This window comes from Peromyscus californicus, unplaced genomic scaffold (assembly GCF_007827085.1).
Source record: "Peromyscus californicus insignis strain IS unplaced genomic scaffold, ASM782708v3 Scaffold_21__1_contigs__length_65335640, whole genome shotgun sequence".
Lineage (NCBI taxonomy): Eukaryota > Metazoa > Chordata > Mammalia > Rodentia > Cricetidae > Peromyscus > Peromyscus californicus.
The window spans coordinates 16,911,601-16,983,689 of NW_026294514.1; the positions used below are offsets into that span (position 1 = coordinate 16,911,601).

General features: G+C 40.9%; 1 protein-coding gene and 1 non-coding gene across 2 annotated transcripts; one reads left to right on the forward strand and one right to left on the reverse strand.

The window, feature by feature from the left end:
* Nucleotides 1–425: 425 nt before the first annotated feature.
* On the forward strand, nt 426–45,952 carry Zdbf2 (zinc finger DBF-type containing 2). The gene is given in 7 exon segments (XM_052749645.1): nt 426–653; nt 5,019–5,071; nt 7,398–7,504; nt 16,584–16,691; nt 16,693–16,719; nt 21,751–21,884; nt 31,957–45,952. Coding segments are annotated over 5 exon segments (9,354 nt in total). The 5' UTR covers nt 426–653; nt 5,019–5,071; nt 7,398–7,444; the 3' UTR covers nt 40,982–45,952.
* Nucleotides 29,722–29,824, reverse strand: LOC128118083 (U6 spliceosomal RNA). The gene has a single exon (XR_008221004.1). It is a non-coding gene; the product is annotated as a U6 spliceosomal RNA (small nuclear RNA).
* Nucleotides 45,953–72,089: the final 26,137 nt, after the last annotated feature.

Genomic DNA, 72,089 nt, shown 5'->3' on the forward strand with positions numbered 1-72,089 from the left:
ACAGTGTCTAGCCCTGAGTAAACGGATCTTTGAAAAGCAGCTTTTGGTGGAGGCACCTCACTGCAGACTCCGGGCAACCGAGCGCGCCCGATTAACCCCTTGAACGCCGGTCTCCTCGCCTGCATTCACATGTTGCTTTGCGAGACATTTTTCAACTGGTCATTTGGCCCTCATTTCTCCAAAAGCTGAAGCTTGGCGCCGAGTCCCTGCTCCAGGCTCAGATTCCGGTGGGGGCCGCGTGGGGCGGCGCCTGCAGGAAGTGTGCGCTTTAAGAGCGGGAGGAAGGGGCTCGCGGCGGCGGCGGCGGCGGCGGCGGCGGCGGCGGGGGCTGGCGCGGGGGCCGGGGGCGGCGCCGGGGCCGTGCGTCAGAAGGGGCCCAGTGTTCGCACCTTGGTTGACGTCAGAGCTGCAGTGGGGCTGCGGTGTCTTGACCAGCCCCTTGACAGTCGATAGCCCAGTCGCATCTGGGAGCCCGCGTCGAGCGACACGCGCTCCGCTGAGCTCCTCTCTTCGGCTCCCGGCGGGCGTGGCTGGGGGGGGGTCTGGCGGCTTCGGGACCCTCGCGGCGCGGCGGAACCCAAGCGGCGGGCAGCGCGCTCAGGCCGGCAGCGGCCGGCTGCGGCCCGGAAGGAGTGCAGGCGGCTTCCACGGAGGTGAGTGCCGTGGCTGGGCGGGCCGTGGCGGCGTGCGGGGCCGGGAAACCCGCTTTCTGCCCGGGAGCAGCGTGGACGGCTTGCCCGGGCTCCCGCGCGCGGCGCGACGGAGCGGAGCGGCCCTTCGGCACGCAGCTTCGGGGCGGCTGCGGGGCACAGCGGAGGGAGGAGGTGGGCCTCGGGGGGCAGCAGGGACTCGGGCGGCGGGCGGCGGGCGGCGGGCGGCGGGCGGCGGGCGGGCCGGGCCGCGAGGCAGTCGGGCGCCACCTGTCCACACACCCCCTTCCCCGCGTTGCCCGCGCGCTCGGTCCCCGGCCTTCCCGGGCGCGGAGTTTTTGCAGGAGACCGTCGATGCTGGGGCGTGTGAGTGTGTGCGTGTTAACGATCGTTTTGCTGCCGTCGTGCAACAGTTGTGTGGAGCTGGTCAAAGACGCCATCGTCTTTACTAACTCCCAAGAAGGCCTTTTTCAGGTCCTACGGTTTCTGACGACAGTTCTGGGTAGCTCGTGAAAGAAATGCAAAAGATGCGGGGTCTCAAGGCACTAAAATGGTTTCTGTCCCCAAATGATAGTATTTTTATGTGTATTTGTTTTTACTGCAGTTCTGCGCTCCCAGGGGCGGCGAGGGGCATGTAGAAAGCCCGTGGCAAATCTCACCCACTGGAGAGAGTCCATTAACAATTTCAGATTATCGGTCCCTCCTTTTTGAGAATGTATAAATTCATGTACTTGATTTATATGCGTGTTTTACGTAAGCGGGGGTGTTCATTTTCTGTTCTTTTCACTTAATACATCGAGGACTTTTCTGTATGCTCTGAAACCAAAGCGTAAAAGGCTAGCAAGAAACTCGTTGAAAATTTGATTACGTATCACTGCAGTAGTCAGCCTATTGGCTGGAAGAAAGCTGAAATCAGGGTAGCAACCAGTTTCTATAAAATATTATTTACTCTGCCTAATAATTTGGGGCACTGTTCTTCACACTGCAGTTTTCTACAGGTTAGTCAATTGTTAAATTGATTTAATTATTCATGATTAACATTTAAAAAAATGAATTAAGGTAACATAGAAAGTTCCAGAATGTACATTACTAGGGTATTGTTTTGTGAAACCTTAAAAAAAAAAACTGCGTATGCGTGTGTGTGCGTGCATGTGTGTGTGTGTGTGTGTGCGCGCTCGCGCACACCTCTGCGCGCGCGCGCGCTCTCTCTCTCTCTCAAGCACTGGGTTGTAATATAAAAATGGTATTGCTTCTTATGGTCTCATGCTAAATAAACTTAAAGTCATTAAAGTACTTTAAACACTCAGAATGAGATAAACGATGGAATTAAACTAAATGTTAATTTTATCCTTTCTTCTTTTTGGAGTAGTAGCATTGTGTATTGCACCAAATTTGGTTGTTTATTATTTGTTTTTATCTAACTAATATTAAAACAATGATTTCTAAATTATTCTAAATTATTTCTAAAAAAAAAAATATCAAGAAACGTTTTATAGAACCGAAGCCCCTTTTGCTCAGATTCACCAGCCACCCTGGTTTTGGTGTGAGACCTGGAACAATATCTCTCCTCTTTCTGAACGTCGTTGGTTCGCCTCCTATCTTTTGATAAGATAATGCATATGAAGCTGCTGACAGCATGCCTGGCTCAGATTAAGTGCTCACGGTTAGCTATTATTATTTTATTAGGACCCAATGGAAGTGTCCAGGATGCTTGTCGCCATCGGGAAGCCAGCATAGCATGGATAATCCAAAAGGAAAAAAAAAAGCAAAGGTGAAAAGTAGTTGATAGTGTTATATGAAGGAAGTGACACTAAATTAAAATATGGTCTTTTTAAATATATGGCTTGACCATTGTTATGATTATGATTGTTTCACATATTTCCTACTGCTAGACAGCTAATTTAGATTGTGGGGTTTGTTTGTTTGAAATTTAACTTTTTAATTTATTTTTTTATTTTTGAGACGGGGGTCTCCCTCTGTAGCCCTGGCGGCCCTTGAATTCAGGATCCTCCCGTGTCAGTCTCCCAAATGCAGGGTTATAGGTGTGCACCACCATAAACAGCTCAGATTGTTTTATTTAAAAATCAGATACCCTTCTATTGTCTTTTCTTATTTATTTATTTTTTTATTACGTTGATGTCCTTTGTCAGGCAGTTGGGAAGTATTTCCTATGAGGATTCTGAATTTTGCTAGTTCTCATCACAGTGACACAGCTGGAAGACAGTAGGGCTCCAGACCACGACGGCAGTGCTGCTGGGTTATCTCGTTGTCACCCAGTCCGCATCTGAGATGTGCAAGAGAGGGTTTTTTTGTTTTTTGTTTTTTTGTTTTTTTAATAAAAAAGCAGCAGCAGCATCCCATGCAATTCAGGTATCTGTTCAGTGCCCTAGACTGGTTTATACAATTTTAGATGTTACAAAAACCAATGAATGGAGAGTATAAACATTGTCATTAAAAATAGTATTAGAATTTTTATGAAAAATAGCCTGTTTTGGACTAAAAAAAAAGGCGTTTCTTTCAAAACTATAACTGGGTGTGACATCTGTAAGAGGTTGGGAAAAATGGAAAACAATCAAATCTTGGATTTGAAAATGTATTTAGGCTCTTGTGTTACAGCGGTAAAAGGGAGGCTTACTGGGAGTGAATAACATTGGTCTGTAAAAGAAATATGGCTTGAAGTACAGGTTAATTTGCCCCCCCCAAAAAAAGACAAAAACTCTCTAAACATCGAAGCAAAAAAGAAAAAAAAATCTAACCCAATTTTAAACAAATACATATATTATACGTTTTAAAGTAAAATACTAAGATTATGTATGTATGTGTTTTAAAAATTATTGGCTCACCAGCTACTGGTTTTTATCTTGTTGGATGAGAGGTTTTTGTCTTGCACAAATAAAATGAGGGACTAAGCAGCAATCCAACATTGCATTTTGGAGTTCTACATAATGGCGTGGAAAGGTGCTTCTCCTTACGTGTTTAGAGGAAAGCAGAGGGTGACAGATTGAATGCCCCTTATCAGTCCCTTTCTGTAAAAATGACAAATGGTAAGATAGGGTCGCAGCTTATATTTATATTCTGTATTTACTTGTTTTTTACCATTGTGCAACAGAAATGTCTTGTATTAAAAAGGGTATTTTAAAGTGAAAAATAGCATGTATTTTCCTGTTACACAATTTCTTTAGAACATTAATATACCTCTTGTTAAAAAAAATCCTACTCTAAATTCTTTTTTGGTTGGCTTTTGAATATTGCCATGTCCACACTCACCCTACTTTTTCTGTTTTGCTGCCCCGTCAGTTCTCACATCAAACGTTTGTTTCACAGAACTTACTAATTCAGTCTCTCCAAATGCACTTGACGCCTCTTTGTTTTTATACCTATGTTCGTTCATTTGCTTCTTGGACTATTTTTCCTAACCTTACTGTAAGTAAATTTTACTCATTCCCAAAATTTGGTTAAAAACGATACCTACCTTTATATCCTTAACCACTAGATTTCTCAGTTGATCTTGATAATTTGACCCATTATCACATTTTTATCATTGGCAGTAGTAGTGGATCCGGTCCAAGCCTCTCGCATGCCAGGCAAGAGCTCTAGCACGCCGCCTTACTCTGCCTCATGCGTACTATTTTTACTTCGTCAGTTCTCAGATACCACTTCACACTTCTGCATTGATTTTCCAGTTCCATTTTACACTCCTCGGTGGCAGGAGAGCTTGTGTTCATCCCCTAAAGCTCCCAGGACAGAGTTCTGTACCAGGCAGGTGCCTGACAACATATACTTGCGTAAGAAATGGTTTTATCGGTTCTTTTGAAACTAAATGTTGGAATTTTTCTTTACAAGTGGTCCTGGGTACAGGTTAACACTTGACCCATAATTACAAGGAATTTAAAAGCCTCGATCATTCTGCATAACTGTCTACTGATACAGATGGATGATAAGAAGTGACAATTATTTTTTATTAAAACTAGTATGGTAACAGAATTAGGTACCAGGACCAAACTTACGTTTCACGCGTGTGTTTTCCTTTCAAAATTTCACTAGAAACCTACTTTGGTTTTGGGCAATTTTTGTTTCCCTTAACTTGCTGAAGGCACAAGTGTGCCTTACCTTCTTTTACAGCTGTTGTTCCTGGAGCCCAAAGAGCCAAGTGCATGGGGGCTTGGTGGACCCACAGTCTCTGCTCTGTCTTTTGGGGAGGTGTATGGTAGTATGTAAAGTGCTTTGTGTTCAAAATTTAATATTTTCTCCTGTTACTGGAAATAATTGTGTTACTTTTCAAATACCAGTCTGACTAGGGAGTGTTTGTTCGGTCAACTATAGATGTGAGACTTACTGTCTAAAGAGTTGTTTTATTTTAATTTACAGACGCTTGTCCAGATTGGCGCAGCTGAAGACCTACCTGATCTTGTCTACTCAAGGTAATCCACTTTTCAATTTAAAAAAAAAAAAAACAAGCATTCAATCAACCTGGTTCTAGTAGAATTCAAATCTATATAAAAAGACCTATTGACCCATGCAAAGCAGTATAATTCTAGACCCTGGATATATGATCCTTTTAATAATTAAACTTTTATTAGTTCATAAAAAATGTACTGATGTTCTTGGGTCCATTTAGAATCAGCTTGAATATTTTAATTGTGTAATATATGTGTGTTGTCTTCCTACTTCAAGGGATTGGATCTGGTAAGTTGTAGGTGAGGTCCTGGAATGTTAAATTTAAAAAATGTCAGCACGTGCTTCTGATCTGTTGTAAATCACCGTGGCGTGAAAGGTGATAGAAACGGCAGCTGCTGGAGCCCTGGAGTTCAAGGCTGTAAGCTTTCATATTTGTGTATGTGACGTTACACTCATTTTGCCTTCATTTAGTGAATGTTTTAATTAGATAGTTAAGTGCTTAAAACATTTGTTATTTTATAATTTTCAAAGTTTAGTTTTATGTTCTAGGACTCACTTAGGATAAAAATTGTCTTATCTACAAATATAACTATGAGCTTTGTCCTGTTCTCTGGTTTTCAATTAATAAATCAGGTGAATTAATGGGGGGAAGATCCAGTTTTAAAATTTCACATACATTATTTCAGATGCTGGTTTAATTGATTTGTTTTCACTATAAGTGTGGGAAGTCAGAAAAGCAAAGGGTCTCAGTACAGAGTGATAGGTAAGTGAATATTATGATGAGGTGTTGACTTGATAAAGCTTTTGCTCATTTTATTAGTTTTGAGGTTATAATTTAATTTTTCAACCATTGGTTTTAATAGTTACGCTTTTTACATTGTGGAATAATCTTACTCAGAAGTACAGAGCCAGGCTTGGTGGCACAAGCCTGTAATCTCAGTGCTTGAGACGCTAAGGATTAGGAGTCAAAAGGCAGCCCGGGCAATACATCAAGACTGTTTCCACCTTCTTCCTCTAAATACAGCACATTGAATGATTCTGTTGTATATATTCCAACAGACAAGAATGTTTAAATAATTAGAATTAAACTTTTCAGTTTTAACAAAACAGCAAGTACACTGCGTTGAATTTATTAAAATAGCTGCAACAGTGCGTGTGTGTGTGTGTGTGTGTGTGTGCGCGCGTGCGCGCGCGTGCGCGTGTGTGTTGCCAACAAATTAATTGGCTATGTATGGAGATATCTAGGGAATCAATCTCTCTTTTAGCAGAGTAAATGCATATTTATTTAGAAAAGTAAGAACTCCTGAGAGTGGAAAGGACTTCAAGAGAGGAATACCTTTTTATATTATTTTTGCAAAGCCGTAGGGTTTCATATAGAAGCAAAATACAAGCACAGAAGAGACACACTGTAGGGAGCAGTGTAAGACTTACTCTGAAGCCCCCTTTTAAACAGCATGGCGAATCTTTAAAAATGCTGAATCCTAGGCGCTAACTCACTTCTACTGATTCAGAATTTGGGGAATGATTTTAGCATTCAGCTTGATTTTGAACTTGGATATATTATGGAAGACTTATAGTTTTAGGTGCATAAAAACTAGCAAACCATTTATTGGTCAAGAAATCTCAAAAGTACTACTAATAAAAACTCTCAATTGTTTGTGGTTTATACAGTTAGGAAGTTTTGTGATTCAGAGACCACTTCAGTTGTTCTTTATATTTTTAACAACTCTGATAAATTATAATAGAAGCTTTGAGCTGAGCATAAACTGCCACATGACATCTTTACTCTTACGATAGAGAATTAGATGCTCTCTCTGATAGCACAAGTTCAGATAACCTGGAGTTTTTGTTATAAGAACTCGGGAAAATAGTGTTTCAGAAGGGTGTAGTAAGTATATTATAGTAATATGGTCTTTAGAAATCTAGTGCTGTATTATTTCATCTGGAATAATTTTCTGGTAACTCAGAACTATAGAAAATGGATAAGAACCTTCATGGTCTTCAGATAACTGCAGCAAACTGCTCTTTCCAGTGATGCATATTGACTCAGTAGCTGATGTCTGCTTTGTATTATTCTCCTCATCAATAGAAACAGGACAGGTGGAAGTTAGGCATGATGGTGCATGCTTATTATTCCTGTGCTCACGAAGTTGAGGCAGAAGGATTGCGATTTTCAGGCTAGTTTTGGATTACATAGTGAATTCTAGGTCAGCTTAAGGTATATAGTGACCTTCTGCCTCAAAAAACAAACAGGAATGATTTTGAGCTATTTTCCTAATAGTAATAAAGAATTATTGTTTATTATTATTATTATTATTTTTTTATTGCTTCTTTTCTCTTCCTTTGTAGTCTGACCATTTGAGCTCAGCCAGTAGCCTCCTGACTGACTAGTTAAGATGCAGAAAAGACAAGGGTACTGCAGCTATTGCCGTGTGCAGTATCCTAACCTGGAACAGGTGAGAGGTCCCCCACACGATCACACTTAGCACCTTAGATACGAGTTTCTCCTTTCCATTTGATTAGATTGGCTCATTCATTCCCTGAATGGATTTTGTTGAGAATCTGCTGGTTTGCAGATACTGTTTAAGAGTACAAGACTATGATCACGAACAAAAACAAATTTTTTTCATAGAGTTTACAGTATAGTTTAGTAAGAAAATAAGTAATCATATACTTTTAATAAGAAGGTAAACGAGAGAGTGCTGGTTAAGTAGAATGGCCAGATAAGGCTTTTTTTTTTTTTTTTTTTTTTTTTTTAAAGTGACATTTGAATTGGCATTTGAAAGAAGTTCAGTGCCAGGTTTGCATACATATGGAGGAAGAGTTCAGGCAGAGGAAATACCCTGAAGGAGAAGAGTATTATGCTGACCGGAGTCAAGAGGCCAGTATGACTGCAGTGGAAGCTGGACCATAGGTGCCAGGTACCAGGTGAAAAAGGAAGGGTGAGAGAGTCTGTAAAACTCAGTAGGTTCCTGGGCACGGGGCTGCCCGCCTTTAATCCCAGCACAGAGCGGTAGAGGCAGGTATACAGTGAGACCCTGTCTCAGGAAATGTGCAGCCATCCTTGTAGGTTAAGGGGAGAGCAGTAGAGGCAGGTATACAGTGAGACCCTGTCTCAGGAAATGTGCAGCCATCCTTGTAGGTTAAGGGGAGAGCATTGACTTTTATTTATGCCACTGAGGTTGGTGGCCGTCATAGCACTATGAAAAGGGTAACTGTATTACCGAACTCATATTTTAGAAGGATCATTCTGGATGCTGATGAGAGCGTTGGTATGGGGGTTCTTTCCTATTTATTTTGTTGGAATGTAATTCTTTCATTATAAACTTCCCCCCTTAAAGTGAAATTCAGTGACCTTTAGTGTATACACAAAGTGTTATATTGTCTAATTTTCATCTTTAAAAGGAAACCACATACCTACCGAACAGTACCCTTGGATCTCTAACCTCTAGCAACCACTAATCTACTTTCTGTTTCAAAATATTTGACTATCCTGGATATTTCCTCAAAATGGAAGCGTGTGCTTGTGACTTTTGTGCCCGACTTTCCATTTAGCCTAATATATTCAAGGTTCATTCATATCATCGCATGTATTACTACCTCATTATGGCTGAATAATATTCCATTATAAAAGTAATATCACATTTTATTTATTCATTCAACAATTGATGGATGCTTAGGTTGTTTTTACTTTTTTTGGCTACCATGAATATTGTTGCTATGGATATTTGTGTATAATTTTTTTTGTGTGAACATACATTTTCAGTTCTCTTGGGTATATATGTAGGAGTGGAATTGTTGGGTCATATGATAACTTTTTTTTTTGAGGAACTGCCTCACTGTTTTCCAAAGTGGCTCTAGTATTTTATGTTACCTCCAGCAATGCATGAGGGTTCCAGTTTCTCCTCATCCTTGCCAGCACCTATCTCTCTTTTTTTTTTTAATTATCGTCATTTTGTAGATGTGAAGTGATATCTCATTGTGACTTTGATTTGCATTCACCAGTGTCATTAAGCATCTTTTCGTGTGCTTATTGGCTGTTTGTGTCCATGCTTTGGACAAATGCCTATTCAGATCCTATGTCCATGTTTTGGTCCATTTTGTCTTTTTTAACGATGAGTTTTAAGCCTTTCTTCTGGCTAGCAGACCTTTATGAAACAGTGTGACTGTAACACTTTGTCCTACTCTGTGGCTTGTCTTTCCACATTGTTGACGGCATGCTTTGATGCGCAAACATTTTAAATTTTGCTAGGTGTGGTAATGCTTGCCTGCAGTCCCACAATTTAGGAGGCGAAAGCAGGAATATTACAAGTTCCAGGCTAGTTTGGACTACATAGTGAGACCTGTTTCTCCTCTACACCCCCAAACAATTTCAATTTGTTTATGATCTCTTTTCAACATTAAAGACAGTTCTTATGTGCAGTCCAGGCTGGTCTCAGGCTTGAGGAGTCTTCTTCTTTCACCTCAGTGCTTTTCTTTGTGTTGTCTTTGATGAAAGATTGCCCAGCCCAACATCATGAAGATTTATGCCTATATTTTCCTCTAAGAGTTTCACAGTTGCTCTTATAATTAGGTCTTCTGTTCAATTTGAATTAATTTTTATATAGATGAGGGATGGAATCTAGTTTCATTCTTTGGCTTGTGATATCCAGTAATCATTACACTCTCTGTTGGAAAGAGCAGTCTTTCCTGTTCACTTGTCACATCTGTTGAAAAATCAACTACTTCAAATTGTAAGAGTTTATTTCCTTGTTCTCAGTTCTGTTCTATTGGTCTACATATGCATCGTAATGCTAGTACTGTAGTCTTTTAAAAAAAACATTTTAAACTGGCATATAGTAATTGTATGTATTTATCAGATAATTGTGTGATATTTCAGCACATGTATACAATATGTAATGATCAGATCATGATAATTGGCCTGTCATCTCAGACATTTATTATTTCTTTGTACTAGGAACATCTCTCTGTTCTTTTGAAATAGACAGTTAATGTATATCATTATATGATAAAGTAAACCATAGTTACTATTCCTGTTCTGTAGAACATTAGAAGTCATTCCACTTATTCACCTGTCCTTCATCCCCATTAACCCTCCTCTTCCCATCCTTCTGTCCTTGTCAAGCTTGGGTGACCACTCTATCCACCCATCTGTCTGTGGACACCTGTAGTGATTCCTTTTTTGGCCATTGTGAATATTCTAGAGTAAACGGAAGAATGCCGATGTTGCCTTGGCATACAGATTTTATTTCTTCTAGCTATGCATCAGTAGTGGGATTTTCTATTATAAGAGGTTCTGTGTTTAGTTTTCCAGGGAACCTCTGTCCTGTTTTCTGTAATGGTTCTACGTTTAACATTAGTCTTATAGTATTGCTCCTCCTCTGCCACATCCCATTAGAACTTGCCATTTTAAAAATCTTTTTCTTAGTAGCCCTTCTTACAGGATTGAGAAGATAGTTTATTGTCTTGATTTATAGTTACTTGATGATTAATGATATCTAACTTTTTCGTATATTAGTTTGCTGTTTGTATATTGTATATTATTTTTTAAATGTGTCTATACACAGGATATTTGCCCATTTTCAAAATAAATTATATTTTGCTGTTGAGTTGTTTGAGTCCCTTATATATTCTAGAATGAATCCTTTGGGTGGCTAGATATGGTGGCTCGTGCCTTCTCAGCAGTTAGGAAGTGTAGAAGCAAGAGTATCAGGAGATGAAGGCTAGCCTTAACTACATAATGAGTTTGCGACAAGGCAGAGATACATGAGATCATATCTCAAAAAAACCACTGCCACCACCAAAAACCAATAGTAAAGTAAGAATCGTTGGCTGGTGAAGTAGCTTGATGGAACACCTGCCACACAAACTTAAGGACTGAGTTTGAATCTCTAGAACACTGTAGAGCAAGTCATGGCAGTGTGCTTCTGTACTTGGAGCCAATCTGTGCCAAGACAGGAGGAGGCAAGGCAAAGAATGATGTGTGGCAGTGAACAAGTACTGGGCAGAGACCCTGACTTCAAACAAGGTAGAAGGAGAGAGCTGGCACCTGAGGTTGTCCTCTGACTTCCATATGTGCACCATGGCATGTTCATGCCTCTTGTGTTTTCTTCCAGTAGTTTCATAGTTTTGGGTCTTAACACTTACGAGGAGTGTGTCTTAGTTATTGTTCCATTGCTGGGAAGACACACCATAACCAAAGCAGCTCTTCATTTTATTTACTTATTATTTATTTATTCATTCATTCATTCATGCATGCATTCATTCATTTATTTATTTTTGTTTTTTTGAGACAGGGTTTCTGTGTGTAGTTTTGGTGCCTCTCCTGGATCTCACTTTGTAGACCAGACTGGCCTTGAACTCACAGAGATACACCTGGCTCTGCCTCCCAAGTGCTGGGATTAAAGGCGAGTGCCACCACCGCCCAGCCTCAAAGCAACTCTTTTTTTTTTTTAAAGATTTATTTATTTATTATGTACACAATGTTCTGCCTGCATGTATGCCTGCAGGCCAGAAAATGGCACCAGATCTCATTACAGATGGTTGTGAGCCACCATGTGGGTGCTGGGAATTGAACTCAGGACCTCTGGAAGAACAGCCAGTGCTGTTATCTTCTGAGCCACCTCTCCAGCCCAGTTTCACTCTCTTCACATTTTGTGACTTTCGTTGTAGAGATCACTTATGTCTTTGGTTACTTCATCCGTCGGTGGTAGTATTATTATTACTACTGTTGGTAGTATTATTATTATTACTACTGTTGGTAGCTTTCTTGGTAAACTTTTAACAATGTGTAGAACAGCTGCTTTTTGCATGTTTTTGTATCCTGCACTTTTATTGAATTTGTTTTTCAGTTTTAAAATATTTTAATGGGGTCTAGTTTGTTTGTTTTTTTCTTTCCTAGTCAGTAAAATTATGTCATTTGGGGCTGAAGAGATGGCTCAGTAGGTGAGTGATTGCTGCTCTTGTGGAGGACCTGGTTTTGGTTCTCAGTACCTACATGGCTGTAACTTCAGTTTCAGGGGGTCTGACACTCTTTTCTGGTCTCCATGTGTACCAGGCATGCATGTGGTGCACACACATACATGCAGGCAAAACACCTATACACCTATAAATAAATCTTTTTATTTTTTTAAAGATTGCCATCTACAAATGAATAATTTAACACATGTGCATGTAGGTAACTTTTAGTCTGTTTCTGCTGTTTGCTATTTATTTCCTCTTACTGCTATGAGTTTGGTGTGTTCTTAATTCTTTTTTGTTTGTTTTAGATTTATTTATTTTATATATATGAGTGCTCTATCTGCATATATGACTTTATGCCAGAAGAGAGCATCAGATCCCATAAGAGATGGTTGTAAGCCTCCACGTGCTTGCTGGGAATTGAACTCATGACCTCTGGAAGAGCAGCCAGTGCTCTTAACAGCTGAGCCATCTCTCCAGCCCATGTTCTTGATTCTTTTAGGTTGTTGATTTGTGGTGGTATTTAAACATTTTTTTAAATGTGAGCTGTAATGCATTATAAACTTTCATCTGTATTGCTTTTGCTTCATCCCATAGGCTGTAGTGTGCTATTCCAATTTCAGTTTGTTTTAAGACATTTAAAATTTTCTTTTGATTTCTTCTTTGACCCATGAACATCTTTAATTTCCATGTCCTTGTGTAGTTTCTGAAGATACTCTTTATTGCTAGTTTTATTCAATTCTGATCAGATACATGTGCTGATTTTATTTTTTTTAAAATTTGTTGAGAATGTCCCACATGTTGATAATGAGAATAATGCTTTTCTGTGGGTGTTGGATGAACTGTTTTGTAAATGTCTGTCTGGACCCTTTGGTCTGTAATATATAAACAGTTTCTTTATATAATATATAAAGAAAAATATTATGTAATATATAATCATATAATCATAAAAAATATATTATGTAATATATAATCAGCTTCTTTATAGTTTTTGTGTAGATGGTCTTTCCACTGATGGAAGTGGGATTTTGAGTTCCCATTACTGTACCAGAATCTCCTTTTAGATCTAATATTTAGAGCTAATTATATACTATATATAATTTTTAGGTGGTTTATTTGTGGTGGCATTTATTTTAAACATACATATATATATACTATATATAGTATATATATATATTATTTCCTTTTATTGAGTTGAATTTTTTGTCATTATGTCTTGTTTCCCCAGTTTTTGACTCCAAGTCTATTGATACTGATACAAATATGGGTACTCCTGCCTGGTTTTGTTTACATGGTCTGTCTTTTTTTCTGTCCCTCACCTCTAGGAAGTGTTGTCACTTTACTGATGAAATAAGTTTCTTAGAGCAACATAACATTGAGTCTTTTTTGAAAAATTCCTATTGAGCCAGTCTACATCCTTTCTTTTGAGAATTGGATGTTGTTCAAGCTTGTTATTGACAAGTAATGATACACTCTTGTTATATTTTTAATGTTTTTTCCTAATTTTTGGTATATGTTTTGTTCCCTACTCATTTTTGTGGTTTGATGATCTTCTGTATGATTCTTCTCTTGTATATCTGAACAACTGTTGAGTTTTATATTTGCATATTTTATGATGCTAGTGGTCTTTACTTTTAGTGTAGAACTCTAACAGACATTTCTTTTAGGGATGGATGGACTGATGGTGGGGAATTACTGCAGTTTTTGTGTTTTGGAAAGACTATATTTCTCAAGGATAGCTTTGCTGGGTATAGTACTGGTTGGATTTTTTGTTTGTTTGTTTGTTTTCTTTTTTTTATTTGAATATTTTTCATCCTATAAGGTTTCTGCTGACAAATTTTCTTAGTCTAGTGGTAATTACCTTTTATGTGATTTGATGCTTTTCTGTTGCTATCTTTAGAATTCTCTTATTTTTAGCAACTTGACAGTGATGACTGGGAGCTATTTGTCATCTTTCTGTACCATAACAAAATACTTGAGATAGTCGACTTACATAGAGAAGTTTGGTTTGGGTTCTCAGTTTGGAGACACTTTAGTCTGTAATTGATAGGTTCTATTACTGTGGGCTTGTGGTGACACAACACAGCTTGGCATGGAGTGTAGTGACACAAGCTGTGGAGTGGGAAAAACAGACAAAACAACGGGACTCCTAAATGTTCACTGGAGGCATTTTCTGAGTGACCTAAAACCTCCGGTTTAGACCCCCACCTTTTAAGGGTTCTGATAGTATCAAACTAAAGACTAACCTTTCAGTATGTGAGTCTTTGAAAAGCATTCAAGATCTCATCTTGTAGTACATACAACCTTTTTTGGGTCAAGTTTCAGAGGTCCTTTGATCAGCCATATCTTTGCTAAGATAGACAGTTTTAGTCTGTTAGGTTGAATAGGTTTTCTGTCTTTTTTAGAACACAGATATACCACCATTTCCCCATTTCATCGTCCCCACTAAACACCATAGGCTTTCTCTGTTCTTCAGTTTTTTTTCCCTAAGGTTGGGTTCTTCAGAAAGGCAGGCAGATTCTGATAGGGATTGTGTTGCTTCTGCAGAGGAATTTGTGGAGTATCCATCTTAGCACTGAGCCTTCCAATTTGTGAGCAGGGAGAATGTATTTCCATTGTATACAGCTTCTTAAAAACCTTTCAACCTCATCTTGTGCTTTTCAGGGTACAGTTAAATTTATTCATTAATATTGTTGATGCTATTGTTTTGGTAAATATACTTTTGTTTATCTCTAGTGTATAGAACTATAATTACTTTTTAAAATATTGCTCTTACATCATGCAACTTTGTAGAACTTACTAGTTCTAATTTTTTTGGTGAGTCCTTAAGACTTTTTGTGTATAAGATTCTTCCATGTACAAAGTCATCACACTAGTTTTTTAATCTGGATCCTCTTTTTCTTTCCTTGAACCTCTCTAATTTAGTAAGTATCTAGTAGAAGTGGCGAGAATAGATATCTCTTGTCTCTCTTGATCTTAGGGAGAAAGCTTTCATCCTGTCAATATTAAATATGATACATAGTGTGGTTTTATATAGAAGACCTTGTTAGATTTAGGAAATGATCTTCTGTTCCCAGTTTATTTCCTAGTTTATTGAATGTTTCCTTATGAAAGAGTGCAGGATTTGTCACATGCATATATGTTATATAAGTGTAGTAGCTCAGGCTGCCATAATAAAACATGGTAGTACTAGCTGGCTTAAGCAACTTGAGTTTTTTTCTTACTGTTCTAAAGGCTAGGAAGTCCAAGAGTAAGATACTAGCTGACTTATTTATCTACTTTCCTAGCTTGTACATGGCTGCCTTCTCAATGTGTCTTCCCTTGTGCAGGGAGGATAATCTCTCTTCCTCTTATAAGGTCAACAATCAATGCTGTATTAGAACTTCATCCTTTTGGTGTCATTTAATCCTAATTCCTTAAATTGTATCTAGATTTAGTCATATTAGGGTTTTGGTTAGTTGTGGGTCAGTGTGTAGCACAGACTGGTTTTTTGGATGTTACCCTACTCTTAACATTCCTGGATAGATCTTACTTGGTTAGGGCATACAGTTAGTTCTCTTTTGATGTTGCTGGATTTTGTTTGTTAATAATTTTTAAGGATTTTTACATATATATTTGTAAGGAGTATTGGTGTGTGACTTTCTTGTGGTGTCTTTTGTGTCATTTTGGTATTAGGGTACTAACAGTTTCATAGACTGAAGTGAATAGTGTGCCCTTCTGTTTTTGTTGAAAGAATTTCACTGACTGTTGTGTATGTTTTGACACAAGTACTCATGGTAGTAGTAGCTACCGTTTTCTGACCAGGGTTGTTCATTTAGAAGTGTCTCAAGTTTTTCTTCCCGATCTAAGCTGTAACTTTGTGTATGTGAAACAGTTTATAAGGATGTTCTGGTTTTATAAATGCTGACTTGTTTTTATCTTAGATGATATCTAAGATAACTGTATAATATGTGGTGGCATTTGTCTTCTTTATCTAATAGAAATCAATTAATTTCATAGTAAAAAGTTTTTTGTTGTGATTTTTTTTAACCCCTCTACTCTTTTAAATTTTTTTTTAATGCTGGTCATAAACATGAGGCAGAAAATAAATGAAGTCTCTTTATCTTTCTCTTATGAATGATGAATTGTTTCATTACATGACTGGACTTGTTGAACCTTTGGCAGTTTTCAAACATTACTTCTTTAACTACAGGTTCTATTCAATAAAGATTTGATGCCTTTTTTTTTTTTGCCTAACATTTAAAGTATTTTTTATTCATTTGGACACTCTTGCACTAAATTGGAACTTAAAAACACTCTGTTGTTGACAGCCAGGATAATTTGTATTAACTTTGAAAGCTTGGAAAAAATATATATATGTGTGTGTATATATGCATATATATGTATAGACACACATATATATATTTCAAGGCTTTGGAAAACTACTAAGGCAGTGAAGAAATATGGGGCCAAGACCTAGTGGAGTATTCGATAGAAAACAATGGGAGCCAAAAGAAAAAAAACAACCGCCAACCTAGAATTCTCTACTCAATAAGTATAACTTTTAAACATAAGGTAAAATAAAAATATTTTCAGGAAACAAAAATTAAGGGAATTTGTCACCAGCAGACTCTCACTAAAGGAAAAACTAAAAGGAGTTCTTCAGGCAGAAGGAAAATGATTCCAGATGGAAGCTCAGAGCTATCAGGAAGTAATGAAGAACAATGGACAGGTAAATATGTAGGCAATCAATAAATCATGTTTGTGGGATTAAGAGCGATGTAGGTTGGGAGGGTAGTAAGTGGAGTTAATTTCTAAGGATCTTACATGGTTTAAGGAGAGAATAAGGTAGTTAGTAATTGTAGACTTTGATAGTTTAGACTTGTCATTTGTCCCTACTAGTAGACTGTGAAGAGAGTCTGTAACTACCGAGCTAACAAAATGGGGAAATTAGAATAATGAAGAGGAAGAAAGAAGAGAGAAAATACCCATAAGAATAATAAATAACAGACTGCCAAGTATGCCTAAGTGAAAATAGACTTACTGCTTCAATTAAAATATATTCAGTGACTAGAGTGTGTGCGCGTGTCTCCTGCTGTGGTAGAGCACTTGCCTGCTCTAGATGACAGCAACTCGAAGGAAAAACTAGAGCTCTGTTTAATTCTTTATGGGAGACCTTAGTCACAGAAGTAAGAAAGGAAAAGATAAAAATGACTAAATGATCAAGATAATTGGGTAAGAAGCTAAAAAGCAGTTAGTTGTCATAACATGATGATGGACTAGAAAACAAAAAATAGATAAACTATTAGAATTAATGAGTTTAAAAGCTTGTTGGAGCTGGATGTGGTAGTGCATGCCTGTGGTCCTAACTTCTGGAGAGCTGAAGTAGGAGGATCATTTGAGTCTTTCTGTGCATTTGGCATCAGCCTGGGCACCATGGGGGAGCCTTTGGCTAAAAAACAAACCAAAAAACCAAGGTGGTTGGAACAACAGAAAAAGTCATATTCATATATGCAGATACTCTGAAGAAAATGAGATCTAAAGATAGCATTTACAGTAACATCCATGAAAATAAAATTCTGAGGAATAATTATAACATATGTATAAAATCTTTACATACAGTCTGTAAACACTGAAGGCTGAGGATTTAGCTCAGTGATAGCATGCCTGCTTTAGCATGCTTTAGGCTAGGTTTAATCCCCAGCACTGGGCAGGAGAGGGACGTAATATTTTCATGGATTGAAAGAGTTAATATTAAAAATGTCCAATTTCCCCAAATTATTGTACTTATCCAATGAAATTACAGTGAAAATCACATAAATTAATGAAAATTAAGCCAATATAAATATGGAAATGAAAAAGATGAGTACTAGAATTAAAGAAGATCTGAGTGAGATGGTGTATAGTAGCAGCGAACCATTCTTTCTCCCCTTTACTCATTAGACAAGGCAGTCTTGGTGCAAAGGTAGAAAGAGCATAGAGGCAGAGTCCAGAGATGGAGGAGTGTGTGGAATGGATCGGGGGCAAAGGCGACGCTGCAGAGCAGCCGGGAACAAGACTTGCTGCAGGTAGATGCTGATGTGCCTGCTGAGTAACTAGTTGGGAAAAAAATGAAAGTGTTGTTGAATCATCTTGTGTGTAAAAATCATCCCAAATGAATTATAGATGTGAATGTTGGAAGCAACATAATAAAGGAACTAATAACAGACTGGAGAAACACTTTATAACTTGTGAGGAAGAGCTTTCTGTTAACAAAATACATTGAAAGAAAATTAAAGTGGCTGCAATAAAATTAAGAAGGTGGTAGATGGTTAAAAAAGTGAGAAGACAAGACCAGGTACAGGAAGGCAGTGAGAAGACCAGGTACAGAAAGGAAGTGAGAAGACCAGACCAGCTACAGGAAGGAAGTGAGAAGACCAGACCAGCCACAGAAAGGAAGTGAGAAGACCAGACCAGCTACAGAAAGGAAGTGAGAAGACAAGACCAGCTACAGGAAGGAAGTGAGAAGACCAGACCAGCTACAGAAAGGAAGTGAGAAGACAAGACCAGCTACAGGAAGGAAGTGAGAAGACCAGACCAACTACAGAAAGGAAGTGAGAAGACCAGCTACAGAAAGAAAGTGAGAAGACAAGAGCAGCTACAGGAAGGAAGTGAGAAGACCAGACCAGCTACAGGAAGGAAGTAAGAAGACAAGACCAGCTACAGGAAGGAAGTGAAAAGACCAGACCAGCTACAGAAAGGAAGTGAGAAGACAAGGCCAGCTACAGGAAGGAAGTGAAAAGACAAGACCAGCTACAGGAAGGAAGTGAGAAGACGAGCTACAGGAAGGAAGTGAGAAGACCAGACCAGCTACAGGAAGGAAGTGAGAAGACAAGACCAGCTACAGGAAGGAAGTGAGAAGACAAGACCAGCTACAGGAAGGAAGTGAAAAGACCAGCTACAGAAAGGAAGTGAGAAGACAAGACCAGCTACAGGAAGGAAGTGAGAAGACCAGACCAACTACAGAAAGGAAGTGAGAAGACAAGACCAGCTACAGAAAGGAAGTGAGAAGACAAGACCAGCTACAGGAAGGAAGTGAGAAGACCAGACCAGCTACAGAAAGGAAGTGAGAAGACAAGACCAGCTACAGGAAGGAAGTGAGAAGACCAGACCAACTACAGAAAGGAAGTGAGAAGACAAGACCAGCTACAGAAAGGAAGTGAGAAGACAAGACCAGCTACAGGAAGGAAGTGAGAAGACAAGACCAGCTACAGGAAGGAAGTGAGAAGACCAGACCAGCTACAGAAAGGAAGTGAGAAGACAAGACCAGCTACAGGAAGGAAGTGAGAAGACCAGACCAACTATAGAAAGGAAGTGAGACAATAAGACCGGCTACAGAAAGGAAGATGATACTTGAAAGAAGAGATTGTGTCCAGAATAAATAAATTCTACAAGTTAATAGAGAAGACATCTATTTGAAAAACAGGAAGAGGAGCTGGCATGGTGGCATTTGCTTGTAACCCAACATTTTGGAGACAAGGATACTGAATTCAAGGCTAACCTGAGCTACGTAATGAAGACCCCATCTTTGAAAAAAAAAAAAAAAGGACATCAGGAAGAAATTTGAATGGAGCCATAATTAGACACAATCTGGACTGCCAGCAAAAATGAAAAGCTGTCAATCAGATTATGGATTAAGACCACAATATATGGCATTGAACACCTTCCACAATAGCTAAAATGTAAAAAAGAGAATAGTAAGTGTTGATGATGAAGGAGAGCAATGCAAAGATAAAGATATACTGTTGGTTGAGGCATAAGTTGTTCCAACTACTTTGGAAAACTAGATACTGAAGCTAAACATACATGCACTGTATGGCACAGAAATTCTACTCCTAGTAATCTATCCCCCAAAATACATGTGCCTTGTCACACAAGACAACAAGGTTCTTTGCAGGATTCTTTATAATATCCAAAATCTATCAAGAGCAGAATGCACAAAATAGGATACATTCATACAACAGAGTTCAGGTGTGTACATGAAGATGAACAGAAGACAACTAATGTTGAATAATAATATAAATGCAGTGTTGAATGAGAGGAGCTCAGTGCAAAAGAATACATTTTGTATGGTGTCATTTATATATATTTCAGAACCTTTCAAAACTACAGTATCAGAAATCAGGGTTATAGTTACACTTGGCTAAGAGAGAAGGGCTGTTAGATTGGTATGGGGCAGTAGAGGGTTTTCTAGGTGCTATATTTGTGGATAGATGGTTATGGATGTGTTAGTTCTGTGATGGTGTAGTGCACTACATACAAGTATTTTGTGTGTTTTATGTGATCTCTGTTGAAAAATTCTCAGTGAACCCATGTGGGGCATGTATAATGTGGCTCTTGTAGCTCACACAGGCGCACTTCTCCATTCACATTGCTCTTCTTTGTTGGCCTTAGCAGAGAGGACAAGGTTGGATTTTAGTGGAATCTTTGTTCCCTTGTGCACTTGTCCTCTTTATTACCAGCAGTCTAGCTCTGGTGATGGGTACTGGACAGTAGGGGAGTTTGTAGCGAGAGGATTTTGAGACTGGCATACTTGATTTTCCTGGGGCTAAGGTAATATTGCAGGAAGAGTCTCACATCAGCATGATGGGAAATAATTCCAAGAGTTGTAACAGTGGTCAGGAACTAGCAACCTTTTTTTTTTGTTTTTTGTTTTGTTTTGTTTTTTAAATAGTACCTTAACTATGATATATGAAAACATGATTTTTCTTAAGTATTGATAAAGCATGTTATTGTATTATAAAGAACATGTGATTAATATGCCATTTATACTAGCTATGTGACAGTGAAAAGCACATAAACTGCAGTTTGACTCACATTCAAATCCTGGCTTTGTTGTTTGCTGGGTACTGAACCTAAGGTGGTTTGCTTTTATTTTTTTATTTTTTGTGCCCCACTCTCTTTGTGTCAAAAGAGGGCACTGTTCTTGCGGAGTGAAATGCAGTGAGCTTTTTAGAGGGATTGAATAGCCCTGTGTGTGGCATTTGGTCCGTTTCAGCCTGCATTAGAGTCCTTCTTACTGTGTTGCTAATCCACTAATACTAGTATCTGTGTAAAGCTGAAGACTTTAATGTGCTTACACTAATATTCTGCCAAGGCAGGATTCTTCTTAATCACTGAAGGAAAAGAAATGAAGGGTTTTGAGTTAATCTTTGTTCTTTTTTAATACCATAATCCAACCCTGTTCTCTCTTTTCAGTTTTTTTTTATTGTAAAAATACTCATTGGAAAATATAAAAATTGTAAGAAAAATTAAAAATTATCCAAAACTATATCATTTAAAAGTATACTTTTAAGATTTTAGTACATTTTCTTCCATTTGCTTATCTGTATATTTTTAAACTATAGTTTGAGATATAGCCACACATATGATTTTTTTTTAATACTTAGCATTTCTTTATGTTATTATGGTTTCTTTATTATTTTAGGTAGCTGCATGGTATTACATCTTAATGTACACTGTCATTTAAGGATATTTTTACGCAATTTCCTGTTGAATACTATATGGTGTGCTAAGGTTCTTTTTTGATATCATCCTTAGGATGGATTTAGAGGAATGTGACAACTATATTTAGGGAGACACACTGTTATGGTGTTAGATACATGTATTAGAAGTGCTATATGGAAAGAATGTCAACTTCTGCAAGAAATACATACCTGAGTCCATATTGTGCTACCATGAGTAGCAGTTACTCATTTACAATCCCCCCTGTTTCTCTTTGTAGCACTTGTTTAGTGCTCAGCACAGAAGCCTGACCAGACAGAGCCGTCGTCGGACAGCTACCAGTAGCACTTTGATGGAACGCTTCCTGCAGGATGTACTTCGACACCACCCATACAATTATCAAGACAACAACGGGTAAGGTAGTTCAGTGGAATATTATGTTTGTGTCAGTGTCACAGTCCACCCACCCTACCATCTTGCTTTGTAGCCCAGACTAGCTTCACACTGTTTTCAGGAGATGAGATTATATGAATGCCACCATACCTACTTTTTAAGGTCTGTAATTGAATTAAAAAATAGGAAGTACAGCCAGGCAGTGGTGGTGCAGATCTTTAATCCCAGCACTCAGGAAGAAAAAAAACCAGGTGGATTTCTGTCAGTTGAGGCCAGCCTGGTCTACAAAGCAATTTCCAGGACAGCCCAGGGTACATAGAGAAACCCTGTCTTGAAAGATCAAAAAAAGAAAAAAGAAATGCAAAATTTTTTGTTTTTATGGAACTAGGGATTGAACCTCAGGGCTCAAACATGCCAGGCAAACACTTTACTATGGATGTATTCTCAGCTCTGTAGTGAACTGTCTTATTTAACCAATAAAAACAAATAATTGGAAATGAAAGTTATTGAATACAATTTTGTTTTCTTAAGAAATTTTTAAACTTTATTGTCTTTATTAAGAAATTTTTTATTCATTTTACATACCAACCACCTATCCCCCTCTCATCCCTTTTCCCCCTTACCCCCCAGCCCACCCCCATCCCCTCCTCTGAAAAAGTAAGGCCTCCCATGGGGAGTCAGCAACACCTGGTACATTCAGTTGAGGCAGATCCAAGCCCCTCCTCCCTGCATCAAGGCTGTGCAAGGTCTCCCACCATAGGTAATGGGCTCCAAAAATCCAGTTCATGCCCCAGGGATAGATCCTGATCCCGCTGCCGGGAGCCTCTCTTATAGACCCAGCTACACAACTATCTCACTTAGTCCAGTCCCATGGAGGCTCCACAGCTGTTAGTCTAAAGTTCATGAGTTCCCACTAGTTTGGTTTGCTTGTCTCTGTAGGTTTCCCCATCATGATCTTGATGCCCCTTGCTGATAGAATCCCTCTTCCCTCTCTTTGACGGGACTCTTGGAGTTCAGCCTGGTACTTTGCTGTGGATCTCTGCATCTGCTTCCATCAGTTACTGGGTGAAGGCTCTATGATGACAGTTAGGGTATTCACCAATCTGATTCCCGGGGTAGGCCAGCTCAAGCACCCTCTCCACTATTGCTAGTAGTCTAAGCTGGGGTCATCCTTGTGGATTCCTGGGAACTTCCCTAGCACCAGGTTTTAACCTATCCCTGTAATGTCTCCCTCTATCAAGATATCTCTTTCATTGCTCTCCCACTCCATCCCTCTTCCAGCTTGACCATCCCATTCCCTTATGTTCTCATCCCCCATCCTTTGCCCTCCATTACTGCCTCCCCCCAGTTTGCTCATGGAGATGTCATCTATTTCCCCTTCCCAGGGTGATCCATGGGTCCCTCTTTGGGTCTTCCTTGCTAGCTAGCTTCTCTGGAGTTGTGGGTTGTAGTCTGGTTAATTGGATACAATTTTGATTTAGGGCTAGGAGAAGAGTTAGTACTTATCTAGCCCTAAAGTGAAGTTTTATCTAGTAACTTCCATTTCCAATTGTTTATTTTACAAGATTTATTTGTAGGAGGTCTGGAGTGGAGTGATGGCTTAGTGGTTAAGAGAACTTGCTCTTGCAGAGGACCTGGGTTCAGTTCCTAGCACCCACACATTGGCTCACAACCACCTGTAACTCCAGTTCCAGGGGATCTGACACCTTCTTTGGACCTCTGCAGTCATGTATGTGGTGCACATACATGCAGGCAAAACATTCATAGACATATTATAAGAATAGTATTTTTAAATTTATTTTTAAACATCAGCTTGTGTGTGTGCTTACATGTGCTAGCACGTGCGTGAGAGCATATGTGTGTGCATGTGCACCTGCATGCTGAGGTTAGTGTTTTCTAGGCTAGGCTGAAAGCCATCAAGTCTCAGCAGTCCCCCTGTTTCTACAGACCACCTCTGAGCTACTTTTACAGGCCTGTATCGAAGTCTAGCTTGTTATATGGCTATTGGGATCCAAACTTTGGGCCTTATGACTATGCAGTAAGTCCTCTTGCCTGCCGACCCATTTCTCCACCTCAGTTATTTGTATGACATTTCACTGTAGGTCTGGGAGTGTTAGCTTAGTTGTAGAGTGCTTGTCTAGTAGTAGTGAATCCCTGGCTTCGGTCCTCAGCCCTGGTAATAAAAACAATCCTCTGCAGAAAATAACTATGCTTTTTCCTAAGTAAATGTCTTGGGCTGATAAGTAATTATGTGTTATTAAGGTGCTTTTTAGGTGTGTCATAAGATTAAATGTTGGATGGAGGTGGAGCAAAATGCTTTGGAAGATTAGTAACATAAAAGTGAGGCCATAATAGGGTAAGATAGTCAAAGTGAAAATCTAAGTCAGTTCTATATAATGGAACTGAGTGCTGATTGAGTGGAGGATGTGTTAGGTTGAAAGGACTCTTTTTGGTTTTTTTGTTTTTTTGAGACAGGGTTTCTCTGTGTAATTTTGGAGCCTGTCCTGATCTCACTCTGTAGCCCAGGCTGGCCTCGAACTCACAGAGATCTGCCTGCCTCTGCCTCCCAAGTGCTGGGATTAAAGGTGTGCACCACCACCACTCAGGGAATGGCCTCTTAATGTATCAGGATCTTGATGTCTTTTCAAAAGATTTTTGATTACATTTTTATTGTATTTATTTATTTGTTCATTTGTGTATGTGTGGAAGTTAGAGGACAACTTGCAGCAGCTAGTTTTCTCTTTTAAGTACCATGTATGTTTTGGAAATCACACATAGGCTTGGTGACAAATATCTTTACCCTTGAAGCTGTCTTTCTGGCCTTTGATAGCTCCCCCCACCAATCAGCTTGTTTTGGTTGTTTTAATAAAAAGAAACATTTGATAACACTTAAAAGTTAATGGTTAATTTTCTGGGCTAAAGAAGCCTAGCAATCAGATTATAAAAAGTATATAAGATAAACAAAGCAAAATGGGACATATCTATCTATGAAGAATTAGTTGAGGTGCATACCAGTAGTAGAAAAAGAAACTTATGTTTTGCAAGATACTAACCTAGAATGATGAAATGATGAAAATGTTTTAATAGGGAAACTTTTTTTTCAAATGTTGTTTCTTATAAGAGCTGGTAGAAAGATGAGATTAGATTAGTCATGGGATCATACATAAGACTTTCTGACTTATAAACCTTATAAGCATTTCTTCAACAAATATGTTTGTACAACTGTCCAAGATACTTTTTGTCTTCTGTGATAAGACTCCTTGGCCAAGGCAACTTAAAAAAGAAAGCATTTAACCTGGGACTCTTGGTTCTTGAGGGTTAGAGTCCAGACTATCATAGCATCATGGCAGGGAACATGACAACAAGCAGGCATGGTGCTGGAGCAGTAGCTGAGAGCTTAAATCTGAGCCACAATCTATAAGCAAGAGATAGAGAGGTGGGGGCAGAGGAGGAGAGAGAAGAAAGAGGAGAGAGAGATTGAGAGGGGAGAGAGAGAGCGTGTGAGCACGAGTGCGCGAGAGCGCTAACTGGGAACAGTGTGGGCTTTTGAAGCCTCAAAGCCCACCCCCAGTGACATACTTCCTCCAACAAGGCCACACCTCTTAATCTTCCCAAATACTTTCACCAGCTGGGGACCAAGTATTCAAACATATGAACCTATGGAGGCTATTATTCAGATCATCACAGCAACTATTTCTATAGTTTAATTGCATAGGATTTGAATTTCTAGGCTAAAGTGTATAGATCATTATAAAACAGCAGTTTTCAACATGTAGGTCATGATCTCTTTGGGGGTCAAAGGGCTCTTTCATAGGGGTCACCTAAGACCAACAGAAAACACAGATGTTCACATTAAGATTCAAAGCAGTAGGGGTTGGTGAGAAAGTTAAGAGCATTGGCTGCTCTTCCAGTGATCCTGAATTCAATTCCCAGCAATAACATGGTGGCTCACAACTATCTGTAATGGGATCTGATGCTCTTTTCTGGCATGCAGGCAGAGTACTCATACATAAAAAATAATTAAACATACAAAACAAGGATTCATAACAGTACAAAAATTACAGTTATGAAGTAGCAACAGAAATAATTTAATGCTTGGGGGTCACCACAACATGAGGAACTGCATCAAAGGGTCACAGCATCAGGAAGTTTGAGAACCACTGTTATAGTCTTTATTTTTTAACTTTTCATTTTGGGATAACATATCAGGCTTACCAAAAACATTTGTAAAAGTGACAGAAGGAACTTGAGCCCTAACTGTGCAATCTAAAGTGAGCACAGTGTAATTCTCTAAACTAGGAACCACTTTGCCGGATGCTGCTAGCTTGTCTGTAGATGTACCCTTTGTCATGCCATTGCCCTGTGCTTGGGACCACCCATGCTCACACACTGCAGTGAATGTCCTGTCTCCTTAGTCTCCCTTCATCTCTATCATTTCATTATTATTTAGTTACTTATTAAGACTATGACACTTTAAGAGCACTGGGCATATTTATTTTATGGACAGCACCCCAATTTGGGCTTGTGTTGATGTTTTCCCATGACTAAACTTAAGAGTATACATTTTGGGCAGTAGTTCCTTAGAGCTGAGATTGTATCCTTTGAGGCACAAGATGTTGACATATTTAATTGCTGGTGATATTTTTGAAAAATGACTAATCTCATTTAGTTAGGCTACAAAAGAATGGATTTCATTGTGACATTTTGTTGTGTGTGTGCTGTTGTACTTTGCTTGCATTCACCCCTACTGCCCTTGGTGTTCTCACTCCTGCTAGTCCATTCTTCAAACATGGATGGTGTTAGCTTGATTGACTTGCTTGATTAAAGATGTGCCTGCCAACTTACCCACTGAGCCAGTAGTCCTTAAAGTACCCCTTTAGCTCAAGAGTGGTGTACAAGAGTGGGTTTTTTGTTGTTTTGTTGTTTGTTTTTTTTTTATTTTTAATAGTTGTATATTTGAAGGTTTTTTTGTTGTAAAGTGACAAATGACTAGAAATTGAATTATAATTTGTTACTATTAAATACAGATGCACATGGAAGCTTCTAGGTGGTAGTTGCCATATCATTCTATCTTTTCTTCTCTTATTTTTGGTTCCTTCCATTTTCTGTATTGTCTTGTTAAAGAAGTAGTTGTAAGTATGTTGTGATAGACTTTAAAACACATGAAGGTAGCCGGGAGGTGGTGACACACACCTTCAATCCCAGCACTCAGGAAGCAGAGGCAGGCAGATCTCTGAGTTTGAGGCCAGCCTGGTCTACAGAGTGAGTTCCAGGATAGCCAGGGCTATAGATGTAACCAACCTTCTTATTAAATAAGAAACACAGAACCAATGCAAAGAAGAAAGCCAAGAGGTCAGAGCTAAGAGCTAAAACCTTACCCTTCCTCCTGCAGTGGTCCTACCTCTCCGAACCAGAGCTACCCCTGTGTTAAAGTCTTTATATAGAGTTCCTGTCCTGCCTTCTCATTGGTTGTAAACCCAACCACATGACCGCCTCCTCACGGCCTGTCCGTATAGGCCTCCAGGTTTTCCATGATTGGTATTAAGATTAAAGGCATGTGTATCCAATAATGGCTGTATCCCTGAACACACAGAGACTTACCCAGCTCTGCCTATCAAGTGCTGGAATTACAAGCGTACGCCACCACTGCCCTGCTTTCCTATGGCTTGCTAATAGCTCTGACCCCTGGGCAACTTTATTAACATACAAATAACATTTTAATACAAATAAAATATCACCATACAGGGTTACACAGGGAAACCCTGTCTCAAAAGACAAACAACAAACCAAATGAAGGTGATCTGGAGTTTTGAAAAAGAGGTGAAAGTGGTTCTTGCATTATCATTTCATTGATTAGAAGTCAAAATTGTTTTTAACCATTGTGTAATGCTATTTTGATGACAGTTATCTTTTTTATTACCCATATTCCAAATTAGTATTAAATAAAATGAATTATCAAGGGGATGGAGTGACAGCTCAGCAATTAAGAGAACTTACTGCTCTTGCAGAGGATCTAGCTTGAGTTCCCAGCACCCACATGATGGCTTACAACCATCTTTTACTCCAGTTCCAGGGGATCCAACACCCTCTTCTTACCTCAACAGGCACAAGGCACACACATTGTGCACTTAGATACACACAGGCAAAACACTCACACGCATAAAATAAATTTAAAAACCTTTTTTAAAAGATGACTGTTTTAGCTAGGGTTTCTATTGCTATGAGGAGACCCCATTACCACAGCAACTCTTATAAAGGAAAGCATTTAATTGGGGCTGGCTTACAGTTTCAGAGGTTTAGTCCATTATCATCATGGTGGATTATGGTGGCATGCAGGCAGACATGGTGCAGGAGAAGGAGCTGTGAGTTCTACATCTCGATCTGTAGGCTGCAGAAGGAGTCTGGGTGTGGTTTGAGTATCAAAGAACTAAAAGCCTGCCCCCACAGTGATATACTTCCTCCACAAAGCCACACTTACTCCAACAAGGCCACACCTCCTAATAGTGCCACTCCCTATAGGCCAAGCATTCAACACATGAGTCTGTGGGGGATATACCTATTCAAATCACCACAGTGACTTATGGAATGAAAGCAGTATTACTTCTGATAGGTTAATAAAAGAGCAGCTTAGGGACATAGAGGCTAAAAGCACTTGCTGTACTTACAGAAGACCCACATTCGATTCCCAGCACCCACATCAGGTAACTAACAACCACCTGTAACTCTACTACAAAGGGCTTATTGCCTCTTCTGGCCCCTACAGATACAAGGCATACATGTGGTGCACATATATACATGCAGGCAAACCCACACTGTTGGCCCTGGCCCCACTTCTTGGGTAGCTGCTGCCTTACTTGCTGACCTTCACCAGATGTCCTCCCTATACTGACTTCCTGCCAGCTTCCTTCCTGGAAAACAGGTTCCTTGTTTAGTGTACCCTGCAGAGTGGGGTAAACAGCAAGGGTGTGAAATAGTGAAACTTCTGTAGCAAACTTTTGCCCTCCCAGGTTCTTCCACTGTGCTGTTAGTCTGTATTTAAGGCCCCTGCTTCCCTTCAATAAATGGCATTCTACTGAGATGAATGACCTGCTGTCTTGTCTCTGTTTTAATCCTCAGCCCCTTGCTCGGACATGGTGAATGGGTTGTAGCGCGGGCGCTACACTACACATAAAATAAGTCTTTAGAAAAAAAATAAAAGCAGTTGTCTATTGGTGAAGTTATTAAGGCCACTCCATGTAGTTAAAAGGGAGGTTTATTAGTGGCGTAACTTACAAGTGAAGGGATAGGTAGGTTGTAGGGTCTGAGGAAGAAGTAGCGCAGTCCGGCGGTGTTCTCTGGAGAACTCTGCTTGGTCTACCTCTAGCGTCCAGGGTCCAGGAACCAAGAGAAGGTGGCACATCCAGATCTCGGGTCTTCAGGGTCCTCTCTTGGCCCTGCCTTATAGGTGTGACAGTTACTGAAGCCTCAATGGGGGTTGGAACTTCCAGATCAAAGCTGGAATGGCTACCCACTGCAGTTGCCAGTTGCTGGCACATGCACACATGCTTTCAGACAAATGTGGCATTTCTCAAGTTTAAAAAAAGAATATTTGTTTTTTAATTTTTACCATTTCTTTTTTTTTTTTCCTTTGTAATTGGGTCTTACTATGTAGACCTGACTGGCCCAGAACTCACTATTTAGACAAGGCTGGCCTCAAACTTACAGAGCTCCACCTGCCACTGCCTCCCATGTATTGGTATTGAAAGCATGCACCACCACACCCAGCTGTATCTTCTAGTTTTTATAGACATTTGTTTGTTACTTTTTATGGTAACACACTATTTCATTTCATATTTTAAAAATACTAAAAGCACAAACACAAAGATATAAATGCTTCACAAATGTGCATGTCATCCTTGTGCAGGGGCCAGTGCTCATCTCTGTCAGTCCAGTTGTTGTGGGTGTGCTGCCGAAGTGAGCACCTATTGGGTGTTTTTCAGACAGTGTCTCAGAATGTGTCCCAGCATGGCTTTGATCCCTTTCTCCATAGTCTCTTGAGTTCTGAGATGACAGGTGTTTACCACCTTGCTATTGCTAAACTGTAGTATTATATGTGTGTGTAAGAGTGTCTTTGGCTCCCCACCTTATTTTTTGAGACAGTCTCACACTCAACCTGGAACTACCTGTTTTGACTAGACTGGCTGGCCAGTGAGCTCCTGGGATCCTTACAGCTTGCATTATGCTGGTGTTATAGATGTGCACTGCTTTGCCTGTTTCTGGTTCTCATGTGGGTGCTGGGGATCCAAACTCAGGTTCTCAAACAACAGGTACTCTACTATTGCAGCCATCTCCTCCAGCCTTAGGCTGTAATCTTTTAAAGAAAATTTTAGCAGAAAAATTAAAAGTGCTAATAAAGAAGGGTTTTTTGTTTGTTTGTTTTTATAAAGTTGGGCATAATGGCACACACCTTTAATCCCAGCGCTCAGGAAGTAGAGAGGCAGGTGGATCTCTGTTTGAGGCGAGCCTGGCCTACATAGTTCCATCACATCTGGCTACATAGTAAGACCCTGTCACTCCCCACCCATAAAGAGGGTCTTTATAATATGACTTCACTGAATTTACCTAATATTAATGCCTCAACATTAGTCTGGTACATTTGTTATAACTAATGAACTGATAATACATTAAAGTCTATAACTTGTTTCCTTAATAATTTTCTTTTCCGAGATCCACCTGCCTCTGCCTTCTGAGTGCTGGGATTAAAGGTGTGCACCACCACTACCAAGCCTCTTTAGTCATTTTTAAATTGGATTTTTAAACTAAGATTTTCAAGTTTGATTTCTTTCTGTTTTAGGATATCCACCTTAAATTAGCTTATGATACCTTAGGCTTCTCTTAGTTGTGATACCTTTTTTGTGGGTCTAAATGAGATGATATTGATATTTTGCATTGGATGTTGCTGCCAGCTGAATGCTTCTTGAGAGCCTGATTGTCTTTCTTTGAATTTGTTCACTGTCTACCATAGAGAGTACCACTGAGTAGAGAACCTTTAGTAGGTGATTGCTATGACTTGAATGAAGACTATGACTGTGTTGAGGACAGCTGTTTGTATATATGAAAGAAGGTTTTCTAAAATGTTTTGAATCACGCTTGTTGTGCTGGCAGTAGTAGAAAGATGACTGACAGATGTTTAGATACGGAATTTCAGATCTTTAGAAAAGTAATTTAATCAGCCAGTCATGGTGGCACATGTCTGTAATCCCAGCACTCAGAAGGCAGAGGCAGGTGGATCTCTGTGAGTTTGAGGCCAGCCTGGTCTACAGAGTGAGTTCAAGGACAGCTAGAGCTGTTACACAGAAAAACCTGTCTCAACAAGGCAAAACACACTAAGAAAGAACAAAAAGTAATTTGAACTTTTGAATGGAAAATACAGTGTATGTAGACATAATTCAGAAAGAACATTCAGAAGTGACTCAGTTGTAAGCTAGATGTGATGCTATTGTGCTTCTAATTCTAGCTGCTTGGGAAACTGAGGTGGTAGCATTGCTCATCCTAGAGAAAGGTCAACCTGGGCAGCATAGCCAGGTCACTACCTTCAAAAAAAGGAGACAAATACATATTCTCTGTGTTCCTGTTGAGACCCCAGACTTTTCTGTTCACTTTCCTAAAGGTAACAGATAGGGCTAGCTTCTTCCATGTGCTTCTATAGATAGAATTAACTCTGTAGTTTGTCTTTTTTTGACATAGCTCTTAAAAATGGAGGTTTCTGAGAATCAAACCCAGGGCCTTGCACATACTTGGCAAGTGCTTTACCGACTGAGTGACATCCTGAGCCTCTGGATCAGACTTTTCTGTCTTTTGTGATAACTGAAAAATGGAGACAGGGATTCATTTACATTTTTGTATGTTCAGGTGCCATTTGTTTATGAAATAGCAGCTGGTGGACTTACTGTATCTTCTCTACCAGTTCACTTCTAAAGTATGTAGAGTGTACAATCTGGTGTGATAACTTGTGTTCTTTTCCCACTAATAGTTCATAATAGAAAACAATACCATGAATTCTAAGCAAAAACTAGGGTATTTTAATGTTTTTTTTTTCCCTCATTATTCTTAGACCTGCACCAGATGATGCAGCGGCGGCAGCGGCGGTGGCGGCGGCAGCGGCGGCGGAGGCAGCAGCAGCAGCAGCAGCAAATCCTGAGTCACCTGAAGTGGTTGTTTTGGATGACTCCGATGAAAAGGAGGATGATACTACAGAGAGCACTGGAGAGCAGAACTCGGAGGATTCGGAATCTGTTGAAGAGATAGATTGTAGACCTGGTACTTCCCAGGAGTGTGCAGAGGTTGCAGTTCGACCATCGGTTATTCAAAGGCTGGAGCGGGGGCAGCAGCAGCCCTTGGAGTTGGCTCAGGAAGTTGAGAGTGGTGTGGAAAGAGTTAATTCAGTCGGTGTTCAGGCTACAACTAGTGGAAAAGAGTTAGTGCGTCCCCCAGTGATTTGTAATGCTCCTGCCAGAGCTTTGCCTAGAGGCTCTGAGAGACCAGTTGCGGCTACCAGTGCTCCTCGGTTAGTACTGGCAGTTGCTTCAGATTCCTTTCCAGCTTGTGACACAGAAAACCTTGAAACATACTTTGACTCCCCAGATCAGGGCACTAGCAATCCGCCATCTCAACCCGAAACTAAAGACCCGAAAAAGAAACCTTTAAACATAAATTTAGACAAATTGCTTGCACAGAAAAATCTCAGAGCTCAGGGTGCGTCTTTTTCCCCTGTTGTGCGAGTTCGTGAGTTAACAGGTGATGAGCTTTGTTCTGTAAGAGCTGGGCCGTCTTCTGAGGCAGGGGAAGGTACATCAGGAAACCCCAGTGACACTGACACACTAGCACGAGCGCTTCGTGAAGGTGCCATTCCAAAGCGTCGGGAGGCATCTCGTTCAGATGTGGCTCATCCCCAAGAAGAATCATGTTTGGTCTTTAACAGACAGGAGCACCCAGTGAGTTCTGAAGTGACTTTCCAGCATGGCTCTCTTCAGCTGGTACCTGGTCATTCCCAAGCTGCAGTACATGACTTACGTTATCTGGAGGAGGAAGAGGAGGAAGAAGAGGAAGAAGAGGAAGAAGAGGAACCTGATCAAGAAGATGAGAGCTATGAATCTAGAGGTTCTGACACGAGTTTTGACTCTGAGTCCTCTTGTCAGTCACCGAGTGCTCTATCTGAACTGACGGCTAGAGAAATAAATGGATCAGAAGAAACACATGCTGACAATGTGCAGCCTCAGGATGAAACACCTACTGTTTCTGGAGCAACTTCAGATAATGGCAGCGGTTCTCATCAGGTGCCTACCAACCGTTCTCCAGTGATTACACAGAACATACAGCTCATCAGTCTGGTTGATGAAAGCTATGAGTCTAGTGGCTCTGAAGAGAATTTTGATGGCGATGACTCACTTCCGTCAACTAGTCACCATCCTTCACAGCCTATGAGAGCAGCAAGCCTTCGTACACAGATGGCCATCCGTTTGGTTGACAGCTATGGAAGTGGCAGCTCTGAAGCATGTGAAGATTCTGGGTCCTCAGCTGATGAGACTCCAGCAGCAACAGGACAGCAACAACCTTCGAAGAATGCCCATGCACACCTGGTTGATGAGAATTACGGGTCAAGTAGTTTCAGTTCTGACAGTGATGCGGCTCCCCAAATGCCTGTTCAAGAAAGAAGCCCCAGAGACAGAGCTGTCCAACAGGAAAATGAACACCAACCCAGTAGTGCTGAAGCACATCCTGAACGTGATGGTTCTCTTGAGACAGTGGCTGATGAATCCCAGAGAGAAGCAGAAGAAATAAATGTTCCGAACCAGAGTACCAGCCCTGGGGATATGAACTGTGAGTCTCATGGTCCTGAAATGGGTTTTCATGCTGATGCTCAATTAGAGGCTGATCAATCTCCACTAAATCCTGAGGAAGTAGATCTTGACCTAGAAAATCAGAGTTTTCACTCTGGCATTTCTAACCTAAGTTCTGATTCCCGTGCTTCTTATCAGTCAGCTAATGATCAACCTCAAGGGGCTTGGGGTGAAGTAAATCTTGATGAGTTAAATGTCGACATGGAAGTTAAGAGCAATGGGTGCTCCAGTTCTGAGTTGACATTTGATTCCGATTCCCCTCTTCTGTCAGTTACTGAGCTGTCTCTGCTGGATGTTGAAGGAATAAACGAAGATGACTTTAACCTGGAAGATGAAAGCTGTGTGTCAAGTAGTTCTGACATAACTTTTGATTCTTATATTCCCGATGACTCAGTAGCTGACCAACCTCAAGTAGCTGTTTATGAGGAGGAACCTGTTGATCTGGAAAATAAGAGTAATGCATCTTGTGTTTCCGAAATAACATATGATTCTGATATTCCTCTTCATTCAGGAAATGATCACCCTGAAGTAGCTGTTAAAGAAGTAATCATTCAGGAAGAAGAAAACGTTCATTTAGAAGGGAAGAATGACAGTCCCAGTGGTTCTGAAATATGTTTGGATTCTAATGCCCCTCTTCATTCAGTGACTAATTCTGATGTAGCTGTTGAAAAGATAAATTCCCCTAACGAAGAGCAGGTACACATAGAACAAAAGGAAAATGAACCTACTGATTCTGAACTAGACACTCTTAACTCAAAGCCTGGACATTCTGAAGATCCTATTATAGTATGTGCTTCTGAAACAAAATTGGATTCTCGTATCCCCTTTCAGTCAGTTATTCGCAAATGTGAAGTAATTGTCAAAAATGTATGCCCTCCAAAAGAAGAGCATGCTCAATTGCCAAGTCAAAGCACGGAGTCTCATTCTGAAATCAATTCAGCTTCTTCTTCTGCTCCTCAAGCAGTGACAGAACCTTACGTAGGTAAGAAAGCCAAGAGAAAGACAAAGCATCTTGAGGAAGTCAAGAGCGATGATGAATATGACTGTCCACCAACTTTCCATTCTGATGGTTTGCCTCAGTTAATGACTGAAAAACCTCAACCAGCTGCTTTGAAAGAGGGCCATGCTGACCCAAAGGATGAGAGCACTGAAGCCAGTCTGAATACTGCTGGTTGTCTTGATTCAGTCATTAGCCAACCTCAGCCAGCCGAGAAGGAAGACCATGTTGAACTGGAAGACACAAACAGCCAACCCAGTGATTCTAAAGCAAGTGTTGATTCTACTGGCCACTGTCAGTCACCACCTAAAGACGATGTGATCACAAAAATGAGCCAGTTGAAAAACGAGGCAAAGGACCTTGAAAAGAAGATCAGTGAACTTATTTATTCAAAACTAATGCATGATTCTAGTGTTTCTTTTCATTCTGCAATGGATCACCTTGAACTAGCTCTTAAACAAATAAATCTTGATAGTAATGATCAATTGCCCTCAGAAGATAACAGCCAGGATGCCAGTTCTGAAACAAATTTGCACTCTGATTTGTCAGTCCAGTCAGTAGTTGGAGCACCTGAAATCACTGTTTTGGAGCCTGAACACGTTGAACTTGAAGGTAGGAATAACGAGTCTTGTGATTTTAATGACTCTGTCCAATCAAAGGCTGATCAGCGTAGTGACAGTGAGGAAAACCAAAGTCAGAAGGATAAAGAGGACACGGAGGGTAAGAAGGATGAGGTGCAGGGTTTGGGAAATACATGTGTTTCCAATGTCCCTCAGCCATTGGCTGGCCAAACTGAAGTTGAAGTAGTTCAGGAGATCAGCCATTGGAAGGAGCAGGGGGATTTGGAAGATACAATTGGTGAATCTAGTGACTCACAAATCAACTTGCATTCTGATGAACCACTCCAGTCTGTGACTAATACAACCCAGGAGGCTGCTGAAGAAATACATTTACTGAGGGGACATGTTAGACCACATGATAGTGACTGTGAGCCCTGTGGCTCTGAAATAGTGGCTATTTCAAATGTCATTTTTTGCTCAGTGACTCGGAAACCAGAGTGTTTGCAAAAAGAGTGTGCCAGTTCGAAAGTAAAGAGCAGCAGTCCTTGTGGTCCTGAGGTGAGTGTTGATTCCCATGACGGTCCTGAAACAAGTTTGGATTCCAGTGATCCTTGTCAGTCAGTAGCAGGCCATCTTCAGAAAACTGTCAAGGAAATGACTCTGAAGGAAGACCATATTTACCTGGAAGATAAGAGCTACAGGCTAGTTGATTTTGAACCAACTTACTATCCTGATGATCCTGTTCAGTTGGTGACATATCCATCTGTGGAGGATGCGTCTATCACAGAAGTAAACTTGCAAAGTGAGACTCATAATGACCTAGAAAATGAGACCTTCCAGCCATGTTGTTCTGAAGTAACATGCAGTTCTGGTGTTCATCTACAGTCAGAAGTTGACCCACCTCAAGTGGCTTGCACAGTAGCAGATCTTGAGAAGAAAGAGCTTGACATAGAAGAAAAGTACAACGAATCTTGTGAGCCAGAAGCGCTGTATGATTCTGACGTCTCTTTTCAGATAGTAGTTAACCAGCTTCAAACAGCAGATGATGGAGAAACAGATTCACCACAGGTGGTATTTGTGGATGTTGTGTCCAGTGATAGTGATTGTGACCGGGAAGTAATTTCTGATTCAAATATCCCTCTTCAGCTAGAAACTGAGCCACCTCAGGTGACTGTTAGAGAAACCAATGAGATAAACACAGATTCTGTTGATTCTGCAGCAATAGAAAAGTACTATTGCAAATTCTGTGGTTGTGATTATGGAGCCTCTCAGTCAGTGACAAATCAATCCAAGGAAAGTTTCAAAATAATAAATCGGAAGAATGACTACATTATTCTGGGAGATTCCACTTGTTCATCTTGTGGTCATGAACTCAATTTCAATGTTGATGCCTCTGAACAGCCCAGTACCTGCCAGTTACAAGGGCCTGATGGTAACTGTATTGTCCCAGAAGTTAAGAACTATGACTCTAATTGTCCTGATGCCTCTGAACAGCCCACTACCTGCCAGTTACAAGGGCCTGATGGTAATTGTATTGTCCCAGAAGTTAAGAACTATGACTCTAATTGTCATGATGCCTCTGAACAGCCCACTACCTGCCAGTTACAAGGAACTGATCGTAGTTCTGTTGTCCCAGAAGTTAAGAAGAATGTCTCTAATCGTCATAAAAGACGTTTCACTTCGGAAGATACTGTCAAAAGCGTCAGTCCTTGGAAAGAGCCAAGAAGTGTTGCCTGTCGAGACAGGAACTGGGAATCTAGCAGTTTTGCACCAGGCCCTCCTCTCTGTCCTATGTCAGTGATGAGCCGGACAACTGTGATGCATATCCCTTTGAAGATACCAGACGAGGATCTAGAAACTTCTCCATCTGACCTGCGTTTTTACTCTGATTCTGACACTGATGAACCTCAACCTGCCAAGAAATCACGTTCCAGTAAGAAGATAACTTTTGACATGAAAGTAACTAAGTATGAATATGAAGACCTCGAGGAAATGGAAGGAGTGGAAGAGTTTGCAGAACTATTTCTTGAAGTGCCACCTCAGGTTCCTCCATTGGTTGTTGTAACACCTCGGGGTCAGATGAGTGAAACTCCATTGGTTGTTGTAACACCTCGGTGTCAGATGAGCGAAACTCCATTGGTTGTTGAAACACCTCGGTGTCAGATGAGCGAAACTCCATTGGTTGTTGAAACACCTCGGTGTCAGATGAGCGAAACTCCATTGGTTGTTGTAACACCTCGGTGTCAGATGAGGGAAGCACCATTGGTTGTTGAAACACCTCGGTCTCAGATGAGCGAAACTCCATTGGTTGTTGAAACACCTTGGTCTCAGATGAGCGAAACTCCATTGGTTGTTGAAACACCTCAGTGTCAGATGAGGCAAGCACGATCAGTTGTTGGAACAACTCGGACTCAGATGAGTGAAATTCCATTGGTTGTTGAAACACCTCGGTCTCAGATGAGCGAAACTCCATTGGTTGTTGAAGCACCTTGGTCTCGGATGAGCGAAACTCCGTTGGCTGTTGAAGCACCTCCGTGTCAGATGAGTGAAGCACGATCAGTTGTTGGAACACCTCGGTCTCAGATGAGTGAAGCTCCATTGGCTGTTGGAACAACTTGGTCTCAGATGAGCGAAACTCCGTTGGTTGTTGAAGCACCTTGGTCTCGGATGAGCGAAACTCCGTTGGTTGTTGAAGCACCTCCATGTCAGATGAGTGAAGCACGATCAGTTGCTGGAACAACTCGGTCTCGGATGAGCGAAACTCCGTTGGTTGTTGAAGCACCTCGGTGTCAGATGAGGGAAGCACGATCAGGTGTTGGAACAACTCGGACTCAGATGAGTGAAGCTCCATTGGTTGTTGAAACACCTCGGTCTCAGATGAGCGAAACTCCATTGGTTGTTGAAGCACCTCAGTGTCAGATGAGGCAAGCACGATCAGGTGTTGGAACAACTCGGACTCAGATGAGTGAAGCTCCATTGGTTGTTGAAACACCTCGGTCTCAGATGAGCGAAACTCCATTGGTTGTTGAAGCACCTCAGTGTCAGATGAGGCAAGCACGATCAGTTGTTGGAACAACTTGGTCTCAGATGAGTGAAATTCCATTGGTTGTTGAAACACCTCGGTCTCAGATGAGCGAAACTCCATTGATTGTTGAAGCACCTTGGTCTCGGATGAGTGAAACTCCATTGGTTGTTGAAGCACCTCCGTGTCAGATGAGTGAAGCACGATCAGTTGTTGGAACAACTTGGTCTCAGATGAGTGAAATTCCATTGGTTGTTGAAGCACCTCCATGTCAGATGAGTGAAGCACGATCAGTTGTTGGAACAACTCGGACTCAGATGAGCGAAACTCCGTTGGTTGTTGAAGCACCTCGGTGTCAGATGAGCAAAGCACGATCAGTTGTTGGAACAACTCGGTCTCAGATGAGCGAAACTCCGTTGGTTGTTGAAGCACCTCGGTCTCGGATGAGCGAAACTCCGTTGGTTGTTGAAGCACCTCGGTGTCAGATGAGGCAAGCACGATCAGTTGTTGGAACACCTCGGTGTCAGATGAGCGAAACTCCGTTGGTTGTTGAAGCACCTCGGTGTCAGATGAGGCAAGCACGATCAGTTGTTGGAACACCTCGGTCTCAGATGAGCGAAACTCCGTTGGTTGTTGAAGCACCTCGGTGTCAGATGAGGCAAGCACGATCAGTTGTTGGAACAACTCGGTCTCAGATGAGCGAAACTCCGTTGGTTGTTGAAACACCTCGGTGTCAGATGAGGCAAGCACGATCAGTTGTTGGAACACCTCGGTGTCAGATGAGTGAAACTCCGTTGGTTGTTGAAGCACCTCGGTGTCAGATGAGCAAGGCACGATCAGTTGTTGGAACACCTCGGTGTCAGATGAGCGAAACTCCGTTGGTTGTTGAAGCACCTCGGTCTCAGATGAGCAAGGCACGATCAGTTGTTGGAACACCTCGGTCTCAGATGAGCGAAACTCCGTTGGTTGTTGAAGCACCTCGGTCTCAGATGAGCAAGGCACGATCAGTTGTTGGAACACCTCGGTCTCAGATGAGCAAAACTCCGTTGGTTGTTGAAGCACCTCGGTCTCAGAGGAGCAAGGCACGATCAGTTGTTGGAACACCTCGGTCTCAGATGAGCAAGGCACGATCAGTTGTTGGAAAAACTCGGTCTCGGATGAGGAAAAATGAGGTGAAAAGCAACCCACAGGAATCCCAAGGTCATCTCTCCAGTTGCTCTGAGACCAAGAAAGTTCTTCTGGGTGCAAAAGAAAAGACTGCCTGCTCTGACAATAACCAGAACACCACATCAGTTCACGCATTGCCACATCTTGAATCTATTGAAGGTAAAGTTGGAGACACCAATGACGTCTCAGTGACTGTAGGTAAACCATCTTGCTCCCTAGCAGAGGGGCTCCATCAGCAACATGGGCACGTGGCTTCTGAGAACCAGGTAGAAGGAGTCAGATGTGGAACTCAAGCAAGGTCTGGGAAGAAAAGAAAAATGGCAGGACAAGAACGATTAACAAAAGGGAAGCATTCCCAACCTGACAGCCAGAAAAAGAAAACCCAAACTAAGAAAACAGAGTTACCCAAACCACAAACTAAAGCTTTGGAGCTTGGACAGCCCGATTCCTTAGTCTCTATTTTTTCTTCTCTAAGTATGAAGGAAAATCAGTCTTTGAAACCACCTAAAATGAAGCCTGGCAGGGAGAGGGATTTACGATTCACATACAGTTGTAAAAAGCAGAGCGCTCCTAGCCCAGCACGTAAGAAACCTGTGACTAATCCTCCACAGACCCCAGCGGTAGCAGACCGTGACAAACACGAGGTAGCTGGCAGTGGTCTCAGTAAGACTGACCCAAAGCCCAGTGCAGGAGAGGGTGGTGCCAACAACCCAAGCGTGGCTTCAAGATCCATTCTGGCAATGCCGAAGAAAAGAATCGTGTTCAGGATCCTTGGGGCCAGCCAGTCTTCACCTCCAGAAAATTCAGGTGTGGGTGCTCCTGCAGTTCCAAAGGATAACAATTTCCAGCAACCTCTTTCAAATCGTGACAGTGCCAGAATTATTCCCAAATTAATTCTAAAGGAGGTTATAGACACTAAAAATCAAAAGAAATTTTGGAAAAAGAAGATGGCTGCTACACATCAATCAAGCTTACTCAAAAACACTTACAAAACAGTGGTCCGGAAAAGAACAAAATTTTCAGAAAAAATGGCTCTTTGGGTTCAGCTGATAGCAGCCGACATCGTTAGGAAGTATGTTGGTGGATGCCGTAGTTTTACACGCCGGAGGCGTCAGTCAAAGACTGTTTTTATTCGAATGCAACTGAGGAAGAAGAAGATGGTCGCCAGGAAGATAAAGGAGGCCAAGAGAGCAGCAGCTGAAGCGCGAGCCCTTGCGCGTGCGCGTGCGCGTTCGCGCCTCTGCGTCATCTCAGTTGTCCCAGCTGTTCCTGAAGAGCCGTCATGCAGCGCCGCTGCAGGGCCTGCAGCGCTGCCTGCTGTCCCGAGTCCTGCGAATGCTGCGGGAGTAAAGCGCTACCGGAAAACCTACTACCGAAGGAAGAAGAAGAAGCTGCTTCCTGTGAGAGAGTATGACCTGAGAAGCTCAAGTTCCACATCAAACGGGAGGGTGACACGTCTCACAAGCAGATCGAGAAGCAATGAGGCAAAATAAAAGCGCATATCGTCGCTGATGGAGAGATCAGTCCTCACTTGGATGGAACACATTCGGACTTGAGTGAACGTACTTTTCCCAGCTTTGGCGGGGAAACTGACCTTACACTATCCTTACACTATTTTGCTACAGATATTATTTTTCAGAGATTTTATATTCATTTAAGATTAGTGTTTAGGGTCCTTTTTTTTTTCTTTTAAAGGTTTAAAAGCAAACTTTGTCCCGTTTCTGTAGAAGAGCTTCATCTTAATTTGTCTTATAATTTAGCATAGAATTTTGTCCCTTTAATCATGTCCACATTCATTTCCTCTGGAAATCTTTCGTGCCAAAAAGTTATAACACTGGGAGAATGAACATAGCAAACTTATTAATGTCATCTTTTAAACAATTGGACAGACGTCTTTACTGAATTACCACGCTTACAAGTTGAATGGTCAATAAGTATTCTAACTGGATGAATAAAAAGAGCGACATTGTGCTATCTGAGTTTTCGACTATGATTGACTTGAATGTTCACAAAAATATAATTTATTTTTCTTTTAAAGGCATTCCACGAAATAATTCTTTAATTGAGGTTTCTTTCTTCTTCTTTTTTTTTTAAGTACCTGGTGATTTTTATAGACAACAGAAATTCTTTCTCCTTCATTTCGATTGGATCTGCAAGTCCGTAGCTTTCCTCCTTTGGACACATACCCACAAGTCTGTTCATTGGCATTATTAACCTTGTATGGAAAAAGACTTTGCAAACATGATTAGGCTTTTAAACTACCTTTTCTCCCTTTACTAGTAGTCTAAAATGAAAATCCAGGTAATTTTTATCATCTTACTTGTTAATATTTCAGGCACCATTTAAAATATTGAAGTAAAGTTATTGGTTTGATAATAGTGTGTGGGCTGGCCATTGTCAATGAGTGAAAAACTTGAACATTTCAGAACACTTAATGTAGTAACTTAACTAGAGACCCACTTTACAAGTGAGAAATGATTTATACATCAATCAGTTTATCTTCAACTGTCTAATTATCTTAAACTAGTTAGATAGTTCAAGGTGAGACTAATTTGACATCTTTTCTTAAACTACCTAATTGATTTTAACAGTTCAGATAAAAGATGCTTGGATACACAGTGTGAGCCTCTGGTACTTGAGTATATTCCTTTAAGGGACGTTGACTGACCTGGTGCAGATGCATCCTAGTTCTTGTTCAGTCAAGACCTCAATCTCTTTCTGTCATCGATGTTACAAGGAAACAAAGTTTCCCTTTATTGTGTAACTAATATATCTTAGTGAAACTAGAGTCAGTGTTAAGCTGTGTGTTGATTTCAGAGATAAAACTGTGTTACCTTAGAATTAATGAAATATCAATGTGGTTTTGTTTCAGGTGCCATTACTTAACATGTGAGTCATTAATGGTGATATTATTGTCATTACTTCTAAATATAAGCAGTAATTATATTGCAGAGTGGACAAATGTGGTTTTTTTTAGTTGGCAAGTAACGTGTTTAATTTCTTCAACCTTGCCTCCTGATTATACAAACATTTTAATTCCCTTTCTTAAAAAATATCCCAGTAAGCCACTAGTTTTTTTTTTAAGTCTTCAAATTTTTTTTTTTTTTTTTTTTTTTTTTTTTGGTTTTTCGAGACAGGGTTTCTCTGTGTAGCTTTGCGCCTTTCCTGGAACTCGCTTTGGAGACCAGGCTGGCCTCGAACTCACAGAGATCCGCCTGGCTCTGCCTCCCGAGTGCTGGGATTAAAGGCGTGAGCCACCACCGCCCGGCAAAATCTTCAAATTTTAATTAAGGAAAAAAAACTCTGTTTCACTGATTATGAAGTAAACATGTAAAAGCACTCTGTTTGCAGGTATTAATGTCTTTTGTAGTTCCCAGACACCCACTATAATAAACACTCCTGCAATGTAAGTTAAAAGAGAGAGTTCATACTCAAATAACCTACCATGGAATTATGCCACACCATGTCTATTATGACTATATTCTGCAATGGGGATTATTCTCATAATTCAAATGATAAAAATTTCAAGTTAAAAAATGTTACAGTTTTTTTTTCCCCACAAATTGGAAACTCTTCTAAGTACCATTTTAAGGAAAAGCAAGGAAAAGATTCCTATGTAAAATTCACATCACCCAAATATAAAATGTCTGCTTCAGATATGATGGTTTTGTTTAGCATTTTGCAAGTGTTCACTAAGTTCTTCTAAGGAATATTATTTTAGGCAAGCTTGGAAACTTGAAATTATAAAACGTAAGTTAAATTGGAAGTGAATTTTTCAGAATTTGATAGGATACAAGATGTGCCCCTTTGTCTACACGAATATTGGCTTAATTTTTCAGGCTAGGTTGAAACAATTGCTTATTTTGTGTAGTCAAGAGTGCATTTTAGTCTTTTAATAGTAGTACATCAAATTACAACCATAGTGAATGTTTTGTTAATCTTGTCCTTTTCAGTATCTTGAATAGATTTTTATTGTAATTGTCCTGGTGTATACAGTGTGTGGACAATATTGTGTAAAGAGTGTTTTTTGCATTTGTGCATTTAAATTATTTATGTAACTAGGGCTCTGAGTAACACTTTTTTTTTGCTTAAAGAAAGCTATATTTAAATATTCAAATAATTATATATTTCCATGTAAAACTAATGTGAAGACCGATGTATTTTTTATAATGCAATTTAAAGTGTAAGCTTGTTTTGATGTTATCAAGATACATTTATTAAATATTGAAATTTGTGTGTACTCTCTCCTCATATTAGAACCTTTTCCTTGAAATACTTAAAAAGAATCAGAGAGTCACCAAGTCTGAAGTAACTCTGTTAAAAGGCCTGAGAGATGATAAATAAGAGAGTGCAAATGTTGATGCTGGCGAGAAAATAGTTTAACCAAAGATGCACGGTTGTACTCAAATCAGTACTTATTTCAGAAGATTAAACGACCACTCATTTGCGTGGTGGAGTGATGGGGCAGCTGTGTTTTACTTGCGCACCTGTACTGAAAGGATTGAGTTCAGGAGCAGGATCCATCCCACCATCTGACCCCTTTTGGGAAAGGAGAACCCCAAACCTTCCATCTACCTCCCTGTCTTCTAGTGCCAGTAGCGTAAGACCGTGCCGACAGGATGACATGGGAGAGTATGTCAGGGAAGAGTGAGCCAGGCGTTGTGACCCTAGAATTGTTGACTTACAGGGTTTGTTTCTAGAATGAGAATATCTTACTCTTTCCAATGAGAAATTACTTTGTAGTAAAGGAATTTTATGTTTAGAATCATGGAATTACAGAATTATACACCAAAATGCCAACTTGAGGAAATGGAAGGTAAGGAGACTTAGCATTTCCTCATCTCTTGTTCAAATGAACTCAGATATTAAAGGGGAAAAAGGATAATTTAAAACATTTCCCTTTGTCCTTATACTTTTTGTGTGTAAAGTTCCAAGTATTTTAAGCCACGGGCTTCGTTTTTAAAACTGATTTGCTTTGATAAGGATTAGGTCGAGGCTGAAGAAGTTTGTTGCTGGGGCTTTACATTATTTCTAGGTTTGTTTATTGATTTTAATAACCTTTAAACCTGGAAAGCAATTTATTTACCAGATTTACTCCTCCCAAATTTAGTGTTTGTACATATCGAGCCCTTCTTGAGGACAGCACATTTCCCTAAGCTTTAACTGCATCGTGTCCCTTGATCTTTGTATTTGGGAGCCTTGGATTCTAGAACGATTACTAGGGAGAAAACTGAGGCATAGAGTAGTTAACCCCCAGTTAGAGGCCGTCTCTCTTCTAGGTTCTGTTTCCTTAGTTTCCCTGCTTAGTTTATAAAAAACGGTACCTTTATGTTAGTCTTGGGGTAGTTTTTTGTTGCTTTGTTTCGCTTTGGTTTTTTTTTTTTAAATTTGTTTTGTTTATCAGGATTAGGGTTTTTGTTGTTGTTTCTTGGTTGTTTTTCGTTTGTTTGGTTGAGAATCTCCTTTGTTATATATAGCATGCTGAGTATTTTTGGTTTTTAGTTACTTTTTAGCAAGTAGTTTTAAATTGACTTCAGTTTTAATTTTGTTGTCTTTCTGCCTCTCAGAGTTGAACCCAGGGCCTTGTGTGTGTGGATTAGGTGCCCTGTTGCTGTGTTGTACTCCAGTTCTCAGACAGTTTTTAGTGACCAGAGTCTTTGTTTCCTGACAGCAAGTGAGAAAGCCAACCGGTGAGGCTAGCGTAGTTCCCTTCATAGCTCTTCTTTATTATCTGATTACTCCTCAGATCCAAGACTGGACAGCAGAGTTGCCTTTTGGGGTGTTCTTGTGGCGCACTTGAGTGTTGAATGCTCTTTGGATCTTTGACTCTCCTTTTCCTGCCCAGCGTGGTATTCTTTTCCCTGTGCTCAGTCAGTCCTCAGTTTCAGCATATACACACACACACACACACACACACACACACACACACGCACGCACGCACGCACGCACGCACGCACGCACGCATCACCTCATGCCCTCAATCCTTTCATGAGGGATTGCTTGCAGGGAACTGAAATCTGAGATTGGTAACCACCAAATTGCTGGTTTAATCCAGATGTGCCACAGAGCCAGGAACTGTGTTGGTGACAGCCTCTTGGTTAAGTTGTTCAGCATATTTAGATACCGTCAAAACAAGGAAGTCAGCATTGATCTCATGTATCTACTCTGCAGACCTTATTAAAATTTCACAAATTATCCCAAAATGTCCTTATAGGTCCTGGATTTGATCCACATTTCTGGACTTGATGGACTTTGTTGGTTTCTTCGATGTGGAGCAGTTTCTCGCCTGTCTGTACTTGATAGCATGGCATTTTGAAAGTACTGCTTTATTTGTGGGATATCCTTGAGTTTGAGCTTGTCTGTGTTTCTTTGTAACCTGCATTTTTGGAATTCTGTGTTCTTCTCAGTGTGTATTAACTGAAGCCATGTGATGTCAGTTTGAATAAATGTGGTGATAGAATATATCCCGTGTTTGTCTTTATTTTATGGAAAAAGCCTTTGGAAAATCACAGAAATGGGGTGGGAATTGCATCTCATAGAGGTCTTCAAAAACTAATTGACACTTAAAGTTTTCTTAGATCTGTTCATTGTGTATGTGTTGGCTCACATTGCCTGTGTGGGGGTCGGGGGACAATTTACGGGAGTCGGCTTTCCTCCTACCCCGTGGGTTCCAGTGATCAAACTGATCATCAGGCTTGGAAGGTATCTGTACTTGCACACATCTCACAGACTTTCGCAACTAATTTTGGTGGTAATTATTACTGAAAATTTGGTGCTACACACCTGTAATTCTAGCCATTTTGGGGAGACTGAGGCAGGAGGGTTCAAGTTCAAGGGTAGTGAGACATCCTGCAAACTGGGGCAAAGTGTGGTGATGGTGACATTCAGGAGGCCAAAGCAGGATTATTGAGAGTTGAAGACCAGTCTGGGCTATACAGCAAGACCCTGTTTCAAAAAACAAAACTTCACAAAGAAAAATCCGTAATCATATAAGACAGATGGCAAGCTTAGAATTAGAATATTTAATATTCTATCCTCCCCTAATATGCCTACATGCCTGGGCCAACCGTGGATTCCAAGAATCCAAACATAAGTGGCAAGCAGTCTTCTGCACTGTACTTCTGTGCTGAGATAGGTACATTCTTTTCTAAAGTCTTTTTCAGTTAAAACTTCACTCACCAGAGATGAAGGTATGTGCAAAAATTCGTTTTACTTATTAGGGTTAGAGAAACATTTTATAGGAAAGCACAAGCACTTTGTAGTACAGATTACATGAATTATTCCAAACTCTATGGAATAGTGATGAGATCCAGTTTCTTTTCTTAACCCCTGTCCAGTATTTATGACAAATATTTGATATGTAAGCCTTCTGTGGATTTGTATTATATATTACTTAGAATTTAGCATTCCCAGGCCTGAGTAATTTCCTTCTGAGAAACATAGTTATATAGGAATTAAGTCATTACTTGCCGGAGATACCAGTACACACTGATAAGGGTATTTGGAAGCATCAAGATTCCAGTCTTTAAGCTGGGTCCGTTCAGCTAGTGAATCACCTCAGTCTTGAACATGTGTGATTAGGAGAATAACATACTAAGTTCGCACAATTTCCATCATTTCACTTACCTACAAGTTTCCCCACAGTCAATCAACATGTGAATGGATATAAAATCAGTCTTATGTTTACAATGAAATACTATCCAGCCACAAAAAAGAAAAAAAAAAATTCACTTAAGACAATTTGGGTCAACTGGGCGGGGGGGGGGGGGGGGACATTCTAAATGAAATAGACTAATGCATATAAACTTAAGAATCTCATTTATGTGTGGAATCTAAAAATGTCAAACTCAGAAGTGGAGAGGAGAGCCTGGCTGGAAGGACAGGGAAAAGGAGAGATCCCTGGTCTCTCACTACTCTGTAGGCCATGGGATCTTGGGAGAATGGAGTTGATGAGTGAGTCTCATTAACAGACAGTTATAATGACTAGTCTGAAGGACTATCCACTCCTATCCACTATACCTGAGAGGGTCGTGAAAACACATTCCAAGAGCAATTCCATGTTCTGAATAAACCAAGATCACAAGACTCTTGGAGTTTCCTCTCAAGCTCTCAGAATTCTCCCAGGACTCCATTCCTGGACCATGTTCTGACACTGTTCTGTGGGTACAAGGGCACAATCAGGAGTAATAAAAGGTCACAATTAGTGTATATTTCAAAACAATGATTTGTTCAATGTTTTCACTACAAAGGATATTTGAGGTCATAGGTATTGTTGCTCTGATCTTTCTACTACAGAGATACAAAACTACCGTATTTTTTCACATCAAAAATTGTTAAAACAAAAACACTAACCCATTAAGCTATACTTAGAGTGATTAAAGTTTGTATATAACCTACACCTCAATGAGGTCTACAAATAATTCTCCCATAATGCTTGTCTCCACGCCTGTGGCCACAAAATTAGTTTAGAACATCATCTCAGAAGTTTTCATTTAACTCCAAAGAGTCTGGAGCTTCTGGAGTGTTAAAATGAAGACCTCTGTAAATCTGACCCCTCCTTAAGAACAATGAGAAAACAGAAAGGTAAACAGCTTTCTGGTCTCTAGAAATTGAAGGCTTGCAATACTATAATGAATATTAATGAAAACCTTCCAAGTCTCAGGATTGTGTGCCTGACAGCATTTTGAATTGCTCTCATTATATACTCACCAGCTCCACTGTAGCCTTAAACCAGAAAATCTTGGCATTTAGTTGCTGTGAAAACAGTAGCCTTGTAGCTCCAGAGGAGGTATTACTATGGTGCTCCTCCAAAACCTTATCCCCAGAACTGACATTTTGACATGTCTTCACATCTTCCAGGGAAAGCCCCCATTTAAAGGGAGTTATATTAGTTTGTCCTGACATGGAGTTAATTCCGCTGAAAACTATTTTCAGGGCATTTTTCTTGAACACTCACTGGAAATTGTCTAACATCATGGCTACCTAGGACAGTATTACCACATGAAGCAAGCAAGAACTTGATCCAATCTGGACAGGTTGGGAAGCAAAGTGTCAATGGGAAAAGCTCTGATAACTCCTGGTGATTTAAAAGGTTACACAAAGGTTGGCCTCATGCCCTAGAACCAGAGAAGACCTCATTCATGTCTGACTGACTAGAGACCCCATTTAAGCAGGAAGTTAGGGCCAAGGCAGAGTTGTAAACTGCCAGAGATCTGAGGGCAAATACTGATAACACATACACATAAAGCATTCTCATGAGATATTAATTCTGACCCATCATTAGCTGACCAGTAAGCTCAATGAACAGATAAGTCAGTGGATTCACAGTACAGGGAGTCGGGCTTCACAGAAATAGCTCGTGAAAATCACCAAACTATCAAATAGTGACATTAATAACCAACTTCCAGAGATGTCATATACAAGATACTGGTTTGGGGGCTGGGAATGAGATTCAGTGGAACAGTGCTTTCCTGGCATGCACAAAAAAGCCCTGGATTTGATCCCTAGCAGTACAGCCTTAAATACCTGTGCTGTCTATGTGTGTGTGTGTGGTAAGGTGGGGTGGGGTGGGACATGTACATGTTCCGATGTGTGCATGTGTAGAAGCAAGAGGCTAGACTATCTGGCCAGAAAGCCTCCAGGATACTCCTGTCTCCATTTCTCAGCATCAGCATGCCCATTTTTTCCCTGGAGTACTGGGGATTTGAACACAGGTCCTAATGCTTGTGTCCCAAGAACTTTACCTACAGAATCATCTCCTCAATCCTAAAATACCCAATTTTTTTTATTTAAAAAATAGAAAAAAAAGAAACAGGAAACTACAACCATACACAGAAGAAGAACCAGATACACTTAATAGAAAATGTCCTTGAAAGGTGGACTTGCAATAAAGACATTAACCCAGCTACTATATATGTGTAATATATATGATTTATAAATATCCAATTTAAAAGCAAAACCAAAAGAAATCACATGTATTAGTCAGGGTTCTCTAGAGTTACAGGACTTACAGAATGAATCTCTATATATAGAAAGTGGGTTTATTAGAATGACTTACAGGCTGTGGTCCAGCTAATCCAACAATGCTGGTTGTGAACAGAAAGCCCAAGAATCCAGTGGTTTCTCAGTATATGCTGGAAACCTGAAGAAGTAGGCCCTAATGCTAGGAAAGGAATAGATTTGCCAGCAAGGTGAGGGAAAGCAGGCAAAGAGCAAAAGCTTCCTTCTTCAAGTCCATATAGACTTCCAGCAGAAGGTGTGGTCCAGATTAAAGGTATATCTTCCTGCCTCAAGATCCAGATTAAAGGTGTGTCTCTTCCCACCTCAAAGATCTGGATTACAAGTGGGTTTACTTTCTTCAAATTAAGCAAAAAATCCCTCATAGATATGTCCTCCATTTTTGGGTTTTAGTTAATTTCAGATATAGTCAAGTTGGCAACCAAGAACAGTCATTACAGAAAGTAGGAAAATATTTTCCCAAAGGGTACCAATAAAGAGAAAGTAGGGGGGAAAAAGAACTAGAAATTCTGAAATCGAAAAGCCTTTATATTTTTTTTTTAAATAAAAAATGTGTATGTTCAGGGATGGAGAGATGGCTCAGTGGTTAAGAGCACTCCCTGCTCTTCCAGAGGACCTGGGTTCAATTCCCAGCACTCATATGGCAGCTCACAACTGCTTGTAATTCCAGTTCCAGGGATCTGATGCCCTCACACAGATAAACACGAGGGCAAAACACCAATGCACATAAGAAAATAAATTAAAAAGTGTATGATTTGTACAAAGGTGTAATAATTATGTAAGATACTGCATTCAGGCTGGGCAGTGGTGGCACATGCCTTTAATCCCAGCAGTTGGGAGGCAGAAGCAGGCGGATCTCTGTGAGTTCGAGGCCAGCCTGGTCTACAGAATGAGTTCTGGGAAAGGCACCAAAACTAAATGGGGAAACCCTGTCTCAAAAAACGAAAACAAACAAACAAAAAAAGATACTGCATTCAGCCAAATACTTTTCCTTCTTAACACTTGGTGTAATTTGTGCATATGCATTTTCTGTGTGTCTGTTTTCCTCACTGGCACATAGACTTCATCAGAATTGGGCCTCATCTACTTTATTCACTAATATTTGTCCAGCCTCTAACAATATCTGCCTGTCAATAGGTTTGCAAAATGTGTTGAATAAATAAATTATGAACAAATTAATGAATGAAAGGAAGTAGCACCTCACAGCCACTTTTAGATAATATTACTAGTTATCAGTGCTCCACACATTAATATCCTTATTTTGGAGGTTGGAAAAGCCACTAGTTGTTTTGACTTGGCCAAGGTACAATTTCCAGGTAGACAGGGGTGATCTCTATATGGGTCTGGAATTCTTGGCCTGTCTGCTTGCCCCTGCTGAGTGTGGTTGGGTGATTGAGCACCTACTCTAATTCTCTTCAGTGAACACACAGAAATTGTTTTTTTTTGCCCCCAGTAGATTAATCCATTTTATTTTATTTTTTTATTTTTCTCTCATGTGTTACATCCCAATGACAGTCCCGCCCCCTCCATTTTCCTTAAAAAAAAAAAGAGTAGGCCTCCCAGGGATATCCACCAAACATGGCTTAACAAGTTACAATAACACTAGGCACAAAACTTCATATCAAGGCTGGATGAAGTGACCCAGTAGGAAGAAAAGGGTCCCAAGAGTAGGCTAAAGATTCAGAGACACCCCTCACTTCTACTACTGGGAGTCCCACAAGAACACCAAGCTACACAACCATGAGATATATGCAGAGAACCTAGCTCAGACCCACCCAGTGTCTGTGTTGGTTGTTTCAGTCTCTATGAGCCTCTAAGAGCCCTGATTAGTTGATTCTGTGGGCTGTGTTCCAAGGTGTCCTTGACCCCTCTGGCTCCTACAATCCTTTCTTTCCCTCTTCTCTGGGGTTTCCTGAGCTCTGCTGTAACATGATTTTTAAATGGTCTTATAATACAAAACCCAGAGCCAGATATTGGGGTAAATGTTGAAAGATCAGAGAGAAAAAGGAACAAGCCACCACCACTTACCTCTTGGACTCCTCGGCCTGAAAAAGCTTCAGTTCCTGTCTCCTCATGCCTTATATATCTTTCTCTGCCCAGCCATCACTTTCTGCTTAGTGCTGGGATTAAAGGCCTGTGATTTCCCAAGTACTGGGATTAAAGGTATGTGCCACTACTGCCTCGCTCTGTTTCTCTCCTTGACTGAGTCAATCTCATGTAGTCCAGGGTGGCTTTGAACTCACAGAGATCTAAATGGATCTCTGCCTCTCTAGTGCTAGGATTAAAGGTGTGTGCCACCTGGCTTCTATGTTTAATCTAGTGGCTTGCTCTGTTCTCTGATCTTCAGGCAAATTTTATTAGGGTACACAATATATCACCACACTCCACCTAGTATTTGGCTATGGGTCTCTGCATCTGCTCCCATCAGCTTCTGTCCCCTCTGATGACACTTGGGCTAGGCACTGATCTATGTATATAGCAAAATATCATTAGGAATCATTTCACTGATTTTTTTTTTTGCCAGTTGTGTTTGGTTCTATCCTGGGTTTCTGGGTTATCCTGCCTCTGGTTCCTGGCCATCCAGGCAGTGTCAGGTATGGTCTTCCTCTCATGGTGTAGTCCTCAAGTAGGACCAGTCATTGGTTGGCCACTTCCATAAATTCTGCACCACCATTGCCCTAGCACATCTTTCAGGCAGGTCTAATAGTAAGTTGAAGGTTTTGTGCCTGGGTTCATGTCCCAGTCCCAATGCTAGAAGCCTTGCCTGGTTATAGAAGGTGGCCAGTTTGGGCTCCATTACTAGATTTCGATAGACTTACTCTTGTAGATTACAGGAAGTTTCCACAGCACTAGGTTTGTACATTACCTCCTTTCCAGTTGTCTCTTCCACTACTCTCTCCCTTCATTTCTTTCACCCCCTCTTGGATCACTCCTGTTCCCATCCCCACCAGCCCCTAGTCCACCCTTGAAATCTATTCTATTCCCCTTTTCCTGGGAGAGCCATGTGTCTCCCCTTGAGTCCTTCTTGTTACTTAGCCTCTCTGGGTCTGTGGATTGTAGCATTTAGTATCCTTTACTTACCAGCTAATGTCCACTTACAAGTGAGTACATACCATGTTTGTCTTTCTGGGGCTGGGTTACTTCACTCAGGATAATTTTTTCTAGTTCCATTAATTTGCTTGCAAATTTCATGATGTCATTGTTTTTAACAGCTGAATAATACTCCATTGTGTAAATGTACCACATTTTCTTTATTCATTTTTCAGTTGAGGGGTATCTAGATTGTTTCTAGTTTCTGACTATTATGAATAAAGCTGCAATGAACATGGTTGAGCAAGTGTCCTTGTGGTAGGATGGAGTGTCCTTTGGGTGTATGCCCAAGAATGATATACCTGGTGTGGTAGTTTGAATGTAATTGGCCCCCATAATCTCACAGGGAGTGGCACTATTAGGAGTTGCGACTTTGTTGGAGTAGGTATGGCCTTGTTGGAGGAAGTGTGTCACTGTGGGACAGACTTTGAGGTTTCCTACTCTTAGGATATCACTCACTGTGTCAGTCAACTTTCTGTTGCCTTTGAGACAAGATGTAGGACTCAGCTCCAGCACCATGTCTGCCTGCATGCCACCATGCTCCCTTCCATGATGATAACAGACTTAACCTCTGAAATTGTGAGTCCCCTCAATTAAATGTTTTCATTTATAAGAGTTGCCATGGTCATGGTGTCTCTTCATAGCAAAAACAAAACAAACAAACAAACAAAAAAAACCCTAACTAAAGTGCCTGGATCTTGAGGTAGATCAATTCCCAATTTTTTGAGGAACCACCATATTGATTTTCAAAGTGGCTGTACAAGTTTGTGCTCCCGCAGCAATGGAGGAGTGTTCCCCTCACTCCACATCCTTGCCAGCATGAGCTGTCACTTGTGTTTTTGATCTTAGCCATTCTGACAGGTGTAAGATGGAATCTCAAGAGAGCTTTGATTTGCATTTCCCTGATAGCTAAGGATGCTAAACATTTCTTTAAGTGTTTCTTGGCCATTTAAGACTCCTCTGTTGAGACTTCTCTGTTTAGATCTGTACCCCATTTTTAAATTGGGTTATTTGTTTTCTTGATGTCTAGTTTCTCGAGTTCTTTATATATTTTGGAAATTAGCTCTCTGTTGGATGTGGGGTTGGTGAAAATCTTTCCCCATTCTGTAGGCTGCCATTCTGTCCTATTGATGGTGCCCTTTGCCTTACAGAAGCTTTCCAGTTTCATGAGGTCCCATTTATTGATTTTTTTTTTTTTTAGTACCTGCGCTATCAGTGTTCTGTTCAGGAAGTTGTCTCCTGTGCCAATGCATTCAAAGCGATTGTCCACTTTCTCTTCTATTAGGTTTAGTGTATCCATTCCCCCCCTCCCGCCCCCTCCACCCCTGCCCCCGACACAGGGTTTCACTATATAGCACTGGCTGTCCTGGAACTCACTGTGTAGACCAGGTAGGCCTTAAGCTGTGCATCTTGTTTTTTATCTACTGGGTCTTTGATCCACTTGGACTTGAGTTTCATGTAAAGTGATAGATATGGATCAATTTGCACTCTTCTACATGCTAGCATCCAGTTAGACTAGCACCGTTTGTTGAAGATGCTTTCTTGTTTCCATTGGAGCACACAGAAATCTTAAAGTTTGGGTCTTCTTTCTTGTTTTGCTCCTATTGACCTATTTAGTTTTTGTACCTACAAAAGTTTCCATTCATAACCATCATGAAGTTAAAAACTCTTATTAAAATTAAAATGCAGAACTAGAAGACATGTCCTTTGCTACAGCAAAAATGTGCTAACTGCAGTTAGCAGTTGTCCACCAAGGCAGGCGTGACAGACAGAGACAAGGGCCAGGCTGGGGTGCCTCAGCAGGAAAAGAGAGAAAAGGCCTTACTTGACTTTGTATTGGATTCACAAGGCCAGCATCCACATGGGGCCTGTAGAGGAGCAGCTCCACTATGTCACACTGGCAGCTTTCACAGAGCTACTTCAGCCATGCAGGCAAAGGCATGAACCACAGGGAATCATAGCCATGGCAGAGTTTCTCATTCTATCAGAATACAAGAGGATGATACCAGATTTTCTGGCTATCATTCATGAGTTTCTCTCTTCTTCTTTACTTAATAAAGTGTTTCTACTTATTCTTTGAGAATTTCATGCAATAAGTGTTGGTTATATTCTTCCCTCCCCAAACCCCAGAGCCTCCCTCACCTTTCTACATATCCAACTTCATGTTCTTTTTCTTAAAAAACAAGAACAAAAACATGGAGTCCAATTTGTGTTGGCCAACTACTTCTGAGCATGGAGCCTGCCCTGGAGATCTATAAGTTTTTTGTTGTCCCCTAGATACTGATGAGATGGGAAGTTTTCTAACTCATGTATTTGTAATATACAGACTTTAAAAGCACCCTGTGGCAGCCTAGAATTAGCTTCCCTGGAATAAGATGTCCCAGGGCTCATGTAATCAGCTGACCCTTTCGGTTTTGAGTTGTCCTTTTTGTTGTATGGGAAAAAGAGCCCATGGAACTGGAGCTTATGCTACCTTTCATTTTGCAAGGAATAAAATGTCTATGTCTCAAAAGGCCTGTGTGTTTCTCCTGACTGAACCTGTCAACTGGGCCTTAGTCATGCTTCATTTGTTACTGTATATTGTACACGATTCTGATCTCAGAATGAGAGTCTTGTCAGTTCAGACTGATTGGATAACTTTTACATCTGGCTCCCCTTAAAGCCCACAGAATTTGAAGTCCAGATCTTATTTCTTTTTCCTTAATGATTTGCTCTGAAAGCAATTTATATAGAACTATATACTAAATTTGTATACACTGAAATTCAAACATCATACACTGGGATTCTGGAAAGGTTAATGTCTTGTTAATTCCCACATAGCTTTTGCCTTCTTAATATGCATTGTTGCAAAAAATATTTGTTTAACTATGCAAATATGTGTTGTATTTGTTTAACTATATAAAGATGTATTGCATTTGTTTAGTTGTGGAATATTTGTTTAACTATGTAAAGGTGTGTTGCATTTATTTAATTATATAAAGATGTGTTGCTTTTGTTTAACTATGTTGCTGTTGTGTTGCTGTTTTACCTTGCCTGCTTAAGGCACCTGATTGGTCGAATAAAAAGCTGAATGGCCAATAACAAGGGAGGAGGTATAGGTGGGACTTCTGGTCAGTGAGAGTAAGTAGGAGGAGGAATTTAGGCTGGGAGAAGAAAGAAAAACAGCCACCAGGGGCCAGTGAGCCAGACGTAGAGGAAGCAGGAAAGTAGGACATACAGAATGAAAGAAAGGTAGAAAGCTCCCAGGCAAAACATGGATGAATAGATACAAGTTAAATTAAGTTATAAGGGCTAGTGGGACAAGCCTAAGCTATAGTCGAGCTTTCATAATTAATAATAAGTCTCAGTGTCTTTATTTGGGAGCTGGTTGGTAGCCCAAAGAAAAATTCCATCTACAATGCATAGGAGGTATTTTCCTTTTTTTCATTGAATTTCAGGGAGTTAGTTTATGACTATCATGGTGGGGATCATGGTAGCAGGCAGGTAGACATGGTCCTGGAGCAGTTGCTAAGAGCTTTACATCCTAGTCTGCAGGTAGGAGGCATAGAAAGAGTAAGACTGGGCCAGGCACTGGTTCTTGAAACCTCAAAGCCCATCCTGAGTCACACACTTCCTTCAGTAAGACCACACTTCTTAATCTTTCCCAAACAGTTCCATCAACTGGGAAGCAAACATTTAAATATATGAGTCTGCGGGGACTATTCTTATTTAAAGCACAGAGAATGTCTTCAGATCAGTGTGGATTGTCACCTGTGAAAGGAGAGGGTCAAGAGAGAGTCACAGACTGTGGTGCCAGTTGGAGAAAAACCTCCACTAGCCCCCCAGGAGTTCCAGTACAATAATTGTCCAAGAATGAGTTCCGAATTGTAAGCGATGATTTTGTAAATTGGACAGGCCAGGAAGACCACTGGTTCAGCCTGAATGTTTCGTGGCTCCTGAAGATGCTGTGGATGGAGATTGTCAAGCTGGTCATGAAAGCAGATCCGAGGGCTTCACCCTAAGGCTACAATAGTCTTTTCTGAGTGCCATGTGGATCCAAGGTTCATTGCAGAGTATTGCCTTGACAGGCTCTTTCTCCAGACAGACAGTGAGAGCATGCTGGTTGCTTTTCAGGTGAGGTTTTTTTTTTGTTGTTGTTGTTTTGTTTTTCTTTCTTTCTTTTTCTTTCTCTCTTTCTTTCTTTCATTTTTTTTTTTTTTTTTTTTTTTTTTTTGTTTTTTGAGACAGGGTTTCTCTGTGTAGTTGTGGTTGTCCTAGAACTGACTCTGTAGACCAGGCTGGCCTCAAACTCAGGCATCCACCTGTGTCTGCCTCCTGAGTGCTGGGATTAAAGGCGTGTGCCGCCACGCCCGGCTCTTTCGTGCGGTTTTATGCCTGCAGATTGGCCACTGTAAGATCTGAAACCATGGCCGTGGCAGTGACAGGAAAGATGGAAGGCAAGATAAAGCCAAACTGGAAATAAGTGTCTGTCCCTGAGAGAATACATCATTGGCCACTCACTCCATGACACAAAGAGTCCACTGTCGTCAACTTGCAACTACGTGACCAGCTTTGGTCTCTATGGTTGGCAGGCCAGAGTAAAAGCCCATGCTGTTAAACCCAGATGCTGCCTCCATCTCCGCCATAGTGAGTCCTCCATTAGTGTGTTCATTGTTCTCATCTTCAGATGAAGGACTCCTGGCATTTACTGACTGAGCCCTCTCAGTTGCTTGGCTGTTTGTTTCCTCTTCTGTGGCAGTCGCTTTCTGGTGGACGTGAATTTGTGATACAAAAACTTACACTTCATGCTCGTTCCCATTGTCCGTCCATTTGCCCCTACTCTAGAACTTCTTACAGTAGTAGCCTTGGTTAGGGAGTCTATTGCTGTGAAGAGACACTATGACCACAACAACTCCTATAAAGGAAAACGTTTCACTGGGGCTGGCTTACATTTCAGAGGTTCGGTCCATTGTCATCATGGAGGGAAGCACGGTGGCATGCAGGCAGACATGGTGCTGGAGAGGTGCTGAGCGTTCTACATCTGGATCCACAGGCAGCGGGAAGGAAGAGAGAGTCACTGGGCCTAGGTTGAGCTTCTGAAACCTCAAAGCCCACCCCCAGTGATACATTTCCTCCAACAGGGCTACACCTAATCCAACAAGGCCACGCCTCCTAATAGTGCCACTTCCCTGTGAGCCTATAGGGGCCATTTTCATTCAAACTACCACACCAGTCTTCCAGAATTTCCTTCCAAGCTCTTGATCAGCCCATTCATTGCTGGCCAGGATTCTCCATGATACATATTTTCCCTTTATTGCTTACTTTTCTCACTGCTGCAACAAGGTATCTGATAAAAGCAACCTAAGGAAGGGAAGGTTTAGTTTGGTGTCCAGCTCATGGGCGTAGTTCATCACAGTGAGGAGGACGTGGTAGTAGACGGTAGCTTGATGGCCAGGCGTGGAGGGTGCTGGTTGAACTACGTGTGTGACAGTCAGGAAGCAGGGAGAGAAATGCTGGTGTCCAGGTTGCTTTTTATCTTTCACCCAGTCCAGGATCCTAGTGCTTAAGACAGCGATGCCCACATTCAGCGTGTATCTTTCCTCATTCAACCTCTCTGGAGATGCAGACATGCCAAGATGTGTGCCTGCTAGGTGATTATTAATCCAGAGAAGCTGACAATGACGATCTAACACCACAGCTTCATCCTTCTCAATCTGACACCTAAGCGCGTAATTTTTAAGTCATAATCTTCCACCCTTGACCCTCCAAGTCTCACATTCCTCACAATGTATAATGCATTCTGTTCCATTTCGAGGGTCCTGTAGTCTTTAATATTCCCAATACTGTTTGGACATCTAATGTCTCCTCTGAGACCCAAGAAAAAATATTTAAAAGAAAACATCTTAAAAATTAAAATATATATGAATATTTGCCTGCATGTGTGTATACAATGTGCTTGCTTGGTGCCCAGAAAGGCTGGAAGAGGGAGCTGGATCATCTGGAATTGGGGTGAACAGATGGTTGTGAGCCGCCATTTGGGTGATGGAAACTGAACTCAGGTCCTCAGCAAGAAGAACAACTGCTCTTAACTGAAGAGCCGCTCTCCAGCCCCGTCTGGACACATTCTTAACTGTGAGGTGAACCCTCACAGTTACATACTTCTTGAAAGGACTGGTGTCGACACAGAACACCCCAAGACCAAGTTCTCAGCACAAAGGACATTTATTTGCCCCAGAGGGACAAAGATCCAGGAATAAGAGACAGAAACAGGAGATGAAGGACAGGGGAGACGAGAAAAGGCACAAGGGAGAAGGGGAAGGGATATTTGCCCTAAAGGGACAAAGGGCTGACTCTGGACAGAGAGGAGACAGATGTGGCCCATAGGCAAATAGCAGTTATAAAGGGGAAAGGGGAAAGCCTGTGTTAGGATGAGTTGGTTTGTTTTGATTGGCCGTGTTAATTAGGGCAGCCAAAGGGGGCTTTTGATTGCTGGACTTCAATACTTCTACAGCTGGCCCTTGGTGGTCAGCCTCAGGAGGAGGAAGTGGCCAAATAAGGGAATAGACTTTGGTAGCTCGCTTTTGGAATGTGATCTAACAGTTCAGCAAGGCAGAGGGAATGGGGGAGAAGGGCAAGGCCTGCCAGAGCCATGTTTGCCATGCTCAGGGCTGCCAGAGCCCTTCATTTGCACTATGTAATGGAACAGAATAAACATCCTCATCCCAAGAGGGAGGAATGGGGGATAGCAAGGAAAAATTGGATCAAAATAAGACCTAAACCCGACATAGCAAACATGAAACCCTGTAGGTCCATGTCCAGTATCTGGGGCTTGTGAAACCATCATCTGGGCTCCAACAGAGTTAGGTTACTGTACTGGCTGGTTTTGTGTGTCAATTTAACACAAGCTGGAGTCATCATAGGAAGGCGCCTCAATTGAAGAAATGCCTCCATGAGATCCAGCTGTAAGGCATTTTCTCATTTAGTGACCAATGGGGGAGGGTCCCAGCCCATGGTGGGTGCTGCTGTTCCTGGGCTGCTGGTCCTGCGTTCCATAAGAAAGCAGGCTGAGCAAGCCATGGGAGGCAAGCCAGTAAGCACCACCCCTCCATGGCCTCTGCATCAGCTCCTGCCTCCAGGATCTTAGTTCCGGTCCTGACTTCCTTCAGTGATGAACAGTAATGCTGAAGTGTAAGTCAAAGAAACGCTTTCCCCCTAACTTGCTTTTTTGGCCATGGTGTTTTGTCAACAGAAATCCTAACTAAGACAGTCATCATACCCTACACCGCTGTCACCTGCAGCAACTGTGACCTCTCTCTTGGGCCAGCTCCATTTGCCTTAAGCTCTCCTTGGCAGATTTCCTATGATCTGGCATCTCCAACATTCTGGGGTCTCTGTCACAACTTAGCCTCACCTTCGCAACTCTGTATATTGGTCTCTTGAGACCTCCTTATTGGGGAATCCAACCCTGACACATCTCTCTAGCCTCAGAGGCTTTCTGGACCCTTGGTGGGTACCTCCGTGACCCTGTATCTCTTTCGTTTTTTTTTTTTCTAAAACCAGTATCATGTGGACAACATTGTCAAGTTCTGCTGTCAGCCCAAGATAGAGTCTTGGCTCCTTCTACCATGGCTGCAGTGGCCCATGTGTGCCTTCATAGCTGAATGTAGGAAAACTCCCCTGTGTGGTTGTTTTTGAGCGGGGGAACCTTTTCAGCCCCATTCCCAGTTCGGTGTCTCTCTGCTCAAGCGACTGCAGTTTTATGAGTGTCAGTCTTTGATGAGTGATGCCTCACCCTTAGGGAAACTTACCTATTGTCCCAGTGAAGAGCCCAAGTGCTGTTGTTATCTGAATGGGAAATGTCTCTCAAAAGGCTCGTGTATTCCAACACCTTGTCCCCACCACCTGGTGGCAATGATTCAGAACCGTCGTAGAACCTTTAGGAGATGGGGACTGGCTGGAGAAAGTCAGCCACCAGGGGTGGGCTTGGAAGTCTGAGAGTCCAGTCCCATGTTCTGTCCTGTTTCCTTCTGCATTTCTGTTTCTGTTGCATTTCCAGATGCCATGCGGCCCAGTGCCTTACACTCCTCCTGCCGTGCATTTCCTGGCTTGATAGGCTGTATCCTTTCTTAAATTCTACGTCAAAGCAAACTCTTCTTCTTCTTCTTCTTCTTTTGAGATGTTTGCATTCAGATATTTGGAGACACCAATGAAAAAAGTAACAGAGATGCTGATCTCAGCAGAACCCTTGCTTTCTCTGTGCTTGCCTTGTCTGGAATTTTAAACACCCTCTCACTCTTCTCCTTACCAGACTGCACATTCTTTCATGTCCTTCTGCTCTCTCCCACCATAGATCTGACCAAAAGCAGTTAGCAATTACGGTGCCACAGCCTGGACGTTATGCTGCCTGGAAATTCCCCCTGCCAAATAAATTAGTTTGTTACCTTCGCATTCAACCTCACTAACGTCTTGCAGAGGAGGGCCACCTTGAATTCCTTAGCAATGTTGGTACCCTTCTTACTGCCCTGCCAATGTTCTTCATGACTAGAGTGTCACTTGTATAATATAATCCTCTGATTAATCTGCTGGCTCAAACAATTTATCAATCCCAGAGTGCCACATTCCCCAAATCTTCTAATTATTTTCTTCACTGCCTCCCAAGGTGACTCTTACATTTCAAGCTCATCCAGTGAAGGCTATTGTTTGCTTTAAAGTTTTAAAGACACTTTACCAATAAGTTTACCCTGTCTGTTTGTGTCCTTGCCAGGGTGTTAAATCCTGTGTTGTGAGAGTGTCTCTACACCATAAGCTCATTGCTTGGACAGGACTTGATCGAGCACACATACTTGAAATCCAATCTTGTGTGCCTTCTCCTAGAACATCCTATCTAATCTCCCCTTATTATTTTCAGCATGCACACACAGTTGGGTTGGGTTGGACTTTAGAGACTAGTAATTGATTTGGCAGGTGAGAAGTGCGGGTAAGCTTTGGAGAGCAGAGACAGTTGCCTTGCAAGGGAGCGAGTGGTCTTTTAGCATCTTACTGCTTAGGGGAAGTGTTAAATCAAACTGTTCATTTGGGGCATGAGCACGCACAGGGGCTGGGGGTAGGGGTGTAGGTTATCTGCCTCTGAGAGCCTAAGCCTTTGTGGATCCATCCCTGTCTCAACGTTTCAGGGTCCTGTACTTTTTATCCAGAGCATGGGTCTTCACATAACAGACTATTAGATGAGTACTCCATCATCTGGGAAGCTTGGCAATTCAGGATTCTCTCCACAGCTGTGTTTGTTCTCTCCATGCAAAAGATAAAGCTTTTCTGGAAGCTGCCAGGGAGGCCCTTTGGCTCTCACATTTAGGTTTTAAATGTTTGCTAACTGCTTTCATTTTCTCATTATCCCTTGTCTGGCATCAATATCATTCAGCAAAATCCAGCCAATTCCATTGCCTTTGTATGCGTTGTTCACTCTCACCTGAATCGTCGCACTGACCAGAAGAGTCCTTTCCTGACTCAACAAGCAAGTTTAGCATTCAGGTCTCCACCACGTGCCTGGTTGCCTGGAGTTTATTCGTGCCATTGGGGCAAGGGGTCACCATTTCCTGCTGGTGAGTGAGGGACCTAATCCTAGTCCATCCTGATGGGATCACTCACAGTATTAGCAGGCAGAAAGAATCACGGTGGCCTGGGAGGAACATGCCAAGCTGAAGTTGGCAAAGCAAGAGCTTCCTAGGAGTAAACCTGTGACGTGAGAAGGGAGAATAATAGTAGAGATTGCAACTGAACTGAGCGGGAGGCGCTAACAGTCAGCTCCTTCTGAGGGAGCAGTGGTGTAAAGGCTACCGGTAGAGTGGCCCCAGGTTGAGCAAATGTCGATCCCCTTATGTACCTTCTGCATTCTGTTATTGCCTTGAAGCTGCCTAGGAAACATGTGGCTTCAGTTTAAATAGTGGGGCATAACTTGAAAGTGCTGTGTTAGGGGCTGTCAACCAACCATATATTGTAACCAGAGGTGGAGCATAATTAATATCAGCCTCTGAGTGATTATTTGGAAACGGCTGTGGGGTGGGATGGGACAGAGAAAAGGCCTCTGCTTACAATATATCTAAGTGCTGAACCACAGCTCTTTCTTGATGGAAGCCCAGGTACATACATCTATGGCTGAGATAGTACATTAGTTACTTGTTGATAAGCTTGCCAGTGACGAGTCAGGAGAGGACCTGGTGGGGGCCACTTCTCTGGCAGTGTGACAATTTAGTTATGTGAGGGAACAGTGCATGCAAGGGCACTGGCATTGGCTGGATTTTATTGAATGGTATTGATGCCCAGCAAATGGATAACAAAAAATGAAGGCAGCCAATAAGGTGTGAACGTGGCTGTGCTAGGCTGATGATTCTCCAAAATATGGCTGTTCCTCCTCTCCATAGCCTGTGAATGCTACCTTATCTGTAAAAATGGGTCTTTTCAGATGTAATTAAGGACATTGAGAAGATCTGGTGAGCTCTCTCTCTGTCACCATAGATACATAGAAAGAGGCAGAGAGAGAGGTGGGGTGGAGGAGAGGACGAGAGGGGGTAGTGACAGGCCTGGCAGAAACGAAGATGTTCTAAAGAGACACCTGTGTCTCTCAACCTGACCACCAGACTGTTGAAACAACAGACCCCAAAGAAATGGGAATTCCTCCTGGAATCTATGCTTCTAACCTCTTGTCAGTCCATCTGGGGTTTCGTTTCAGGCCTAGAGGAGAAACAGTGAAGACACAGGTAGAGATTGAGAGTGCTACAGTCTCTGCTCTCAGACTGTCCCCAGAAGGAGCAGAGCCCTGCTGATATAATGACTTCAGACTTTTAGTCCACAGAACCGCAAGAAAATAAATACCTACTGTGTTTTTTCTTGGGGGTGGGGTGGAGCACAGGGGCTAATGTATTTCTTTTTAAAATTTTTTAGTTTTTTCCTTTTATTGAAAATAAATTTTTTGGGGGCTGGGCAATGGTGTGTAGTTGGTAAAAATCTTTTCCCAGTCTGTCCACTGCTGCTTTGTCCAAATGACAGTTCCTTTGCCTTACAGAAGCTTTTCAGTTTCATGAGGGCTCATTTACTAATTGTTGATCTCAGTATCTGTGCAAATGGTGTATCTGGTTTTATGTTGAGGTCTCTGATCCATTTGGAGTTGAGTTTTGTACAGGGTGACGAGTATGGATCTATTTGGAGTTTTCTACATGCTGATATCTAGTTTGGGGCCAGCACTGTTTTATTGAAGATGTTGTCTTTTTTTCTATTGTGTATTTCTGGCTTCTTTATAAAAATGAGGTGTCCACAGATGTGTAGATTTACGTCTGGGTCTTCAGTTGGATTCCATTGATCAACCATTGATTGTGTTTCTGCCAATACTATATCGTTTTTGTTACTATAGCACTATACTATAACTTGAAGTTGGGATGGTGATACTTCCAGCAGTTCTTATTACTCAGAATTTGTTTTAGCTATCTTGTTGTGTGTGTGTGTGTGTGTGTGTGTGTGTGTGTGTGTGTGTGTGTGTGTGTGTTTTCATAGGAAGTTGAAAATTGTCCTTTCAAGATCTGTGAAGAATTGTGTTGGAAGGTTGATGGGGGATTGTTTTAAATCTGTAGAGTGTTTTTGGTAGGATGACCATTTTTACTATGTCAGTCCTACCTGTCTGTGAGCATGGGAGATCTCTCCATCTTCTGATGTCTTCTTTAGTTTCTTGCTTCAAATCTGTCTTAGTTACGGTTTCTACTGCTGTGAAGAGACACCATGACCACGGCAACTCTTATAAAGGAAAACAGTTAATTGTGGTGGCTGGCTTACAGTTCAGAGGTTAAGTCCATTATTGTCATGGCGGGAAGCAAGGCAGCATGCAGGCAGACATGGTTCTAGAAAAGGAATTGCTACATGCTGATATGCAGGCAACAGGAAGTAGACTGTCTCACTGAGTGTGGCTTGAGCATATATGAGACCTCAAAGCCTGCCTTCACCGTGACACACTTCCTCCAACAAGTCTATACCTACTCCAACAAAGTCACACCTTCTAATAGTGCCACTCCCTTTGGGGTCCATTCTTTCAAACCACCACAATTACCTTAAAGTTTTTTGTTTTCGTTTTTTGTTTTTTTTGAGACAGGGTTTCTCTGTGTCACTCTAGCTGTTCTGGAACTCACTCTGTAGACCAGGCTAGCTTCAAACTCACAGAGATCTGCCTGCCTCTGTTTCCTGAGTGCTGGGATTAAAGGCATATGCCACCTTCACCCAGATTCAATGCCTTAAAGTTTTTATCATATAAATCTTTTACATGCTTGGTTAGAGTTACTCCAAGATATTTTACATTATTTGTGGCTATTGTGAAAGGTGTTGTTTCCCTGATTTCTTTCTCAGTCCATTTGTCATTTGTATATAGGAGGGCTACTGAATTTTTTTTTTAAAGTTAATTTTGTATCCAGCTACTTTGTTGAAAGTGTTTATCAACTGTAGGAGTTTCCCGGTGGAATTTTTTGGGTTACTTATGTATACTACCAAATCATATGCAAATAAAGATACTTTGATATCTTGCCTTTCAGGAGATCTTCTTGATCTCCTTCAGTGTCTTACTGCTCTAGCTAAGACACCAAGTACTATATTGAATAGGTATGGAGAGAATGGACAGCCTTGTCTTGTGCCTGATTTTAGTGGAATTGCTTTGAATTTCTCTCCCTTTAAGTTGAGGTTAGCTGTGGGCTTGCTGTGAACTGCCTTTATTATGTTTAGGTATGACCCTTTCTATCTCTAATCTCCTCAGGACTTTTATCATGAAGGGGTGTTGGATTTTGTCAAATGTCTTTTCTGCATCTAATGAGATGAGCACGTGGTTTTTGTCATTCAGTTTGTTTATAAGATGGATTACATTTATCGATTTACATATGTTGAACCATCCCTCCATCAGTGGGATGAAGCCTACTTGATCATCGTGGAGGATCTCTGATGTGTTCTTGGATTCAGTTTGCAAGTATTTTATTGAGATTTTTTGCCTCTATGTTCATAAGGGAATTGGTCTGTAATTCTCTTTCTTTGTTGGTCCTTTATATGGTTTGGGTATTAGTATAATTTGGGTATCAGAAAACAAATTGGGCAATGTTTCTTCTGTTTCTATTTTGTGGAATAATTTGAGAAGTATTGGCATTAACTCTTCTTTGAAAGTCTGGTAGAATTCTGCCATAAAACCATCCGGCTCTGAGCTTTTGTTCTTTTTTTTTTTTTTTTTTAATTTTTGGTTGGGAGAATTTTAATTACTTCTTCAATTTCACTAGGGATTATAAAGTCTGTTTAAATTGCTTATCTAATCTTGATTTAACTTTGGTAAGTGGTTCCTACTGAGAAAAATCATCCATTTCTTTTAGATTTTCTGATTTGGTGGAGTACAGGTTTTTAAAGTATGTCCTTATGATTGTCTCGATTTCCTCAGTGTCTGTTACTGTGTTTCCCCCTTTCATGTCTAATTTGTTAATTTGCATATTCTCTCTCTGCCCTTAGTGAATTTGGATAAGGGTTTGTCAATCCGTGGATTTTCTCAAAGAACCAACTTTTTATTTCATTGATTCACTGTATTGTTTTTTTTGTTTGTTTCTATTTTATTGATTTCAGCTCTGAGTTTGATTATTTCTTGCCATTTACTCCTTTCGGGTGTGATTTTTTTTCTTTTTGTTCTAGAACTTTCAGGTGTGCTGTTAAGTTGCTAGTATGAGAGCTCTCCAATTGTTTTTTTAATCTAGGTGCTTAGTGCTGTGAACTTGACTCTTAGAATGGCCTTCACTGTGTCACAGAAGTTTGGGTATGTTGTGTGTTCATTTCCATTCAATTCTAGAAAGTCCTTCATTTCTTCCTAAATTTTGGTCTTGATCCTTTTCTCGTTCTAGAGAGTTGTTCAGTTTCCGTGAGTCTGTGAGCGTTCCGTTGTCTCTGTGGTTGTTGAGATCCAGCTTTAATCTGTGGTGATCAGATAGCATTCAGGGTGTTGTTTTAGTTTTCTTACAATTCTTGAGACTTGCTTTGTGTCCAAGTATGTGGTCAGTTCTGGAGAAAGTTCCATAGGTGCTGAGAAGAAGGGACATTTTTCTGTGCTTAGATGAAATGTTCTGTAACTATCTATTAGATCCATTTTTTTTGTTTAGTTTTTGCCTGCATGGCCCGTCCATTGGCAAGAGCGGGGTACTGAAGTCTCCCGCTATCAGTGTGTGAGGGTCAATATGTGATTTAAGCTACAGGGTTACTTTCATGAACTTGGGTGCCCTTGTGTTTGATGCAAAAATGTTAGGAATTCCAATGTCCTCCTGGTGGAGTTTTCCTTGGAGTATGTGGTCTGCTTTCCTATCTCTTCTGATTAGCTTTGGTTTGACGTCTATTGTCAGATATTACAACACAATGCCCAGTGTCTTAAGCCTCAAGTTCATAGTTGAGTGTTGCAACAGACATGGAAGCGAAGGCAACATATTTATAGTTTCTTTGATTTATGTGACTTTTTATATCAAAGTATAATTAATATGTCAAAAACTTACATTTTAAAATGTCTGTAATTAAGGATATTTAGCATGGTCATATTGTATAGATATCTCTACTATCAAATTCTGGAATATATTTATTACTCCAAAAGAACCCATACACCTGTCAGTAGTCATTCCCATTTTCTCATACCCTGCTCCCAAGCTTTGATTAATCTGCTGTATATCTCTGTGGCTTCACATGTTCTGACTTTTTCTATATATGGAATTATATAGTGTATGGTATTTCCATCTAGTTAAACTTTAATTTAGCATAATGTTTTCAAGTCTCATCCATATTGTAATATGAATCAGTTTCATTCATTAAAATAAATTTATTTAAGCCGGGCGGTGGTGGCGCACGCCTTTAATCCCAGCACTCGGGAGGCAGAGCCAGGCGGATCTCTGTGAGTTCGAGGCCAGCCTGGGCTACCAAGTGAGTTCCAGGAAAGGCGCAAAGCTACACAGAGAAACCCTGTCTCGAAAAACCAAAAAAAAAAATAAATAAAATAAAAAAAAAAATAAATAAATAAATAAATTTATTTAATTTATTGGTGTGAAAGTATCAGATCCCCTGGAACTGGAGTTACAGACCGTTGTGAGCTGCCATGTGGGTGCTGGGAATTGAACTCAGGTCCTTTGGATGAGCAGCCAGAGCTTTTAACCTCTGAGCCATCTCTCCAGCCCTCTCATTACTCTTTTTGAGACAGAATTTTTCTACATAGCCTTGGCTATCCTGGAACTAACTATGTAGACCAGATTAACCTTCAATTCACAGAAATCTGCCTGCTTCAGCCTTCAGAGTGCTGGGATTAAAGGTGTGTGCGACTAATCTCAGCAAATCAGTTTTTCATTACTTTGAATACTCCAGTAATATTCCATTTATGGACAAACCATAATATCTTGTTTATACACCAGAGATTGGCGTTTGAGTATAATTTCTATTTTTTTAAATAATTTGTGGGGCTGAGGATTTAGCTCAGTGGTAGAGCGCTTGCCTAGCAAGCGCAAGGCCCTGGGTTTGGTCCTCAGCTCTGAAAAAAAAAAAGACAAAACAATAATTAATTGTTAGAGCTGGGGAGATGGCTTGGGTAGTACCCTGTTTGCCACACAAACACGAGTGTCTGAATTTGATTCCTGGAATGCATTTGAAAAAGTTAGGCATGCTGGTGCACTTAGAATCCCAGAGACAGGCAAATCTCCAGGGCCAGCCAGCCAGCCAGCCAGCCTAGACTAACTGGCGAGCCCCAGATCAGTGAGAGACCCAATCTTTAAAAAAAAGGTGGACGGCTCTAGAGGAGTGACTCCAAGACTGAGGTACGGCTTCCATATGCATGCACACGCTTGTGCACATTACCCTGCACACACATGTGTCCTTGTACAAATGCACTCTCCACCACATACACACAAAAAACAAATGAAATCTTTTGAAAGTAGAAGCATAAAAACATGAAGAAGATACATGTTAATGGAGTCCCAGGGATGTTTTATTAGGAACACACCCTGTGTAATATTTAAGTCAATTTGAATAGGACTGGAGATATAGTTCAATGGCAGAGTACAATAGAAAATTAACTAAGACACATGTCCATATAAAAATTAAAGTCCAGAATCAGCAAATGAGATAGAACACACAGCATTTGTCCCTTGGGGTGTGGTTTACCTCACTTAATATGATTTTTTCCAGAGCTACCCATATTTTTTTCTGCAAATTTCATGATTTCACTCTTCTACATAGATGTATAAAATTCTCTTGTGTGTACGCACCACATTTTCATTATCCATTAATCTACTGATGGATATCTAGGCCGGGTCTATTCCTTGCTATTGTGAATAGAGCAGCAACAAATAAGTCTCTCTGTTGTAGGATTTGGAGTCCTTTGGGTAAATGACAGGAGTTAGTTACATAACTGGGTCATATGGATCTACTTTCAGCTTTTTGAGGATCTTCCATGTTGACTTCCGTAATGACTACCCCAGTTCACACTCGTAGTAGTAATGAGTAGAGGTTCCTCTTTTCCCACATCATCAGCTATTATCATTTTTTTTTTTTTGACAAGGGCCCTTCTGAATGGGAAGAGATGAAATCTAAAAGTAGTTTTAGTTTGTATTTCCCTAATGACTAAAGATATCGAATGCTTAAAAAATACACTTGTTTCTTTTTAAAGAATTATCTGCTTGGGCTAGAGGAATGGTTCAGTGATTAGGGGCACTTGCTGTTCTTGTAGAGTATCTCAGCTTGACACCTAGCACCCATGTGGTGGCTCGCACCCATCTGTAACTCCAGTTCTAAGAGATCTGATGTCTCTTCAGGCCTCTGTGGGCACCGGGCATGCATATGGCACACACACATACACGTAGGCAAAATACTAATTGTTGCTTAGAGAAGCCTTTTTAGTATTCAGTTTTCGCAGTTCTTTATATAGTCTAGATATCTCTGAAATAGAGTTGGAACATTTTTTTCTCTCATTTAGTAAGTTGTCTATTTACTCTGCCTTTTGATTTACTGTAATCCTACTTGTCACGGCTGGAAGTTTCTTTCTGTGCTGTTGGAGTTCTTTCCCAAAAGTTCTTACCTATGTCTACAGCTTGAAACGTTTTCCTCTAGTAGTTTCAGTGTTACAGTGACAGATATGGATCCAATTTCATTCTTCTGTATATGGATATTTAATTTTTCCAGCACCCTCTGTCTCGTAGGCTGCTTTTTTTTTTTTCAAACCCAGTGCATTTTTTGAAACCTTTGTAAAAAAATCAGATGACCTTAGCTGTGTGGGTTTATCTCTGGATCCCCTTTTCTGTTTCATTGATCTGCACGTCCGTTTTCATGTCAACTGTATTGTCTTTGTCAGTATGGCTCCATAGTATGATTTAAAGTTAAGTGTTGTGATACCTCCAGCAATGTTCTTTTTGCTGAGAGTCGCCATGACTGTCTGTGGTCTTCTGTGTTTTCATATGAATTTTAGCATTATTCTGTGAAGAAGGTTGCTGGAATTTCGATGGTGACTTATTGAATCTATAGATTATTTTTGGTAACATAGCCATTTTCATAATATTAATTAATTAATACTAAGAGAATAGGAAGTGTTTCCATAGTCTAGTTCTTTCTTTGGTTTCTTTAAATTTTTCACATAGAGAGGTCTTTACCTCCTTGTTTGAGATTATTCCCAAGTGTTTTTGAAGCTGTTGCAAATGGGATATTTTTCCCAATTTCTTTCTCAGCAAGCTCATTATCAGTATACAGGAAACTACTGGTTTTTGCATGCAGATTTTGTAACCTGCACTTTTACTGAAATTGTTTATGAAGCCAAAAAGTTTTCTGATGGAATCTATAAATATAAAATTTTATCATCCATAAGTAGGGATAATTTACTTCTTCTTTTATTATTTGTATCCCCTGTCCCCATCTTACTATTGGAGTTAAGACTGCAAGAATTCTATTATATAAGTCCAGGGAAGTGAGCACCCTTGTACAGTTCCAGATTTTAGAGACATTTAGCTCCTAGGTTTTCTCCACTCCCTGTAATATTTGTTATAGATTTGTTATGTATTGTAGCAATGCAATATTATGAAAAATATTTTATATGAGAGATCTCAGAACACTGAGTCCTAAACAGGATGTCTCCATCAAATCCCTCTTCTCAGGGCTAATGGAATTATGCAGAAGTGGAGATGTAAAGATTATAAAAACCACAGGGAATGGATGATACCAAGGAAGCAGTGTCTTCCAGACACAGCATGACTGAATCTCACATCAACTCACAGAGACTGTGACAGCATTCACAGTGCAGAGATCTAAACCAGATGTGTTCCCGCTGCTGAGATGAGGAAGTGGACCTGAGCTCCCATCTCTACCCAAGAAGCTATCTCCAATTGATAACCACTAGCAAAGGAAAAATTAATTTCTCCAAGAAGTCTCCATGGTCATACAAACCACAGAACAGCAGGCCCCATGCCCAACAGTAGATGGCCAACACAAAACAAACTCAAAGGTATTTTTGGAGATTTTTTTTTTGTGGTTTGGATTTTGAGTTTTTGTAGGTTTTCTGTGTGTGTGTCTGCACTTCTATGTGTTTCTTGGGCTCTTTCTTAGCTTCTTTTTTCTTGTATAATATTAACGGGACCAGCCTTAATATTATACATCCCAGGGGTTCAGGAGAGAGAGCTACTAACGGCGAGGACTATTCTCAGGAAACAGAATCTCAGCACACCGAGCTCTATAGTCCACTTGCTTTAATTCCTCTGGCATAACATCCTATATATACAGCTTCAGTTCTGTTCTCGTGCCTAGCTCCTTTCTTGTCTGATTTCTTTCTGTTTATTTACTGTTCCCTCTTAAGTTCTATCTTAATTCTCTCATCTTAATTCTGCCTCATCTAGGTCCTTTTCACCTTGTTCTTACCCAGCTAGAACTTTCCCATCTGACTCTTCCTCATCTTTCATCTTGTTCCTCTAGTACTCTAGTCTAGCCCTTCAATCTAGTTCTTCCCCATCTCAGTTTGTTCCTCTCAAGTTCTTACCCATCTAGTTCTTCCATTCTCTTTTCTCTTCTCTGTCCTCCGTTCTCCACATTCTACCTAAGTCTCCCCAGAATCCAGTTATATCAAGCCCTTGGTCCAGCAAGGTCACCAGGCTTGAATTCTACAGGGTCATAAAGGCAGGTGAGAATTTTTCCCTCCCGGCAGTGAGCACCAGGCTTTCTTTAACAATCCAAAATGGGAGTGGTAAATGAGAAAGTCAATTGAGTGCTAATGACCAGTTAGCATATCACTGTTAGTCCTTGAAAGTGGCTAAGGGAGATACCTGATTCCAGAGAAAGCCTTTCCTGAGGCTGTTCTCCAAATACCTGGAATGTGTATGTCCAGAGAGTGATCAGTCCTCACTGTTAGCCCTTCTTAGGGAAAAGTCAATTGGGAAAACTATGAAGGCACACATGATTTTCATAACAGAAGACAGCTGATATATAACAAGCCAAATAACACCAAAAACTCCTTGGAAT